The sequence below is a fragment of the Nesoenas mayeri genome, assembly GCF_963082525.1.
Source record: "Nesoenas mayeri genome assembly, chromosome: 8".
NCBI classification, from domain to species: Eukaryota; Metazoa; Chordata; class Aves; order Columbiformes; family Columbidae; genus Nesoenas; species Nesoenas mayeri.
Window position 1 is genome coordinate 33,139,383 of NC_137554.1, and position 72,089 is coordinate 33,211,471.

At 45.4% G+C, this 72,089-nt stretch overlaps 1 protein-coding gene across 1 annotated transcript; it reads right to left on the reverse strand.

The window, feature by feature from the left end:
- Positions 1-20,009: 20,009 nt before the first annotated feature.
- On the reverse strand, positions 20,010-40,505 carry DMBX1 (diencephalon/mesencephalon homeobox 1; the record flags this gene model as incomplete). The annotated part of the gene is given in 6 exon segments (XM_080348728.1): positions 20,010-20,410; positions 20,883-21,237; positions 22,425-22,603; positions 26,494-26,659; positions 40,327-40,383; positions 40,386-40,505. Coding segments are annotated over 6 exon segments (1,278 nt in total).
- Positions 40,506-72,089: the final 31,584 nt, after the last annotated feature.

A 72,089-nucleotide genomic window follows, 5' to 3' on the forward strand; every position in this document is an offset into this window, starting at 1 on the left:
ATCTTTACTCTTTTCCATGTGGTGGAAGTTTTAGTGCTGGGCTTGTTCATCCTGACATCAAGCCAGGCATGGAGGTGCTTCTAGGACATATAGAACAGTCGCTGGTGAATGCAGTTGCCATTAGATAAACAACACATAGAGCGGATGGTTGAGGTGGCTGAATACCCACCTCTCTGGATAGGATGTGCTCCCCTCGGATATTTTCTCTGCCTAGTAACACCATCTAGGTGAGTGCCCCATCTCCCAAATCTTCAACAAACTAGTCCTCAAATCCAAATAAACACTTTCAGAAAAGTCCCCAGGAAAGGAGCCTTGGACGCTGAAAACCGCTCAACATTTTGGTTGTTCCATTGTCCAGACATGTCAGACACAAACTGCTCCCAAACCCATTCTGCTGATTTAAAATAAATCCTAAGAAAAACATCCCTAAGTAAACCAATGTGTGGAGGCTGATGGAGCGCTTCGCACCTGAATGATAAATCCCCATTCTCCAAGAGAGTGACAATTTTTTTCAGCGTGCTTGGCTTTTGTCTCCTATGAAATTAGAATTCTCCTGCTGAGGGTTGGGTTTCATGTCTGGGTCACAGTTTCTGCAGAAAGGAATTTTCATTATGGTCTTGGAAACACTTAAGCCTCCCTGTGCAACTGATCTAGCTGAGCTTTTCATAACCAGCAGGACTATGGATGCCATCAGCAATCAGGGGTGAAATCTCAAGCAACCTGAGAAGGAGGTAGGAGCCTTAGGATCTCATAGCGAGATTAACATGGACTGTGAGGGTAATTAACCACAGTAACTGCTTGCTGAAGGTGAGCTGGGGGGTACCTCCTTGTTGGCAGACTTTGCACCAGCAGACGGTTTCCTGGTTTCAAGGGGGAGTTAATTCACCAAAATCCTTTGGTTTGTGTTGTGCAGGGTGACAAACTAGGTTATGAAGCTGGAATGGAGATTTGGGGACCAGTCCAGCAATCACTGAGTCCCCAGGCCACACAGAGTGTGAGAAGTAGATAACTGTTCCCAACATATCAAATGACGTGGGAGAGAGCATGTATCCCAAAGAGACGCGAGACCGAGGAACTTCTCATAGGATATAAAACCTCAGATATACTCTGATCAGCAAAATTCAAAAATTATGTATTTTGAAGCCTGGGGCTTGCCCTGTTTTCTGACAACACAGTGAAGGGACTTGTTCCTGCTCTATAACAGCCCTTTCTGTAGTTAAAGCAGGTATATATCTGAAGCTCCCTTTGCTTTTCTCTCTCCAGGTTACACAACATCAATCGTCTTAATTTTTCTTTATGGATGCTGTATTCCAGTTTTTCTCATTGTTTTTCTCTGGATTCTCTCCAGCTAATACACATATTTCTTGAAGTGGTGCTCAAAACCAGACACAATTTTCCATCTCAGGTCTAACCAGAGATGAGCAGAGAGAAGGTGCATCCCCATGTCCTATGGGCTCTATCAGAGTTTTCCATGGTTGTAGAAGTACCTCATGAGTATCATATGGCTTAAATCAAGCAGCTACACTGAAAATCTGTGACAGCAGTTGTGTAGGCAGAAAATGGCACACTCTTTGGTGATTTTTGCCTGTTGTTGAGTGTTATGAAAATGTGGAATGTCTCCTCCCTCCATGCAGCTTTCTCTGCAGTGGTGAGATGCTAAAACCACAAAATGAGTTAAAAGAAAGCAAAATAACCAATATAACATGGCCGTCTCCATCAGTGTCCTATATCCGAAGGTTTTTCTGCATTGACTAAAACATTTTTTGACATGTAAGTGCAAGAGGAGAGAACTGTAAAGACTCTACTATAGCTCATGCTCTCATGATCCATTGCAATCCATCTGGGTTCTTGAGGTTTGGCTTCAATCTGAAGAGCTGTGAATCTAGAGCATCAATGAACGTACAATCATGTGCAGCCTCCTTTGACAAACCAAGAATGCGAAGCCTTTTCTCCAAACCACACATAATAGGGCAGTGGAGACAGGCATCTTTGACTTGCTCAAGGTCAAGTCTGCTCTGTTTCTTAAATGAAATTAATCCTTTGGTGTGGGTGGTGGGAGCTCTATTTTTAGGTCTCTCTATTCTTGTATAGATGATCAGATTTTTAATCGCAGTAGTGCTTTTGCAACAACTTCTTTTTTTTTTTTTTTCAGAATAAAATTGCTTTTTAAACATTTGGCCCACAGGCAGCTTGCTTGGATGGCGCTGCAGCATCTCTGGGCTCTTCAGACCAACTTCCTACCCAGAGCAAGGCCGTCGCCAACACTAGATCAGGTTGACCACGGCTGTGTCTAGCCAAGTTTTGAAGTCATCCAAGCACGGAGATCCCCCACCTCTGGTGTCCTGTCTCAGGGCTGTACAACTGTCACAGCCAGGAATTCCTAATGTTCACTCCTAACCTCCCAAGCTGCATCTGGTGGCTTTTGTCCTTGTCATACCATCGTCTTATACAAGAAAGGTTTGACTCCATCCCCTTTGTGCACTTCTTGGAGCAGCTGTCAACTGCAGGTGCTAGCAAAGGCTAGGAAGAAGGTGTTGATGGAGCTAGGGTGAACATAACTGGGAACCAGAGCCAGCGTGGAAGATGGTGATCCTGGAAGAGTTAGTTAAGGGATGCTTCTGCAGTACTGGGGATAACTTAGTTCTCACAATTATATGAAGTCTCTTTAATGATCCAAATTTTCTGAGTCTTCTTGTCCTCTTGAATCATAATATGTAGAGCAATAATTTGGATTGGGAGGGGTCTTTGGAGCACATCTGGTCCATACCTCACCTTGGTCATGCTAGACAGCACCTGAAGTTGGGGCTGGTAGGAACTCATCCTTCTTCATTAACTGTACAGTAAGCGGAAAGCCAGTCCCTGGTTTCTAGAGGACGGAAGTGAGACAGAATGGAGACACCAACATTGTCCTCAGAATCCTACCTTTTCCTTATCCCTGGAGATGCAGTACATGGCGCTGTTTTGGGGCAGGCCATAGGACTTACATGTCTCTGAGTTCTGAAAGCTTCTGCTTCTGATGGGAATTACTGGGAGCTCCCAGATCATGTTCACTCATTTAATTTCTACAGCAGACTCCTTGTGTGCTGCTGGGAAAGAGAGAGCAGTGTAGGGGAAATGGACCTGGGGGTCCTGGGGACAGCAGGGTGACCATGAGCCAGCACTGGGCCCTTGTGGCCAGGAAGCCAATGGTACCTGGGGTGGATTAGAAGGGGGTGGTCAGTAGGTCAGAGAGGTTCTCCTGCCCCTCTGCTCTGCCCTGGGGAGACCACACCTGGAATATTGTGTCCAGTTGTGGCCCCTCAGTTCCAACAGGACAGGGAACTGCTGCAGAGAGTCCAGCGCGGCCACCAAGATGCTGAAGGGAGTGGAGCATCTCCCGTGTGAGGAAAGGCTGAGGGAGCTGGGGCTCTGGAGCTGGACAAGAGGACACTGAGGGGTGACCTCATTAATACTTACAGATATCTAAAGGGTGAGTGTCAGGAGGATGGAGCCAGGCTCTTTTCAGTGACAACCAATGATAGGACAAGGGGCAATGGGTTCAAACTGGAACACAAAAGGTTCTACTTAAATTTGAGAAGAAACTTCTTCAGGCTGAGGGTGGCAGAGCCTGGCCCAGACTGCCCAGGGGGTTGTGGAGTCTCCTTCTCTGCAGACATTCCAACCTGCCTGGACACCTTCCTGTGTAACCTCATCTGGGTGTTCCTGCTCCATGGGGGGATTGCACTGGATGAGCTTTCCAGGTCCCTTCCAATCCCGAACATTCTGTGATTCTGTGAAAGTCCCTCGGTGTCTCCCTGTTTCTGCTTCCTACCGGGAAAATGTCCTCTCCTTCTCCTACCTCCATTTTCTCCAGTTAGGTGATGCACGTCTCTGAGGAAAGGCTTATTTTCACACACAAGAGCTACATACAGCACTTTGCACCACCAGGCTCTCATCCTCCCAAGAAAAGAAAAGCCTCAAGCAGGATAAAAACTAAATACTAAAAAACCCCAGGCTGCTGAGCAGGTTTGTGGGGCCGCTCTGCAGAGAGCCAGCCCTTAGGAATGCCACCAGAAAAGGACACAGGGCAAGGGGAGAGCCAGCCCTTGTCACCGGCCCCCACCTGCCCCTCTTTCCCCTCCTGTGTGAACCTACTGTAGATGTCTTGAATTTCCCTTTGATGTTCATCTCCCCCATAGTAATTCTATTTGGGGGATTTACTAAAGCGACTGGTAGAAGAATACAGCCTGGAATAGGGCGGCCGAAGGGCGAAAGAATGTTAGAAACAGGATTAAGATCATATTCTACAAGCGGTTGTCAACCGCTGAATAGGGCTAAAGTTTCTTATCGGGCCGGGGTGCCAGAATGCCTTTGGATTCTTCTCTCCTCCTTCCCTCCCCTCCGCACGGGCCTTTCAGCCGGGCAGGGAGAGGACAATCGTGGCCCTAAATGGGGAGGTGGGTCCTCGCAAGCCCCATTGCTTGGGAAAAATAATAATAATAATAAAAAAGGCGCTGGTAGTTAATGCTGAAGTGTCTGGAGGATTTTAAGGTGCAAACCTCTTCGTTAGGGGGAGATGATTCTCTTTTGAAAGTCCCAAGCTCATTTTCTTGATTTGTTTTGTTTTGTTTGGTTTTTTTTTTTCATGGGATTTCATGGCTTTCACTGGACATTCTTGTTGTTGTTATTGTTTTTAATTTTTCTCCCTTTTTTTAAATGGGATTTGCATTCTGGTGGGAATTTAATTGGAAATATTTGGGGTTTGCTTCTGAATGTTCCAGATGATAGGAAACAGAAGTTCGAGAAAAGCAGAAGAATTTGGAAATAAGGAGGTGGTGGGGAAAAGGGTGTATTTTGAAAACCAAGAGAGGCAAAAGTGCTTCTGAAAGAGAAGAAATTTTGGAAACTTTTGAAGCTACTTTTGTATAAACAGAACCACAAACACACTGAGCTTGCCTGGGCAATGTAATCAAATAGTATTAAATTCCCCTGGGAAAGAGTTTTGTGCTCATTTCAGAAAGCTAAGGGTATATAGGCTTTTGGTGTTTCCACCTGTAAGATGCTTGTGTCTTGTTTTTTTACAGTTTAGGACCTTATAATAGTGAAGATCTTGAAGGGGCCAGTGTCCTCACCTTTCCCAACATGGGAAGCACCAGATGCACCCATGTATCTATTTCATCAGAAAGAATTGTTTCTAGTGAGATACTCAGATTCATTAAAGGAAATGTGGGTTTCCTTTGACTAATGCATTTAGACTATGTGGGCATGGAATGTTTTTCACACAAAGTAAACCTTGCCATCATTTCTGTTTAGTGTTGGAAAAGGAAGCCTTGCAGGTAATATAGTTTCTGGGCTAATCAAAATAGCTGGGAAAAGGAACAAATCAGCTTTCTGGATCATGACTACATGCAGGTATTCTATAATGACGGTTTGCATTTTTCCATAGCCGTTCACTGTTTTAAAGTATGAGGAATAAATTGTCAGGAGACCTGTTGACTAACAAGTGCTCAGCAGAAGCAACAGCAATTCAGCAAGACAAACTGTTTCCCCAGAGTTTGCAATATTTGGAGAGTGAGGGGCATGAAACCAAAGGGGTTAAACCCCAGATCCTGATACCGTGTGAATACGAAAGCATCTCAGCTTTTAGATACATTTCTCCCTTGTGGTTTACAGAAATTTGACAGCCAAATGCTGCGGTCAAGGAGTCCTCTATCCACATGACAAAATCTCATTAATTATTTTAGGGACCCATGAGTAACTTTCTTGATGCTTGTGATTTGCAATACTGTGGAACTTGTGTGAAACAGGGAGTGAACGACATTGCCATGTCCAAAAGCAATAAGGTTCAGGAAAGTTAAATAGCCCACAAAAAAAGGATGTAAAATAGATTAGATTTTTTAAATCGCTCTGTTTTTCACAGTCCTTACAAATAATGTTTTCAAGTCAAACTACGAGGCTACATCTCGTAGTTCTTATTGATTTCAATTGGAACTTTGCCTAAATAAAATGTGTCCTTTTTTTGGCTCTTTGAATCCATCATTCCTGCCATTACTCCTGGACTTGGTCATGTCGCTCCCCACTACCATCAGCCCTTGTTGTGTGAGGACCATCCACTTGCACCCCACAAGAGCTCCTGTCTCAAGGAGCTGACAAACTGCTGTATTTTTGCAATTAAAACTCACGTTTCCAATAAACCTCGATCAGTTAAAGTACCGGGATATGAACAGTTGCTCCTCATTCAAGGTGAGCACAAAGAGACAGAGTTAAGAGAACAGAATGGAGGATCGTGAGGGCTTGTTTAGGCAAAAGATGCTTGGTGGTCAATGCCCAGCTGTATCACTCATATATTCCTCCTCCCATTCTGATCTTGGGTCAGTGTTTTTTACATAACTCAAGGGTTTTTACAAGTAGAAACAGGATGAGTAGATGATGCTGGTTAAAAGCAGTATCATCAGCTTCCTTTCACAGCTGAGGAACTTAGAGCGCCTTCAAAGCCATGTCAAAGCAATGCCAAGTGTTTATTCTAGAACACTTAATAATCTATATAATCTGTTTAGCCTTTTTAATCACTTTTTTTAACCAAGGTTAAAGCATCACACAATGATGGATGGTACCTTTGAAAGGGGAGAATCCTTTTCAAGAATTTATGAGAGATGGGCTGTTATGCCAGACTCATAAAAGAAAAGATTAGTGAGAAATTTTCTTCTACCTCGTAAATTTACGATGCAACCATCTGCCATTGGCTCCTGGTTGCTTTGGCACTGCCACTATGGTGCAAAGTGCTCTTCGTTGTGTCACTCCAAGTCACCGCTAGACTCATCCAAATAAAACCCAAATACTGAATTCCTTTGCCCATGATGCTGGCCTGTCCTGTGGTCATCTAGGCTAAGGCAGGTGAGCTTAGCAGTGTCTAGTGGTGGCCGCAAACAGCTTGGTGGCACTGAGTGACAGTCAGGGTGACAGCTGGGAACGCACGATGGGGACAGGCGACTCTAAACACATGCTTAAACATGGTGCTCTTTGCCCAATAATCAGTAACAGAGAGAGGGTGACATTAAACAAAATAATAAATTTTGCGCTGGGCTTTAAATTAGGTCCCTTTTTTTATTTGATTTTGGTAGGATTTATTCCATTTGACAAACCGTGCTGTTTAGAATACAATAGCAGCATAATCACAGCCCGGGGCCCTCATTCTTCAAGATAATGGGATACTTATTCATCTAAGGCAGGTACAAGTCTGTCCTTGGCTTTCATTTTACAAGATTACTTGTATTTCTGTCTTGTTTGCAATAGGTGATATCTGTCAGAAAGCAATTTTCACCCAATTTGGAGTTCTTAATATTTTGTCTTTAAACTCCTTTGGTGTTGATTTTTCCTTCCCACCACCACTTGACAAGCATTTGGCAAGCAACCCGCAGACAAGCCGCTTTCTCCCCGCGCCCCCCCCTTTTAAACAAATAAATAAATAGCATCTCTGGCCCTGTTTACATAGCTGGACGATTTATTAGTTAAGCGTGACAGCACAGGAATTTTTCAATGTACAAGACGTCCTGGCTGGTGTGTGTTCTACTTCATCCTCAAGAAAAAGAGCCGTGCTCTCTTTTGTTCAGCCTGACAGCCTGAAAGTTCAGCAGATCGGAGCCCCTCGTTCCCCCTGAGATGTGCCAAAGAGTGGGGTTTTAAAGGCCAACCAGAGGGGCTGCACTGAAGTCCCAATTCAGGCTTTGAGGGCTTAACTTCAACATTTTTTTCAAGCAAAGGGGAATGAAAATAAGGATTTTTTTTTTGTTGTTTTTGTTTTTTTGGGGTTATTTTTTTTGGTTTTTGGCTGGACTGCAGTGATTTTTTCAGGTATTGTTGGGAAAACAAATAAGAAATGGTCCTCTAGCAAGATTTTCTTAGTGATAAAAGAAACTTTGTATTTTCTTTTTTTTTCAGTTAAAAATTTAGTGAAATGAGGAAAAATATGTGATAATCTGTTTGGACCTAACAAGCATTTAGATAAAATTCTGGTTACTTGGGATTTCAGCCCTTCCAGATTCACTGTGAAAGTTCTTCTCCTTTCCCTGCTTTCCCATTTCCCCTTGCTTACCCATCCATCTGCCACATTTGGGTACCCTAGATTAATTTGTCCTTAAATTTCCAGTTCTGAAAATGCGAGAGCTCCATCTTGGTTGACGATCTTATTTCCTTTCCCCTCTCATTCTCGCTAAAAGCTGCAGGAACATGGGCAGATGTGGACACCCCCTCAGCCCTGACTCTTGTGCTGAGACCTGATGGAGATGTGACACATTCCTGCAGGTAACAGAGCCCTGAAAACATCCTGGGAGGTGGAGGGACTTGAAAACGCAGGTGGAAGCAAAGCAAACAAACAAAATTGGGGAAACGGAGCTGAAATCAAAAGCACATCTCTCATCTCTCTTTGTTTAAGCTGGTTAGAGGAGCTCCATGCAAAGAGGAATTACTCTGAGACAGCTAAGACACCTTTCTTTTCTCTGTGGGTGTCTCCAAAGGCAAAACTAATTCACTTCTTCTGCTCCATCAGGTCTCCCCTCCATTGTTCCCCACTAATGTAATATTTTTTGTCTTAATTCAGAAACATTCCTGCCTGAGTAATTGTCTCCAGCACAGAGAGCACAAGAGGAAATTAAGACGTTATTGAGGGTTTGCGAGATATCTCATGTTTCAGAGTGGATCTCTGGGTTTTTTTGGGGCCTGTAAGGTACCTGTTCTGGGGAGGTGAAGCAAATACATTGTGGGGAGAGGGCTGGTCTTCAGGAAGCTGTGAGGCTTCTCCTCTTGATACAGCAATAAATACGTCCTTAATTCCACATGTGGGTCTGTCTAGGGCTGATAATCTCTCAGGGGAAGAGTTTCATCTTTGGAGGTCTCCACAGGGCAACCACAAGGAGCTTTTACTTCATGGTTCCCAGTTTTGCTTGGGGAAGGGAGGAGGCTGGACTACAGGAGGTGTCAGAAGAGAATTTTTAGTTAACATGAAGCAAAACTAAAGCTGATGCATAATTTTAGAGTAGTTGGGTTTGGCTGTTGGGTTTGGTGTGGTGGGGTTCTTTTGGTTTTGTTTGTTTGTTTGTTTTCCCTTCAACAACCACAAGCTGAAGGGAGCTGAGCTGCTTCTACCAGGCAACTGGTTTATCTTGTTATAGGAAAGTTCATTTTTAAACTAAAAAACGAGACCGTACACATGAAAATCCATCGGCAAAAGTTTTTCCAGGGTAGCTGTGGAAACCTGCATGGAGATTTTAAGCCAGCTTCAGAACCGCTTTGTTTATCTCTGCTCCTTTTCATGGCATCCTTGGAGAGATGTTCTCCTGTCCACGACAGCCACCCTGGCCATGGCCACCAAACCACTGAGATGGACCAGTTGGTTTAACTCATATAGCCTTTGTGGTACTCATGACCTATTAATTGATGCCATAAGAAAGAAATAGTGGGGAAATTAGCATAAATATTATACTTGGGATTAAACTGTGCGTCAGCTGCCTTTGTAGTAAGTGGTGATGTCAAGTTTAACTGTGAAAAATGAGAGCTCCACAGTCAATCTGGGAATAGCAGGGACCTCACCTGAGCTTCCTGATGTTGGTGTGAATCCCATGGGCCACCCCATAGGCATTTTTCCATATGGAAGAGCTCCAGTCAGATCCAATCCCCATGTCCAATACCATGTAACCTTTAGCTCCAAGTGTCCTGTGGAAAGGAGTCCCTCAGTTAATGATGCACTCTGTAAATGGGACCTCCTCAGTTCGCCCTGCAGGTGATGCAGTGACCTCGCTTTGTTCATTTGGTGTCCTGGTTCTCCCCTGTGCAAGAACAACCCCATAGTCTAGGGGGTTTTTCAGACTGTACTGGGAGCTCAACAGTGGTAGAATGGAAACCAGTGCTGTCCAGATAGTGTCACCAACACGGAGCACCTTATGTCTGTTTAAATCAGTTTATGCTGGCTGTTAGGAACCTATGCAGATTTCTCAGTTATGTCCCAGAGCGGACCGCTCATTGTGTGATGTATTTTTCTACTACAATACCTACGAAAAACAGGAGGAGGAAGTTTGATCTCCAAGGAGATGAAAAATGCTACCAACATAATCCTTTATTGGACTTTTTGTTATGTTTATTGAAATAACCTCACACTCTTTATCAGTTTGCCCATGTGTTTTCTTGTGGTTATGGTGCGGTCCAGCACTCTGATATTTTGCTTTACTAATGCAAAGAGAACGTGTTTGGGAAAGCAAGCCAAGCTGATGGAAATCTGTACCTTGCTGATTTACTGGATGTGCTTTTTTGGCTCTGTGTGTGAGTGAATTAACTTTGCTTTAGGTCTCTGCACTCCCTGCTCAGCACTTGTCAGGAGGGTGATTTGCAGAACCCTGCAGAGTGGATGCTGCTTAAAGCTCAAAGGTCTGGGAACACCGTCTCAGGTCAGGTGGCTTCCAGAAGAAGCACAGTTGAGGAACACACTTGGCTTGTCCCAGCACTGCCCTGCGTTTGCCAGGAAAGCAACTCGGGGTGCAGGCTTGTGAAAAAGAAGCAGTATTAGCGCTGCAAGGGTGCAATACAGACACCCTGCAGCAAGGAGCTGAGACTGCGACTAATCACAGGTATTGGCTGAACTGCCCAGATGGGTGAATCGGAGCTTGGAGAAAACTGTTTTGCTGACATCTGTTGACTTCTCTCAGTTCCAGCAGGACAGGCAACTGCTGGAGAGAGTCCAGCACAGGGCAATGAAGATGCTGAAAGGAGTGGAGCATCTCCCGTGTGAGGAAAGGCTGAGGGAGCTGGGGCCCTGGAGCTGGAGAAGAGGACACTGAGGGGGGACTCATTCATGGGAATCAATATGGAAAGGGTGAGTGTCAGGAGGATGGAGCCAGGCTCTTCTCGGTGACAACCAATGGTAGAACAAAGGGTAATGGGTTCAAACTGGAACACAAAAGGTTCCACTTAAATTTGAGAAGAAACTTGTTCCCAGTGAGGGTGGCAAAGCCTGGCCCAGGCTGCCCAGGGGGTTGTGGAGTCTCCTTCTCTGCAGACATTCCAACCCGCCTGGACACCTTCCTGTGTAACCTCATCTGGGTGTTCCTGCTCCATGGGGGGATTGCACTGGATGAGCTTTCCAGGTCCCTTCCCATCCCTGACATTCTGGGATTCTGTGGAAGTCAGACAGCTAAACACCTGCCAGGCTCTGGGTCTGACCTGAGAAACCTCATGTAGGTGAGATGCAGCCCTACCCCTTCTGCACTTGGACACTACCCTGCCACTACAGGAACGAAAATATTTTCCTCATCAGCTGCAAAAGGCAAAGGATGGGCTGCAGTCTGATGGCAGAAAGGCTGAGCTTCATCCCACTGGGGAGTCACTCTTGCCTGGGGATGCTGAGCTGACCATACCTGGCAGTGGGGGAGACCAGAGGGATGGAGCTGAAAAATTTCCCAGGGCTGAGCAAAAAGCCAGAGTTCGTCAAAAAAATGGGCTACAAATCCCGAAGACACCAAGTGAAGTGTATGCAAGTGATGCACGCACAAAAGTTGCAGGTATTTAAGTCACTTAGACATTATTAATGTTTGCTTTGTCAAAGGCGAGATGGGGTTCTCTGACATGTGCCTTGCAGCAGGTTAAAAATAAAAGACCAGAGTGGTCCCTTCTGGACTTGCAGCTCCTGAAAACTGCGCCAGCCCCAGTGTGTAATAGGATCTTCACCACTATTCCGGGACTTGAATAACATTATGGTGACTTTGCATAGATTTTTGCCCTTAATGCAAATAAGGAAATGATTTTCTAATCAGGTAAGATAAGGCTGAAATGTGATAGAGTTGGGCTTGCTAATGAAATACAAAGAGGTAGCCTGTAGTTCCACAAACTATTCTTAAAATAATTCAACATTTAAAAAAATGAGTTTCTTTGGCTAACAGTGGTGTGAGAGAGCCTTGATGCAAATCTTTGTAATGAGTGCATTTCGATGAGCATTTGAAAAATATATATGTATTTATTTGCATTGATGTGTTTATATGGCTTTACATATCAACTTAGTCAGGAAAAATTGAATAAAATGTCTCAGGTCTGGGAAATGAGAAGAGATTATGAAAAGCAGATTTAATATAGCACCATTTTTTGATGTTTGTGGCACATTTCATCATATTGCCAGAGACACCCAATTACACAGCTTGCAGAGTAATCAGCAAATGGGGGATCCGCAGGAGAATATTAACTGTGGTCTTTTTTTTCCCCCTTCCTCCTCCTCCTTCTTTAGCAAATATTATGTTATGCTTTATGGAAATGGATCAAAATGCCACATGTGCAGTTAATACTGAGCTTTGGAGCTCTTTCAAATCTTATTTTTCCCCTCACATTGTATTTTTCTGGAACAAACCTCCCCATAACTTTAGGACATGGTCTTTAAGGCCAAAACACCACCTTAAACTTCCTGCAAGTTTGGGTTTCCAGCTTTAGCAGGTTGTTGACTTCACATCATCGACCTTGTGTGGGGGGAAAAATCAGGTCTTATTATAAATTGCAGACAACCACGTGCAAGAATGTGATCATGGCTCATCAATTCATTTCCCTCTTGGTTGAGGCAAGAATTTACTAGAACTACTTGGTGGCCTTGAAGGTCACAGGTTCTCCTCAGCCACAGGGTTTGTCATATTCAAAGCAAACCTGTAACTGCAGTGAAAAAGGAGGTCTAGTGATTAATATTTCCCTTATTGTGGAAGGAAACAGCAAGGTTTGCAGACTAGGACAATTATGGCTGGCTGACATTTTGGGTGCATGTGATCAAATGGTCCTCAAAGGCACTAATGGAACTGGGTCCAAAAAATTAGAACTAAAAGTATTTCAGGCAGGGATCTTTCTGCCCACATTCCCACTGTTCCTGGTCCTCTGCCTGGTTTAAGACAAAGTCACTTTTCTTGAGAATGTCAGAGAAGTTATTAATCATTCTTACAAATGCACTTGCTTTTCCTTCCTGATGACTTTTTCCCTACTGTGGTTATTTCGTCTACAATAATTCTACAGTTGGAAAAAAGAAACTAAGAAATCATATTGGTCAAGTTTGGTGAGGGAGAATCTTCGGAAATGGAATAATCTGATTCAAGAGTTTCATTGTCAGTTGACTTTTCCATCAGCTTCATCACACATCAAATGAGGTCTGTAGCCAAGGTGGAAAGCCCTTGACACCACTAGCAACTTCTTGCCCAAACAGAAGTTTCTTCATCTAGGCAATGTTCAAACTAACCCTGAAAGAGCCACATGGTAGGGAAACAAGCATTGTAGAAGCTTCTCTGACCTCTTCTTGAGCATGGTCCCACCACGGCTAGGCCTGGAAAAGGTGACAGGTCTTCCATTAAAAGAACAGAAACATCCCCAAAGTTGCAGGAAAGCCCCAATCATTTGAAAATGGTCAAATTTATCCTGCACTGCTGTCCTTAAAGACAAGCTCTCTGATCGATTCTTTCCCATCACCACCTCATCAGGCAAGAATTTGTCTCCTGGCTTCTGCTGGAAGATGCACAAGGTGCTGGAGCAATTGCTTCAGTGTCTTACAGCCAAAGGGGCTTTTCACCTGCCACTCCAGCTGGAGACAATGACCCCAACAGCAAGAGGTTGATTGTTTTGTCACCATGGGCTGGGACGTCGTGGTGCTGTGAGGCCAGGCAGGGGAGCACAATGTGGGCACCGTGACCTGACCCACACCTATGTCCAGGTTTTCTGCACTAGAAGACACCTCATAGCCCACCAGTGACACAACTCGGGTACAAAACAGGTCAGCCTGATTGCATTGACACCTCTGACATCATCAGCTTGAGAAGTTGTTAATGAAGGATTCGTAAAATAAATTTTCCTTGATTTTTTTTTCTTTTTTATTAGTGGAGTATGAAAACAGGCAATAATTTTACAGAAAGCAGGACCGGCACAATTGGTACATAGCATCATGCTGCAGCTTTTTGGAAATGAATATAAACTCTTTTTTTTTTGTCTTCTTCTTTTACCTACCAGAATAAATAAATATGATACACATTTGAGTTCCTCAATAGTGAATTCTAAAGCACAAGTTCTTACACTACAGCTCAGTTTTACAGCGATCTGTACAGTATATTACTCTGATTTCCTTTTCGTTCTCCTTTGCAAGATAGGACACACAAACACAGTTACACTTTGGAGCGGACTGGATGCCTTGGGTCTGAAGCTGGGAAAAAATACAGTGATTGGCTCCTGGCACAGGAAAATAAACCAAAAAGTTATTTTCTATTGCACAGACACATCTAAACTTGTCTGGCATGAGCTCGGTTGCTAGAGCAATTAGAAAAGGCTTTGGCCATTTTCAGGGCATCAGATACACAATTTAGCTTGCTATGGGTTTAATCTGTGTCTTTCTTGGACAGCTTTTGCAGAGGGCTTTTAGCTTGGAGCCCAGATTGTTAAACCAATAATTATATGTCTTTGCTAGTATATGACAAATCTTATATTCATAACAAATTAATTTTGGGGCTGGATTTTGTGCTTTAGCTGTGGCATTGCTCCACTGGAATCAATGCAATTATTCCACTGTGGCATCACAGCAGTGATGAGGGTGTTACCTTAAGTCGTGTCTGCATCTTACAAGTCCCAGCAGGTTCCTCTGAAACCAGTAAGATTGCATGACCTGGGACGTATCCTGAGCTTTGTACGGGGTCATGAGGACACACTTAGTGACATTAATGAGAGTCTTCATTAATGAGAGGTGCCTGTATACAGAAGAGGTGACATGACCATCTTGGCTTTTGCATCTCTTCCCCAGGCAGCTGTTAATCATTACTGGGCTGTTTGGTAACGTGGTGGGAAACTCATACACACACACGTCAGAGCAGGGGATTTTGGTTGGTTGGTCTTGCTTTGCTGGACATTCGTTTGTTTGCTTTTTTACTTGTTTATTTATTGCACCAACCTTTTCTTATCACTCCGCTATGGATTTGGATTGAGGGCAGACCTACACAGAGAAATAGCTTGTTTGCACTTGATTGGAAACACAGGAGATGAATTGTGTTGCTCTGGAACAGATCATAAAAAATCAGCAAGGGGCACATGGAGGGATAAGGGGGGAGGAAAAAAAATCAACACAGCTTGTAAAAACCAGCAGGAAAGTTCTGTAATTGACTTTTTTCAAGCTTAATTGAGTTATGTTTCATAGCTACTGTAATTAAACTAATAGAATACATTGGATTTGAATTTGCATTTCCTTTCTGCAGAGGTTTATTCAATCCTTTATGTTTGAGCTCTTCGGAAGTGTCTTGAAGTTGCTCAAAATCGTTGTGTCAATGGAAGTGCCACACATGGCATATGGGGACAGAAATAGTTCCAGTTCTCCCCTCTGTGTCCACTCACTTTGGTGTTTCTTCAGTAAAGAAGAGTATCTCTGGCTGGCTGCAATGGCAACAGAAGCCCAGAGCTGGTTACAATTACTCACATGGCAATGAGAAATGAGATGTGGGGGGATCTGCTTATTGATGGTTATTTTTGTGTTTGGGAGTGGTTCTGTGCTTCCTACACAGCAAATTATGATTTTTGGTGGAGGAACTACAGGCGAAACTTCTCTCTCTTTTTACTCTCCTATTCACCATCAAGAAAATTTCCACTAGTTTGCCAAAAAATAAAAAAGAATAAAAGAGAAAAAAAGAGGTTCTCTTTCTGCCTCCCAGCATCATTACTGGATCTTTTCTCACCGGTAGTATTTAGCATTTCTTCTGCACTGTTTAAATACTTCCTTTATTTTATGAGTAGCTATCAGGCTTCTCTTGCAGAGTAGAAGAAATTTAACTGCAAACTCTTACCATGAATATTGTGACCTGTTTTCTCCTGGGCCCTGATCCTGCAAGAAGTGTAACTAAAGCCTTTAAAAACTCAGTAAGTAGGGTTTGGAGCTGTAGCTGCTTCACCAAGGAGAGGCAACATAAGCAAAGCCATAGGAAGGGGGAAAGACCAGCAGAGAAAATCTCCCTATACATAACCTGATTCAAAATAGGAATTAGGGAGAATTTTTTTGTCCCCAGTCTCTTCATCGTTGTTTTTAAGAGACTGGGCATATCCTTTTCCCAGCCTCTGTGTCATGCTGTGCATTATTTGCCATCCATTTAGTGTATTAAATAATCAGCTTGATCATTATAAAACACAAACTGCTGCTTCTCTTTTTACATTTACCTCCCTGCAGCTGAAACTGCACCAGGGATGCCTTGCCCTGCAGCACCCCAAGAACATAGACAGGTTTCTTTTCCTCATAATAGTTTGTCTGCCTGATGAAGTGGGATCTCTGGGTTACACTCCAGGTATTTGATGCCCATGATGGAAGAAACTGTGTTATATCCAGCTGCAATGTTTATTAAAACCCATCAAACCTCTGCCTGGACAGTGAGGGGAGAGGAACCTCATTCCATTTTGTTTCTGAGACTCCGTCAACAACCTCATTTTCCTAAAGAGCTGGGGTGGATAGAAGGAAAGGGAACAAAGCATCATGAATCAGGGGAGATTTGCAGGAGTTCTTTCTACCTGATAAAAATCTTCACATTGTTCAAATAGGAATGATGCACTATTGCTCCCTTCAGCCTTCCCACTACATACACAGGCTTGAATTGGATGGGGAGTATCTCCCTGTATTTTGTTGGGTCTTTTTTTGTCAGCAAAACCACCAAAAGCCCAGAGGTGTTAAGACAACATGCAGGAGAGAGTCAGTTTTGACAGATAATTTGTTATTAAACTTTTGCAAGCCAGGGGCCTAAATTCTTGGTTTTTTACATTCCCAAATCAATTTTGTCTTTACATATCACCCTACCCATATCGTAGATGTTTGATTTTGACTGTAAGATAATAAAATTCAAACTTGGGATCAAATACTTCAGGAATTCATACATATTTCAGGCAATGTATTATTTTCATTTGTTGCTTTTTAAATTTTAGATATTTTCATCCTGATTCAGAAAGGAAGAAATAACTTCTACATGAGAAATATTCATATGCCCTGGTGCAGGAGCAGCTGCACCTCGGTCGGCTGCTGCGCCATGTGGAGGTACATGAGGGTGACATTGAGCAGATATCCCTAGGGACTGATGGAGATCCAGATGTCTTCTCAGTTCACTTTCAGAGCTGTGCTGGTCTCATCCTGATGTCCATGGTTTTAATGATGTGCCAGGTGCTCTGGGTGGGAAGTTCCCAGTAGCTGCTCCAAGCCTGCTGTGAGGATGCCAGTGATACCACGGGGGATGAAAGGAGACGGACACCAAGGCTGGTCAAGATGTGTGAAGGCAGGGAGGAGTTTCCCTCTGTGGCTCCATGAGGAGGATTTCATCGTGGCAAACCTAGCGCTGGATCAAGAGAGCTTATCTCCTGCACTCCCTTGTCCCCACAGAATCACAGAATCGACTGGGTTGGAAAAGACCTCAGAGATCATCAAGTCCAACCACCCTGTAGCAGCAGAGCATAAATCCATGTGTTTTGATCTTCCTGTGGTGGATGCTGTGGCACCTACGGGAAGGCTGTATCTGCCCTGATCCAAGCTGGTGTTGCCCTTTCCAGCCCCATGGTACCCAAGCAGAGAAGAGATGCCCTCCTCACCTGGGATGCTACAAGAGTGACTACGACCCTGTTCTCTGCCTGAACACCCACTGACACAAGATGAAGATTCGTGGGCATCTTTTATCAATTAAAAAAGAGCTGAAGTCCAGATCTGGTCTCACTGCCAATTACCACCCTGATTTGCTTCATCAGCTCAGTCTAGACTGAGGGCATTAATTAAATTTGCAGTTACTCTGCTCTGGCAAAACAACTCCGTGGCCTACAAATGTGCTGAGGTTAGCAGAAGGCAGAAAAAGAATAAAGGTGAATATAACTTTGCAAGGAAGCGGGAGGAGAAAAATTAAAGCTTTGTTTTCACGTCCTTGGTCTGGGTGACAAGCTACAAAAAAATGAAAGCTGTGACTTTCAAAGGGTCTTTTTGGCGACAGTAAATGCACTGTCGTGGTTTTAATTTAATCAGACTCCTTTGAAAGCTGCGGCCAAAAATCTACTTCCTATGAATACATTTGGTTTTGAAAAAGTGGAGAACTCTGCCAGTCACAAGGGCTGATTTGACGAAGTCAGGAAAACTAAAGCAGAAGATAAAACCCCCGGACTGAAGTGTTTGGCAGAATGGGAATATTTGAGGAAGATGCTCCATTTTCCTTGGAAGCTGGTGCAGTTGATGAACTCACTCTCTTCAGAGCTCTGCTCTTTATAAAACTTTATGAGGGATAAAACATCATTTCCCACCAAAATTGGCTATTCTTAAGTCTCTATTTGCAGGCGTTAGATGGCTTTTCAAGAGGCATTAGTGGAGTTGAAAACACTTTCACACCTATTTTAAGAGGGAATTTGACCCCTGGCTTCTGCCCTGTTGTGAAGCAAGGTAGGAGCCAGAAGGGCCATGGGCTGCGGATCTGGTCAAATACGGACCAGCTGATCTTCAGCAAATCCACACAGCTCTTCCCAGTGTGTTATAGCAAACCTGGTTGACACACTTGGGATTCAAACCTAGCACCTGCCAGAGTCAGTCGGGACTAGTTTTGGTCCTAAGTAATATTAGAGCCTAGATCTAGATATTATCCCTCCTTAATTCTCAGGATGGCAGCAGCGGGTTCAAAGGATTTATTTGGCTTGGCAAAAGAAAACGTCATTTGAGTCGGCAGAAACGTTGCTTCTCAACAAGGAAAACCACTTCAGGTTGAACGATGGGTTTGTCGTTCCAATGAAACGAGGCTGAAAATGTTCATTGAAATTATTTTGAAGCTGGTGAATTTTGGTTACTTGCAAAACCTGTATTTTTGGCAAGTTTATCTACTCCCTCTCAGCTCCAGAGACTATGGAGAGAATATAAAGCCCCTGCTTATCACCTGCTTTGTCCCCAGTATTGCAGCATTTTTCACTTGTTACATTTTCACTTGCTAACCAGTTTCTGAAGCTGCAGAGCTTGAGAGTAGAATTTGGTGATCAGAGTGTTTTTCTAAACACAGCTTGCATTAATCAAGTTTTTGTTAAAGAACCATGTAATTCATGGTGTATGAACACACCAGGAATTCATATGAAGTTTTTATTATTCTCTATAGTCAAAGCTGAACCAAAATGTTCTCCAAAAAGAAAACCCTGTCATTTGTAAACAGAGGAAGATCAAAGAGGAAACAATTTAGATCAAAATAATCCTATGAATTTGGCTTTCCTTTTTCTCCCCAGACAGCAGCATTTGGCCATTGTTTTGTCCTCTCTCTTTGTACAAGTGCTATTAAAAAATAAACAAAAAATGCTTGCCTTATCTGAAGTGCTTAAACAGGAAATTCACCTTCACATCATTTCCCAGCTATTATAAAATTGGCTTTAGCAGAGGAGGGAGAAGTGGAGCGGTGAAGTTCACAATCGTTTCTGTTGATCGTAAACACCTTTAGGACACTGACCCAAGAAGAGCCACTAGCTACGAGCTGAGGTTGGGAGGATGGCTGATTTGTATCTTTGATACTAGCTACTAAAACTGAGAAGGAAGGGGAAATAAAAGCAAAAAGAGGTCACAGTTCAGTAACACTGACAGTAACACACAGGTGATGGCTGCTGTCAACATTGTAAACTATATACAAGACAAAGCAGGACTCTTTCTTTTCCCAAAGAACGTAACTACAACAACAAGAAAGGTGTATATAACACAGCTGGCACATTGTTGTGGGGAGGAGGAAACGGGGGTTTCTCCTGAATGTTACAGGCTTAACTCACAGCAGTCCAGAGGTCAGTTCATCTGTCTAAACATCCATCCTCTCCCCCTTCCTCCTTAAATAGTTAACGAAGACCAGTCCAGTAACAGTGTCTGATGCAACCGTGGTGCTAAGAAGACATTAATAAATGCAAAGTTTTCCCTGAAAGGGAGCACCTTACTCCAGGAAGAGATGAGACGGTGGTTGCAGGTTCAAGGAGTGACATGGCTAGTGCCAACCTCTGGTGCATCTTCTGGTGGGCAATGGTAGCTCATCGGGCAGTCAGTTGGGTAGGGTGTCAAGCCCAAGGGACGCCGCATGCTGCTTTGCCCGGAGCCTTAGGTTCTCAATACTTGTCGTTTTACTGTTCAGGCTTGGAAGGGAGCTGGAGGCCTGCAGGATGGGTGAGGACCAGACCTGCTGAGCATGGGAGAGTGACTGGTAGTAGGACTGACAGTGCAGGGAGCTCAGTGGTGCCATGTTGACATTCATGCCCAAGTAGGGCATGGCGGACGGTGTCCCCATTTCAAAGGAAGAGTAATGGACCAAGTTGTTGGTGGCTGCCATGTGCTGGCGGAATTGCTCCTGCAGGCGGAAGAGGCTCAGAGGGGAGGAGGAGTAGGAGTGAGTCTGAGCCAGGCCACTGCTGGATGAAGGTGTCACCGTCGCGCTGATTGGGGACTCTGTAGCAGGAGACAGAGGGGATGTGGATTATTTCTACAGACTGGAGGCAGGTGCTGATCTGCACCACAGTAGGGTTCAACCTGCAGCATTGACTTCTATTTTGCATCAGGAGAGGAAATGAGAGGGCCTATGTTAGCCCAGGAGAGCTAAATGTGTCTGTCCCGTACTTACACATCTTACAGCATAGAAATGGGGCTGACCTCTTTGCTAGGGCTTTCCTGCTGCTGCTGCGCACTGATGAGCCCAAACTCTAATCTGAGCAGAAGGTCTTTTCTCTTTCTCTGCTCTTGCTACAACAGACATCATGCCCTCTGAGGGTCCTGTTTAATGCTGGGGACAAGATGACAAGTCTGGGCAGCCTACCTACAAGCACCCACACCATAGGGAATACATTACTATAGCCAACCACCACCAACACCCTTGGAAACTCCAGGTCCTGACACAAACCCCCATCAAGATGCTGCTCCTCACCTGCTTTTGGGCTTGCCCTCTTGCAGTTCAAAGCCTTGCTGTCCACACCAGGGCTCTTGTCCACTTTAGGTTCATCCAAGGTGCTTTTAAACTCCTCCTCTCTGTCAGTCTGGTCCTCAGGGGCTGACTCGCTGGCTGACTGCTCCGACAGGGTTAGGTTGAGGTCCGTGCCTACCTCGCTTGGGAGGCTCTGGACCTTCTCGGTGTCTGGGGTGGTGACCTGGGTCTCCAGCATGGGTGGCTCCGTCTTTCCCTCACTGTGGCTCCCTTCACAGTCCTTCTGCTTCTGCAGCTGCTCCTTCTGCAGGCTACGCTGCTTCTTCCGGAATTTGGCTCTCCGGTTCTTGAACCAAACCTGCAATGCCACAAACAGCAAGGGGGAAAAGTGGTGAGAATCCTGCTTAGTGCCAAACTCAGCATCATTCATCCAGGGAACTCCAGGGGAATCTGAAGTAATGAGGTACTGCAAGCCCACTGTGACCAAACGTCATTCCACTTTAGTGGATCTTAGAGCTCGACCTGTTTCCAATGCTTCTACAAACAGTACAACAAATATATTGTTAAAAGTGTTCAGCCTTTGTGTTGATTCTTCAAGCCACTGCACTGGTGGTGTGGGTTTGTTCGCTTGTTTGTTTTCTTTTATTTGTTTTCTTTTTTTTCTAAATTGGTTGAGCAGTTGCTCCCAACCAGAATGTTTTATGGCTGAGTCTGATGACATTACATTGGCCTACAGGACAATGCTCTGTTAGTTTCTAAACTAAAAACTTATGTCGGCAACACTCAAAACAAGTCATTACAGGCATTAGCTGTTATCTTAGAGTCAAATTCAAGGAAGGAGGAGAGAATCCATATTTTTTAACCTAGATCAGTTGACATGGCTTGGAAGGAATATATTTGCAAATCTTGTTAGTGTTTTTCGGTTAGTTAGATAACGAAACAAAAATTTTGAAAATCAAAATGTCTTTACATTTATATAAAAGAGCTATTTTTTTTGACTACTTATCCACTTCACACTAAAGAACTTCATATTTAGTCTTTTATAGCTCAGTAATGCAAGAATTTCCCCACCAGCAGGTTATGAAGCATGTTGTGCTAGTTGAAACAAAAACAAAAACAAAAACAAAAACCAACCTTGGCGTGAGATGTTACAAATATTGACACTGGTGGAAAAGAGCAGCTGGGATTACTTGGGTTTCTGCTCTTCTGAGAAAGCCAGAAAAGCCTCACAAATAAATAAATAATGGACTTCTGTTGATGTTTCTAAAATTTCCCCCAAAGAAACGTGAAGGAACAAATGAAAAACAGAGTGCACTTCAGTCAGTCCTAAATTTAAAAAATGTGTATGTGGATTAAAAGTTTCTTTAGCAGATGTGTGACTTTCAGAGGATGTTATTCCCCTTCACCCCTGCCTTTGACAACTTACTGCCCCCAAATCTCTGATTATACAGGAAGACTGTGAAAGGTCAAGGGAACTCTCAGCTCTCTGGGAATGCCATTCTATTCTAAACATCCTCACTCACAAACCCACAAAAATCTCAGTACCTGGACTCTGGCTTCAGGTAGGTTTGTGCACATAGCCAGCCGCTCCCGCATCACCACATCTGGGTAGTGAGTCTTCTGGAAGGTCTTCTCCAGTGCTTCCAGCTGTTGGGCGGTGAAGGCTGTGCGACTTCGCCTTTGTTTGCGGTGCTGGGATCCATAACGTGCCTCCAAAATGATGTCTTGAAATGTACAGCCGTTGGAAGACAAGAAAAGTGGCCAATTTAATTATTGGAATTTGTATGCTGACAGTCGAATGGAGCACTCTCTAACACCAGATAAACCTACAAAACTCTTTTTCTTTTTTCATTATTCTAGATCTAATAAAACACAAACACATATTTTGGTGATTCACTGAGGTGCTTGAGGAGATAAAATCTCTGATTAGAAATCCTGTTCTGGAGCTGGAGCCTCTTTCTATGATAGCAGTGGAAACTATTGAGACTCCAATGCTAAATTTGTTTGAAATAAGCCAATCTGCTGCAACATCAGTAGGAGAGGACATGCAGGTGCCCAGACCCCACTGTGACAATAAACCTCTTTCATTAAGAAACACAATTAAAAACAATGTGGGCAGATTAAGCATTGTAATCAAGAGAAGGGTTCGACACTGTGTGTCATATTCTCCTTGAAGAGAGCTTTGGTTGGCTTCAATGCTGCCATGATGCACTGATTGGTGGGAAGTGTCCATGCAGCTCAAATGCAGTAGCCTTTAGCTTGTTTTGTTGGCTGCCACTACATTAGAAGACATCTAATCAGATGCATCTTCCCAGAAACCAGGCTGAGCTGGTGAGACCACACCTGGAATCTTGTGTCCAGTTGTGGCCCCTCAGTTCCAGCAGGACAGGGAACTGCTGGAGAGAGTCCAGCGCAGCCACCAAGATGCTGCAGGGAGTGGAGCATCTCCCGTGTGAGGAAAGGCTGAGGGAGCTGGGGCTCTGGAGCTGGACAAGAGGACACTGAGGGCTGACCTCATTCATGGTTACAGATACATAAAGGGTGAGTGTCAGGAGGATGGATCCAGGCTCTTCTTGGTGACAACCGATGATAGAACAAGGGGTAATAGGTTCAAACTGGAACACAAAAGGTTCCACTTAAATTTGAGAAGAAACTTCTTCATGGTGAGGGTGGCAGAGCCTGGAACAGGCTGCCCAGGGGGTTGTGGAGTCTCCTTCTGTGCAGACATTCCAACCCGCCTGGACACCTTCCTGTGTAACCTCATCTGGGTGTTCCTGCTCCATGGGGGGATTGCACTGGATGAGCTTTCCAGGTCCCTTCCAACCCCTGACATGCTGTGATTCTGTGGTTCTTTTTTAGTGTCTTGCATGTAGCTCACTGTAGTCTTCAAAACATGGAGAGCTGTTCTGGGCTGCAGTTCAGGAAAGCACTTAAGCTCATGTGCTGATGTGTGTGTAGCTTGAAAGCACATGCTTTACTGAGCGTGGGCACTCTCCAGCATCTGGGGTGGAAACACAGGAACTAAGCCCAGACCTACTGACTGCAAGCCCAGAGCTCATGTGCTGAGCTCTTTTCAGTAGAGGAGCTACTCGGAAGGTCTGACTTCGCAAGCTGTGCTTGCAGAATTGAGGGCAGAGAAGAAATTCAGACTGGGGAAAATCTGAAGCCAACAGTAAAAGGCTTATTTTTTTACCAGAGGCACTATTATTGCACAATGGCTATTGAGGAAAGAAAAACTTAAATCAATGCAAATAAGTTACTCTCAAATGAAAACAACAGCAACAATAACAGAACAACAACAAACCAAACCCACAACAACAAACCTTTATTATGGAAGTTGGGCCATGCTGTGCTGCAGCATTGGAATGAAACAGTCTGGTGAGAGGTTTGCTCTCAAAGAGTAAATGCAGAAAGAGCCATGTCTGGTAACATTTTAAATTCAGTTAAGAATGTGATTTCCAGTAGAAGGAAGGAAAGAACACACTAGAAAACCACCTAACAGGGAGAAAAGTCAGCACCAGCAGCACACGGAAACAGATGAAGGCTTTTGCTGTTGTGTATTTGTGCTTTTTTCACAAGCATCGTGGCATGAATGTAAACTATAAACCCAAACCTGCTGTCAGGCCAGCCCCAGAACCACACAGTCAGGTTCTGAGTACGCTGGCTAATGAGCAGAGCAAATCAGCTTTGCACTGCTCGAGTGTTCCTCTTCCAAACATCCAGCTGTTTCGTTCTATGTCGGCATCTGCAGAGCCGTTCTGGGCGATTGCCAAAGCCACATGGTTTTCACAACTGGGAAAAGAAGTGATCAGGCTAAAGGTCTTGGGCCAAATACAATGTATAGTATTGGTTGCATACAAGAGGCTCTTGTGTTCGAGATATCGGGTCCTCAGGGGTTTAAAACTCTGGTAACAGCTGCCACTTTGGGGGCAAAGAGTCCTTGATGCATTCAGACACAGCTCACAATGTGGCCAGGTGAGGAGAAGGGATCTTCCAGGACAAGAAATTGAAGATACCCCGAAATGTTTTACAAAGCTAAATTTGTGGTTCAAATACAAGAAATCAGAAGAAAGGACACTGGTTAAACACCCTACCTGCAGGCTGGAATATTCCCCAATTTCTAGAGGTCAGACCTACCAGCTCCCCAGAGGTGACAGCTCATGCATTAAGTTGGGCCACTCCAATGAAAGCCAACCAGCAATTATTTTAATGTCTTAACTATGTTTTCAGGCTTTGTGCAAGAAGGAGAATATAAATTGCAGTTAAGGTATTGCAGTTACAATCAGAAACCTCTGTTTTCTGACTTAAGGTCATTTGCTTTTGTGCTGCTTTATTCTGACTGTCCCTGGAAGGCAAATGAGATCTATAACCTGCACCAAAAGATATTCAGAAGTAACAGAATGTGAAGCAACTGCAAAGGAACCAGCTCGTAGGTATATAATGACTACTCTGCCAACGATAAGCAGACAAGGGGACCGTGGAATTTAATTTGAAAAGTCTTCCAGGTGAGTTATTAATTTTAAAGATAAGAGGTCAGAAATCCAATTGAATCTCCCAGTCAAGAATATAAGAATAACTTTATTATTTTTTTAAAAATCTCTCTCTGTTTTTACCTTAGTTAGGGTCAAAGACACTAAGTCCTCCAAGCTCTACTCTAAAAGATACAGGAGATTACAAAAATCTTTCAAGAGGTCCTTGCATCTCAGAAAACAGCACCTTGAGACCCAAGGTCTGCAAGGCACCTTGCAAAGTTCAGGACTGTCTGCTCCCCTATGACCATCTACATGGTGAAGGGCAGAGGGGATGGATGACCAGGACAAGGAAAGTGCCCACCTGTCATCACTCTGCAGCCAAGCAATAGAGCCAGGATTGGAGTCCAGGCCTCCTTGATCCCACATTCCCTGGGTAAAGGCACTTGTGACTTTCTTTGAACCTAAAAAGGCTCTTTTATGGAAGGTAAAAGCAACAGAGAGGGAGCCAGCAAGACCTGCAAGAAATCATCATCCATACCGAGGTCAAGGATTCCCAGGAAGAAATAGGTCAAGGTGAGGTCAAAAGAAGATCCAAATGAAGATCATTTTCCAGAGAGGCAAAGTGTTTGGTAGGACATAAAATGGAAAATAGTTGCAAGAACAGGCAACATGGAAGAACTAGCTATGGCCTGGGATCACAGGAGCTGGCAGGATACAAGCCATGGGCTCCTTGATGGGGCAATACAACTCACTGTGTAGTTATATTAATTGTACTGTTGTATATTAACAAGAAAGTAAAAATTTCTGCCTTTCTTTTTCTTTCACTTGTTAAAACATATTTCGGTGTCTTTTTAATTCTCTGTTTTCAACCCCATATAGTCCCTTGATGGCTCCCCAGTCTGCAGCAAGACGCAGCGATGCACTGGCAGCAAACACTGGAGGGCACGTGTCAGGGCTTGGCCACATGGCCAGTGTAGGGGACTACACCATTCCAGTTGGTTACATCACGCTCCAGCTCCCGAGTAAAAAGCAACAAAGGTTGGGGTTTTTTTGTTTGGTTTTGTTGGGTTTTGGGTTTAGTTTTTTGTTTGGTTGTTTGCTTTCTTTCCCAGGAAGTGGCAAAAGCCATGAGTTGTTCTTACCAGCCAGTCTCTCTGCCAGGGTGAGGGCATGCACCGATGGCCTGTAGTCGGGGACATGTTGGGCTTGCTGGGCTGCCTGCTGGTGGAGGTTGTACATGGCGCTGAGGGAATTCATGGCATGGAGAGAGTAGCCGTTCACTCCATAGTGCTGCATGGCGACATAAACCTGAAAAGGCAGTGGGCAGAGGAGAGGGGTGCTTAACAATGTCTAATATCTCATCTAGACCTAAAGCACCAGTGACACCAGTCTGGCTTCCAAGCTTAGAAGTGAGCACCCCACTATAAGGCATTCATGATATGATGAGCAAAAGTCAGGAAAGGATTGTATTTTACATACCATAATAAAATATATATCACATTATTGCTACTTCTAATGAACCAACCTAGCTCTATCCCAGGACTAGCTGGGATTTTGTCCTTGTCATTGCCTACAGTGGGCTGTTCCGTAATCTCCTTAATATAATATCAAATAATCTTTATTATCTGAACTCACTCAGGCATAATTTATTTCCATTCATTTTTCTTAAGCTTCTTCTTAAAAAACCCACAAATGATACCGAAAATAAACAAACAAAACACCAAAAGCAAACAAACATGTGGTGTTAAAGAAAATACATTTGTAATGTAATAGGACCAAAAATGTTACGGCTAAAGAGGCAATTAAGGTTTGCAATAAATACTGACATTTCATAGCTCAATAGCAAGGAAATTATTTCAAAAAACTAATGGCTTTTTTTCTACTGTGGGCTCTGCATGGAACTTCAAGCTGGTTTTCCTTACAAGACCATCTGTAAAGCTGAGCTAATATTGATCTCAAAAGCTGAGCAATGCTTCATTCATCCCTGTTATAAATGACTGAGGGCCTCCAGGATGCTGTTTCTGTAGTTTGTTAGATATCGAATAGGAACTTGTGAAATGTTTGCCACAAAAGAATAATTTCAAGACACAATTTACATAAGCACATCATTATCTGGAAAGTCAGAGATGTCACACCACTTGGAGAAAGAGGTCTCGCCGGACTAACTTAAGGAAAGCAGACAGGAATCTCTTAGGAAACAGTTTTGATCACTGGAGGGAGGTGGTTCAACTTGCACAATTTTAGGAGAAACCAGATGCATTGAACAGCAAAAATTTGGATGAAAAATCATCTGTTGTTTTTTTCTGTGCTGAGGAAAGACCTTCATTTTGGCGTGTAAAGGATCTATACCATGGAGTCCCTTCTGGTCTGCCAACACACCATTTCAGTGCCAAGAGCACAGGTGGAGGGCGACATCCAGGTGTGGTTACACCACAAATATCTGATACACAGCCTGATGACACCTTCACCTGCTTTATGTCTCCCTGTCAGCGCACTCCGGATTCACTCCCCTATTCTTTAGTTTTAGACCCCCCCAAAAGAAGCTCGGTGGCTATCCAGCAACTCCATAGAATTGTAGAATATCTCAAGTTGGAAGGAACATGCATCCCACCTCACTTTACACAATACCAGCCACATCCTTATGGCCCACAGAGAATGTTACTCATCATGTCCTTTCCTACCACATCTCATATAAGAAAAAAAAAAACACCCTCCCTCCTACTTCAAAGTACAGGCATACAATTTTTATTTAATAGCCGATTGATCAAAGAATGCACTTCAGGGTGCCTAAGACATATTTTGTGGCTGGTTGTGGAAAGCAAGGAAAAATCAGATCTGCTTTGTTTTATGGTATCCAGGCAGTTAATTTTGAATTCATTTTCAAAATGTTTCATTAAAAAATTTACCCTAGTTTTTAGAAAAGCAAAGACACCCTCAAAACAGAGTTCTAACCTTCCTCTACGCTCTATCAAGGTTTTATTTACTCTAACAGGAAAGCCAACGCTGTTCAAGGCTGAACCAGTGTGACAATGGATATTTTTGGTTCAGATGCTGCCCTAAACACAAGAATGCCGTAGCTCTGCTCTAATCTAGCTTAGGGAACCTAAGCAATGCCAAAATTTAATGGTTGGACTCGATGATCTTGTGGATCTCTTCCAAGTAAAATGGTTCTATGATTTTACGAATATTGTTTGTTCATTGTCTGATCAAGATGAGGGACTTCACGTGCCAACGGATTTTCGGCATTTCTATTTTCACCACGACGGGTACACAGCAAAATTACCAGGGTGTTGCTTTGCTGGACTGCACAGCTTTCCTGCTGGTAGCACATACTTAGGGACAAGACTGTGTCCCAATGACATGTGCCATCAACTTGAACACAGGGGACACCTCCCATCACCTGGTGAAGACCTACAGGTTCCACCAGCTTTGGTCAGCGAGGTGGATGTCTCAAAGCTTATCAAGTTCTTGCATGTTTCATGCAAACCATCTGAAGACATAGAAGTTATTAACTGCCCCAGGCTGCTCTGTCCTTAATAGACACTGAATAATCAACGCTGGGGCCCAGCCTTGCCAGGAGATATGTGGGAGGCCAAGTGTCTTTGACCCCCAACTCACAGAAATACCTGCTTCTTCTCTAATCCCCCTTGCATGTTGTGTACTAAGCTGGCACGTTAAGGGAAAAATGAAGAGGCAAAGGAGGGCAATTTTCCCATGCTCTACAGTCTTCCAAGGACACTGCCAATAGTGTTGTGTATGGGGCACAGTGTTTCCACTGAAACACTTGCTCCAGGAAGATTACAGTTTAGTTGATTGTTACAAGATGCCTTTTTGCATACGTGTGTATCTGAATAAACTCTTCTGGGCGACATAGAAAAAACTGCATCAATTAAAAACTAAAAAAAATTAAAAGCAGGGAACTTAATAATAATGGACTCATGATAGGAGTCGATATCCATCCCAGCTTCAGTGATTGCTTCATGACGTGCCGTGGTGCAGACAGGCAGAACTTCCCACCCGCTTGTGCAGCAAATATATCATTCCAGATTCAGTATAAAAAAATGGGGAAAAAGGAGATATCTTGCATTTACTGAGCGAGACTGTTCAACCTAATAAACAAAGTTAACTGAGACTGCAAACAGCTCCTATTTAACTGTCAGCTCCAAGCATACTCCAACCCCAATAAATTAAATATTTAAAAGACATCATGCAGCACTTTTTTTTTTTTAATGGAGAAAGTCATTCATCAAGCCACCACTGTGTTTCACAAGCTGTCGAATAGTGCTTACACTGGTTAAAATAATCTTTATATTTCATTAAGCAACCAAATAAGCTGATCCCTCCCCACCGGCTGTATAGATGGTTTTAATTTTCAAAATCTGCAAATGCATCTTTTATGTGTCTGGGTGGCTGGAGGGCCTCAGGAATAGCTGCAACCGGGAGGAGGATGAGAGCGAAGTTTGAGCTCCTGCTTTTTGGAAAGGTACAGGTTTGAGTGGTTATTGATAGAGCTGGGAGAATAACATGGGATCCATTCTGAAAGAAAGGGGATGCTTCACCCTGATTTTGTACATCAGAGATTGTTGAAGAGTTGGGAGTGGTGGAAAAACGAGATGGAACCTGAGAAAAGGTGCAGGAGAAAAATAGGTGAGAGGAAAATCTGTCTATAGGGTGAGGCCAGCCTGGGTTTCACCCAGGGCAACAAAGATGATTAAGGGAGTGGAGCATCTCCCATGTGAGGAAAGGCTGAGGGTGCTGGGGCTCTTTAGTTTGGAGGAGACTGAGGGGTGACCTCATTAATGTTTACAGATATATAAAGAGTGAGTGTCAGGAGGATGGAGCCAGGCTCTTCTTGGTGACAACCAATGGCAGGACAAGGGGTAATGGGTTCAAACTGGAACACAGGCGGTTCCACTTAAATTTGAGAAGAAACTTGTTCATGGTGAGGGTGGCAGAGCCTGGCCCAGGCTGCCCAGGGGGTTGTGGAGTCTCCTTCTGTGCAGACATTCCAACCCGCCTGGACACCTTCCTGTGTAACCTCATCTGGGTGTTCCTGCTCCATGGGGGGATTGCACTGGAGGAGCTTTCCAGGTCCCTTCCAACCCCTGACATTCTGGGATTCTGGGATTCTGTGGTTCCTTCACCCCCCCAATTAAAACATCATCACTCTGTACCTGGCTTCACACACCAGCTGTACACAGGGCATTCCACAAAAATACAGAACTGACAAAACTCATCAAGAGACGAAGATATTGATCCCCGCAGCCTGCAAACTCAAGTGTAACTTGTGCTGGCCACAGAGCTCGTGTCAGTGCTGGAGAGCTTGTTCCTGTGCTGAGCTGTCCTGAATGAAGACATCCAGCAGCCCCCTGTGCCATGCTGCTCTGGAGGAGAGGAATTTTAAACCAAGGCAGTGTTATTGCTCAAGTGCATTATTCTGGAGTAAATACCCTCCCCTCCATCCCAGCCCAAATGTAAACTGCGTCAGGATGGAGGAATTTTCTTTAATGGTGTATTCTGGCCAGTTTAGCCAGGTAGAAGTGAAAACACAGCACAAGACACTTGTCCTTCTCAGGCAAACACTGTTGGGTGAGATGAGTTTGAGGCTGGATGTAGGACTCGAAGCTTTGCAGGGGCTTTGGATCATGTTTTGTTTTCTCTTCAGTTGGTCCTTCCCAATACTGAGTCACCCCAAATTCCAAAAAGTACCAAGACTTAATTCACTGATGTACAGAAGATGCTCAAGCGCCATCATGAAGAACAGGGCAATAAAACCTATGAGGTCAGAGTTTAAAAGACTACATTTTTCATAGAGGAGTCAAGAAGAGGATACCAGAGCCTGCTTTTGACTGGTGGGCACTGTGGGGTGCTACATTACCATTTCATTAAATCTTTCCAGAAATTAGGGAGGGTTGGTGATCGTAGGGTTGTGTATAAGGCAATATGTATATTCTAGAGCTGTACTTTAAAGTTACACCTAGATTTTGACAAGTCATTGGTAGAAGTTAATTTCAATACCATAGTTAATTTCTGATGAAAAGAGATTCACCAAGGATGCATTCGAAGTTTGGAAGAGCTCGGCACCGCCTTGGGTCTCCATCCTGATCTGCATCCTGATGCAAGACACAGCTTAAGCATGGGAAAAGCATCAGTTAAAAAAATCACAAGAGGAAAGTCTGGTGCTCTTTTCTGGTGTTTGAGGTCCTGCAGGTAACAGGAAACAAACAGGAGCACGCCTGTCAGGTCAAAAGAAAAGCTGTGGTCCTCTAGCCCAAGTGCCTGCTTGGGTGTTATGAATCGGTTGTTGTGTTTATGCAAAGCACAGGAACCTGTTGTTCCTTCCTAATGGGGAATAACAGCAAATAGTTTGTGCTAACAACATCCCCCTTCTTACTGTTGGTAATAAATATCATCAAAAATAAAATCACAACAAAATATCCCCCCGCCCCCAACTCCTGAAGCTGTTCTGCTTTATGGTTATATGCTTTGAGTCCTTATTCAGAACCACTTTAAATCGGCAAGGTAAATAATGAATCTCTGTCTTTACTTATCTGACAGTCTAGGAAAACAGGCTCACTCTATACATAGACATCAGGTTTGTATGTATTTGGTACTAAATGAATTACATACCTGGGGGGTTCTGAATAAATGATCCTTGCAAGAGGTTTTCTTCAACCTTATTTTTTTTTACATCCCTAAATCTTATAAAGACATATAAAGGTCCAAAATCACAGAAGATAATAACCAGCATGTCATAAATCAGTTTTGTTCCTCACATGAGATTGCTGAATGTCTAAGGAAACAATCTCCCCTTTGTAGTGGATGAAGTATAAATAATTTGAAATACTGCAACATATCATATTTTCTCATTCAAATGTCAAAGTCTGAGAGCAACATGCACCATAAAAACAGGCTTCCGAAGGGCTTTTCTTATAACTGAAGTAAAGGAATTGGGAACAGCTCTCCAAAAAAATGAGATTCCCAATTTCTAATCTTCCTGCAATTTGTTTACACCTGTATAAATGCATGGATTCAAATGCAGTTAATTTCTTAGGACAGGGTGAGATCTCAGTTACACCTGATCTAGTTGAACAAATCGCAACCCACCGAAAGCAAAACCTGACTGATTACACCAATTTTCACCGATCACTTTTAGCTACTGCTACTGACATTAGTATAAATGAAAAAGATATTTTTCTTAAAACCAGGAGGTTTGCTAGCAGCTGAAATCTGGAAATACTTTCAGTTAGTGACAAGGTGGTATTTTTTGGGTAGACCTTGTCAAATACTTGCCTCCATCGGGGCCGTGTTGCTGAAGAGCGCAGCACCTTGTATTTGTGATGCTCACCTCTCCATAGCACAAGCGTAATAGGATGTGAGAGGGTGTATGTGTTTTATAAAACAAACCTCAGAGCATTCTACCGAGACCAGGAGGGTTTTTTGTTGGGTTCTACAAACTCAGACACCAGGTTGCGAGTGGCTGAAATAACGTGCCCTGGCTGACAGAGGTAACTCGCATCAGTTGCTGTGATTTTTATGTAAAGCTTTTGTGAAATCATCATTTCCCCCCACCCAAGCCCCAGATAAAAGAACCAAGTGACTGATTAGACAGTTCCAAGCAAAAGACTTTCCAGCGCCTCTGTTTGTAGAGACGTGCTTCAAACAGCAGGCTTACGAGCTCCAAAATACAATAAAATATAATAAAGACGACCTCAAAGTCTCTGGTTTTGAGCCAGGTATAAGCTTGAAGGCTTGGAGCCCAGCAATTTGCAGTGTAGAGCCAGGTTTGGGATCGCTAAACATCACTGTGGTGCTAAATCTCTTGCTTGCCATAATTTACACAGGATGATCGGTGCTTACAGATTGAATCAGTATAAACACACCTCCCCGCTCCCCTTCGAAGTGGTGCTCAACCCTCGGTAAAAGCCCTTGTCATTGATATTGAAGCAGAAACATTTTCCTGGGTAAATAAGAAAAGCTCTAAATAGGAATGTCACTTTGGCTCTAGCTTCAGGATCTCATTCCGCTTTCAGTTCCATCAACAGCAAAAAAAAACCAATCCAAACAACCAACCCACAAACAAACCCATGCATTTCAGATTTCTTATGATTAATAGTGCAATAGAAACTGAACCCTGCAGCCCAGACCGACTCCGAGGACTTTGGCTGCTGGACAGCCCGGCTCTGCGTGGGTGTGAGATGCCGCAGCACCCACTGCAACCGGGCTCCCACCTACTCGCGCTTCTCACATCCTGAGACCCGACAGCATCTCTGACTTCAGCACTCGGAGTCACCTAAAAGCGGGTGTGCAAACTCCTGGATTCACAGGCAGCTTAAAGTGTTTAACTTGGGTGTTTATACGAAGAAAAAAGAAGTACATTTTCTCCCTCATCCTTTCCAAAACAAGCATGTTTCTGGCTTGGTTGTTTTTGCTCTTGGTTTGTCTGGCTCAGCTCTTCATCTCTGTGAAAATGGCTTTGGTTGAGAAGCATAATTTTGTTTGGTTTTATGCCAGCAAATGGAATATTCCAAACTGGACGATGGGAGAGGTCCAGTCTTCCCAAACTCGGCCCTTCGGGGCAGTTGGCAGCATGAAGAGGCGCTCACTGCTTGCTCACTGCCCCCAACACAGTTTCACCTGCTTGCATGAGCAAACTGATGGGCCTGAAAACAGGTCCTTAGGGCTGCTTGTGGCAGTTCAGGAACTTCCACTGTCCCTGGAAGATGGAGCAATATCCTGTAGGATTTTACCCGTGACACAGTCTCATTAACAAAACAAGGTTCTATGTCAAACTGTGTTTTTAAGCCTGTGACATTAGTCATCAGAACCTCTGTCTGTCCTGAGCATCACAACCAGGACACTGATCTTACAGTCTAGCCCTGAGCCCTGGGAATTGAGATCTGTCGCTGCAAGAAGCACTGACTGATAAGCTTTGTAAAGATTTGCTGAGGCAGCTGAAGACATTCCCAGTTCCTCTCCTGCTGGTCCCAAGTGCTGCCAGCCTGGGAGCGGGGCTGCCAGCAGGGAACCTGCACTTGCTTCAGGTGCTTCTAGTGTGATGCTTCAGTCGAGATGGGCTCCAAGGGCAGTGACTGGGATGAGGCACAGAGGGCAACCTCTCCACCTCCCACCACCGTTCATTAAGTAACAATTAAGATGGAACCATAAGGTCTGGCTGTTAAGCTGAGAGCATCTAGATACACACACAAGGAGGAGAGGGCAACACATCTGTGTGAAATGCAGTGGTTTGTGCCGCATCATTGGAGTTTGACCCATTTGGCACAAAATGACTTTCCTAGGTGCTCTTTCGGCTGGTTAGCTGAAAAGCTGCAAGGCTGCAATGCCAAGTGCAATTCTTCTTGAAGATGATTTTGGAGAGATCTAAAGAACAAGCAAATTTTAAAGGAGACAGAAGCTGAGAGCCTGAACCAAGGACATTTCTGCAGGTGCAGCTGGACCCTGTGTCTGCCTCTGCAGATGTTGCTCATAGCATTCAAAACTACGGTCACAAAACACACGGTGGCAATTGCTTCTGCTCAGACTAAGACCAGCGATAAGGCAAAATGACAGACAAGTCCTGCCTTAAGCAAACAAAAAAAAAAAGTCCTGAAAGGCAGCTCCAGCAAGCCATGCAATTGTGAGGTACTTTTAATACCTTAAAAGAATAAGAACCTTAAAAGGATTTTGAGTTTTCCTTCTTTACAAGTGATAACACTAATTTTATTTGTACCATTAAAAAAGCTGTTGGAGGTCAATGGCTTTTACAAGGGAGAGGATAAGACTTGTACCACCTTAAAACAGGCCACGAACTGGAGTTTGCAGCAGAGGCACCGAACACTGGGGCATACAGCGGGTGCACGTAATGCTTCCTTTCCCGTAAGCGTTTGGATCCATACACCAAATGAAGTGCAGTTGCCAAGGTAAGCAATATATTTTTGCCACCAGCAGGTGACCTGAGCTTTAAAGAGCTGTGTGCTGTAAAACAAGCAGAGCAGCTAAATGTCTGCTGGGTTTTGCGGGCAGATGCACGGTCCTTCAGCAGAAGCACCTTTACCCAGCTTGGGCTGACACACACCAAGAGCTGCTGCCCTGCCTGCTCCCCCCATTGCTCCAAATGGTTGGTGTCAAACGGCTGAAGACATCACAATTCTGCAACTTCCTTTTCAGGAGCACTTTCTACACGCTGAGACCCACCAACTCCCCTTCCCCAGCCCAACTCTTTCTCTTTTTTTGGAGGATCCTAGTGGAGTTCCTAAGCATCACCCTTCCCCAAACCTATGCCTTAAGTTTTAGCATCTGGACAGCTTTAGAGCAGCATTTCTTGAGTCAACATTTACTCTGGCTGCACAGAGGCCAGAAAAGTCCTGAATGAGTTATGCTAGCAGCTACCAGGAAGAAATCACATTTGTATTGTGACCCACCCATGACTTGTGACTATAAACACGCTTTTCCCATTGTTTGGAGACCTTCTGGTCCCTCCTGGTCCCAGCCCTACTCCCAGTCCTCCCTCAGAGCCTCCCTCCTTCCCAGGAGCTATATCTGCACCAGACATTCCTTAGAAATTATAAAGGGTCTGATCCAAAACCTGGGCAAAAAAAGAATCATTTTCAGTAGGTTTTGGAGTGGAACAAACTGGCAGAAAGAGACAGGGTTTGGCTAACCCCAGCGCACCATTAATTAATTCCTGGATATTTAGCTGCATTTCAGAATTCTCCACCCTCTTTGCAACAACCATATTTTGATGGACCTTGCCCCAAAGTAGGTAGTTTATGAGCAGATTCATAGGATTGGAAAATTTGCACGTTATTGAAATAATTTTCTTCAGCGTTTTCCCTACTTCAGTGGTTTTGCCAAATGAAATTGGGGCAGCTATAGACATTTCTGTTCAGACATGAGGAGTGGAAATCAGCACTGAACCTTTTGAAAGGGTTCAGACCTGACTGACATCCATTAATACCTGAGCAGAAGCATTTCCAACTTGACGAGCTGAACTTTGGGATGCCCCTGAAAAATCACTGAAAGAATAACCGGTGTCTTAGAAAACATGGGCTGCTTCTAGCTGTAGGGTTTACCTTTAGTTTGACCAGCAAAACCAGCAGGTAGCCACATCAGAAGAGCCTGGTCCTGGATCTACTCTGTAGCACCTTTGTTTTGACGGGGATGGTTGTGATAATGACAGAGGACAGAAACTGTTCACTCCGGCTTCTTTTCATCCAATTCCCCTCTTTCTCAGCAGAAAGTTCTTTTAAAGGATAAATACAATGGGAACAAAACCCACCGCGATCACTCCCTCTATGACTATATTGTGCAAAAGTTGCCTGGCCAGCCAGCCCTTCTCTCTGACCTGCGGGAAGCTCCTCTGGCTCCATTTCTTTGACGCAGATAGCGACCCTCGCACTAACGTAAAGCAACATCTGCACCAGCTGCATAAAACTGAGCTCCGTCTTCTGAGACAGCAATAAGATCACTGCAGGAGCTGCTGATATGTGTTAGCACGAGGAGAATATCTCATTTAGACATCAAGGTCTCTTTAAATTAGCAGGGAAAGCTGGAAAGCAAATCTAAACCGGCTTTCCGTGTACTGACTACGATTTTGGATGTATTTTTGCATTGAGTACATTGGTGTAATTCAATACAACCTCTCATCAGTCATGGGGTGATTCAGAGTTGAAGTCACCCTTACCCTTTGAGGAATTTTCTGCCCTTGTGTTTCTTAGTTAGAACAGAAAAACCGAACTTAGAAATACGATCTGAAAGCCAAAGAGCGGTAGGTCCAAGTCTCTCTGGTTGGGTCGAATGAGAAACTGGGATTTACTTGTACCGATTTACTCGTTGGTGAAAAGCGAACATGGAAGGGAAAAGCTAAACAAAGTGTCACTTCTGAGCCGCCTTTAAGAGAAATACGGAGCAGGGAGAAAACTGCACATTCACTTCTTGCTTCCTCCTGCACGGGAGCACGGACCAGGGAATGTATAGAACCTTTGCTCCTCGGGGTGAGCCCCATCCTGCTCTCCCTAGGACAGGCAGGGCAGGGGGACAGCCTCGTCTACACTGGGGCACCCCTTAGGGCTCAGCCTGTGCCCCGCATCGAGGACACGACTGTAGGGGAGTGAGGAACACAGCACCCACCGGGGTTATGGGACAGCCCGGCTGCTTCGGGTCAGCTGTCCGCGGCTTAGACACTCGGCGAGGGAAAAAACAGCAGGGATTGCTTGAAAATGTTGGGAATGGAGGTGCTGGAGGTTTACCCCGCAGCCCACCTCGCTGAATCCCAGCCCGGGTGGGAAGCACCCGGCGGCCGCATCCATTCCCGGGACCTGCTGGCCCGATGGGAGGACGGTCCCCAGCGAGCCAGCCGAGAAGTTTCTCTCCTCATTTGCTTCGTGTTCCGTCCCGAAGTAAGAGGAGAGGGAGAGAGAAAAAAGAACTCTCCAACCCTGCCTTTGGGGAAGCGAGAGGCTACTTCAGACAAAACTGTTATCCATTAACATCCAATTATCACTTGGTCCAAGCCATTAATTATAAATCAGCCTCCTAATTGGGATAATTAGCTCTCTGCTACTTAATGTAGTATGACTGATGCGTTTGGAAAGAAGGTAATCACTCCATTTGTTTAGCGTCAGGCGAACAAATCCAACTCTCATGGTTTAATTTCAGCCTTAGCTTCCCCCCTGCCGACCCCCCATCACCATTAAAAGCTCTTTGCAGCCCCATTAATTGGGAATCACGGCGGGGATGGGCACACGCAGCTCCGCGGGGCTTTCGGGCGGGCAGCCCCCGGGCCGGGGATGCGACTGGGCCCGCCGGTTCTCCAATAGTGGATTGCTATGATTTTTGGGGAGGGGGTTAATTAGAGGGGATGGGTTTTGAACCCGAGCTCGACCCACAGGTGCGATCGCTCCGGATGAAGTGAGGGGCTCCGCGCCACTCCCGAATCCCCAGCATCCCCCTGCTATCGGGCCTCGCTTTAGACATCGCTTTGAGAAGAGCGCAAAATACTTTCTTTCTTCCTTTTAATTCTTTTTCTTCTCTCCTTTCCCCCACTTCCCCTGGATGTCTCATTAATGCCGGCTGCTCGGCGAACCGCCGATAGCTGCGGGACATGATTAGATATTTATTACTGTCATTTACATGGAAAACTTGAGCTAACCAAGTGGAACTGGAGGGGGCCGCCGGAGGGGACGAGATGGGGCAGAGGGGAAAGTTGGTTTTCTTTTTCATCCCGACGCTGGCAGCGGAGCCAGAAGGCGGGCACAGCCAGAGCCCGCCCGGCTGGAGCGGTGGATACAGGGGGGATTCCCGCCGAGGTTCCCCCCTCCCTGAGACGGAGGTTTTGGGTCGAGCCCTCTCAAGGTCCCAGACTTCGGCGTCGCTTCGCTCTGCCCGCGTTTCGTTTCGAAAGGGATCGGGCAGCGCTAGGTGCGCGCATCCCGCCGGGAAACGGGGAATGTTGCCCCCTCCCTCCTTCCTGCTGCCGCCTCGCCGAGGTGACGCTCGGGGACACCAAGGACTCGGCCCAAGATGCACTGAGCCCTGCCCACCCCCCCAGCCTCCTGGAAATGAAAGAAAATAACCGCCGGCAGCGCGGACCCACAGGGCTCCGGGCGGGGGGTTTCTTGCTCCTTCTTCACCCGAAAAAAGGGACAACCACGGTGAGTCTCGCAGTCAAACCGCATCTCGTTAGGAGGAGAAACTTCCTCGAGGGCCCTGCTTTAGGCTAGAGGAGCCTCTGTCCGCCACCCCTCCACCAAGGTGGGACCCCTTGCCGGGGAGGTTACCCCCACCCTCACCTTGTCCTCCGCAAGGAGAACCCCACCTTGTCCTCCGCAAGGAGAACGGCTCTCTGGTGACCCGGGCAGCCCAACACCAAGTGGGGACACAGACTTCTTTCCGCTCAAGTGCTGGCTGCGGCGAAGCCTCCCTCGCCTTCCCTATCTGTTATCCCATGGCCCGAGGGACGACTCTGGCGGAGATGTATGAGATCTCTCGCGGTAAAAATATGCATGCTGATCCCCCTTTGGTTAGCCCTATAATGGAGGTGTAACTAGGTTTCGACTGCGAAGCTCTTAATTTATCAAGTGAGCCTGACAGCGCAGGTCCGGGATTTATATACCTCTTAAACCGCGAGAGTGCGGGAAGCGGCACAGAGCGGCCCCCCAGTTCTTTAAAGACAGATTCCTGTCCGTTTTGCTGTCTAACGTTGCAAAGGGGTGGTGTAGGGGGTGATTTTCCCTAGAAAGGGTTCCTAGCGCTGCTGGAGTCTTGCCCTCCCTTGCCGTCCCTTCCACACTCAACTTCCAGTGGTATTAGGAAAGAAAAAACAGAAACAAAAAAAAAAAAAACCCACAAACCCCAAACCAACCAAACAATCCAACCCCAGACCCCCCCACACGCACACAGGCGGAGCCGTCTGCCCACCTCCCCCGCCTCTCCGGGTCCTGTTCGGGGTGGTTTCTGCCCTCGGCGAGCTCTCACCGGGCTGCGCGGCTTATTAAAACATCGTTATGTAAATGGAGGGGAAAGTTGTGCTTTCCCCCTCGGGGCCCGGCAGACGGAGGGATGCGCGTCCCTCACCCCCCCCTCAGCCGGGTTGCACCCCGTTCTTCCCCGCCAGCCGCCTAAACGCGCACCGGAGCGGGCCCACAGCGCCAGTCCACGCCGCGTTTCGTGTGAGCGGGGCCCCAGGGTGGTGCTTGGGTTTTTGCCTTCTTTTTTTGCTGAGAAAGCGTACTATACTCCAAAGAAATAATAATAATTTTAAAAGGACAGTAAAGGACTTGCGCTGGAGCCCGGGCTGGGCTTCCTCTCCTTCGCGGTGCGCGCATCGTTGCCATCAGCTCCTCCGCCGGGCTTGGACTCCCCCACGGAGAGATTCCTCCCCCTCGCAAACAAACCCCAAACTCGTCCTATTTCCCCCCGCACTCCCAACCCACGCGGAGCGGCACTTGCCCAGGGGGTGTGGGGGGGCTTCTTACCTGGCGCAACGGCGGCGCAGCCTCTCCGCCCGCCGTGGGAGCGGTGACACGAGTGGGAGCGCGACCCGCGCGGGGAGCGGGCGCGGCACTGCGCCCCGGCCCGCCCTACTCCATCCGCCCGCGCTGCCTGCGCGCTGCCTCCGCGCCCAGCGGAGCTGCCATCTACCGGGAGGCTGCATTGAAGAAGGATTTTTAAAAGGAGCTTCATAGCGACCCGGGAGCTACCCAGCAAGATTTTCAATGGTCCTCCACCCTGTCAATCAAAACGAGGCTGCTGATACATTTCCCCCCCACCGCCCCCCCGCCCCGTTCTTACCAGTCATTTACTCCAAGCCGAGGTGTAAACGCCTAATTAAATCCTTGGGAGCGGGTGGGATGCCGGTGGAAGGAGGAGGGCTAGACCCAGGGCCGGGGGCGTGATGGGGTCCGTAAGGCACGGGGGAGGGAGGCCTCCCCCCGCCCCCTGCTTAGCACCGCGCTGGAGCAGACCCTCGAGTGTCCCTCTCTGCCGATGGCCCCTGTGTGGAGGTGCTGGTGGGGGATCATCTCCCAGAGTTAATTACAGAGCTGCCGCGGCCCCCCACCCTCCTCCTGCCCCCTCGCTGTGCTAGCTTAGCCCGCTGCACACCTCGGATACTCTTTACAACGGGGGGAGTGGGAGACGGACACGACACGGAGACATAAAATTAACAGTAATGGAAGGAGCCCAGAGGAGCTGAGGGCGGCGGGTCCGCAGCCCGCCCCGTCGGGAAAGCCCCGCTCCGGCAGCCGGGAGCACACGGGCGGCTCCGCCGGTGCGGTGGGGGGACAGGGAAGGAGCGGGAGGGAAAGTGGGCAAGGAGAGGAGGCCATGGGGCTTCGGCGCAGAGGGAACTACCATCCAACGCATCCCCCCGCTTTTCATTTTTTTTCTAATACCGTCCCATGAAATACTTTTATTTATTTATTTTTTTCGGGATGTAAAAAGGGGAAAACCATCTTTTCCTTTCCTTTTCTTTCTTTTTCTCTGCGGCATTTTCGCAGGTACCTTCCCGGCCAGCGGCCGGGCTGGTTATCTGGCAGAGCTCACTAACTGGAGCGCTGGTTGTGTTTGCTTTTCAGCTTTGCCATGCCTTCGCAGCAGAAAGAGCAGTTTAAAGCCTTTAGAGAGATTGCTAATAGATGCCAGCTCCTTGCCTTTAGATTCTCTCCCAGCCCAGGAGGATTTAGGATGGGATTGGGAGACGAGACGCCATTTCAGGCTCCAAAACACCCTGTTTTAAAATGACTGCGGGTAAGAGGATTAAAACAATAATACCCTTCTCTTCTTGAAGGTTTTTTTTTCCTCCTCTCTCCCTCCTATAGAAAAGATTTCTTCTCCCAGAGCAAAACCGTTTAGACAGGAATTAAGGGAACAAGAAATAATAAGATGGGGGGGGAGAGGACCTTTTAATTTGAGCTTGATATTTTGTACAAATTCTGACCAAAATAAAAGAGGCTCAGTCTGGCTGAGGACACCAGAAGTCTCCAAGTTCCACTTTCTTGTATTTATTTTTGTTGTACATATATATATATATCACATTCATTTATTTTTTCCCCAGAGGTTATGGGGTATCAAGTGATTGTCCCGGGAAAGAGAGGGGAGGGAGAGTCTATTTAAATCTATTCTGATCTATTCCAGCCCTCGCTCCTCCAAAGTCCCTCTTGCTCCCCGAGAAGGAGGGGAACCCCTCGCACTGCCTTTCCCCGCACCCTCTAATTAATAACCACCCACTTTTGGCCGGGAAACCGATTGGGAAAAACTCGACGCTTTGATTGCCGTTATCGCTTTTCGGAGACGTTTTTCGGGGTGCAGTGTCCAGGTTGTCCTGGGCACCAGTCCGCAAAGCCCATGGGCAATCACCCTCCTTGCTATTTTAGGGGACTTCTCAAAGGAACCCCCTCTCCGCGGAGTTTGCAACCGGCACCTTCCCTACTCCGCTAATCACAACGAGTTGAAACGGGGGGAGGCGGGAAGCAGGTAGACGATGCTTCCCAAAATTCCGCGAGCCTCCTGGAAGCCCCCCCTTGGCACTCAAAGCCTGTTTGGGAGCAGCCCCGCAGACCTGTAGCTCTCAGGAGCTGCGGCACAAACCGCGATCCTGGGATGCAAAAATCTGCTCAAGTTAACCGGCAAACTGCGAAGCGCTCCTTCGTTTAATATGAGGAAGGGTCTCCCCGTGTGTCAGGGAGGGGGGGGCACTGTGTCTATCGGGGTGGGGGCAGCGCGTCTCCTCGGTTGTTTCTGAATTGTCGCTTGCAGCCCCGGCACAAAATCCCAACCCCTCCGACCGCAATTTCACCATTGTCTCGCCTTTCTGCTCGCTGAGCTATTAAGCACAGGAGATTTTGTGATTGCTTCTATGAAAAATCCTTAGTTTTAATTCCCTCCCCCCCCCCGAAGAATTAATAAGAATTTCCCTCTTTCTTCAGAAAATCTTTCCGAGCTCTCCATTGACGGGATTTCTGCTGTTTAACCAGCCTCAATAAATAAAGAACGGCGCTTAATTCAGCGCGTCTTTGCAGAAACGAGTAAATAGTGCATTTAGCGCAACTCGGACAAGTAACCCCACTCTGTCTACAGGACCGATTTATCACATTTATTCCCCCCTCAACTTCCCCCCAAGGTATCGATGTGGGCAAAGCATCAGGAAATCGGTACGAGTTGTGTCGAGACAACAGGGGTTTCTTCTCCAAAACGCGGGGAGCTGAGGGAGGGAGATGCGCTGAGCAGGAGGGAACGCAGCCCCGGCAAGGGGCGGTTTAGTAAAGCAGGGGGGGTCTTTCTCACGACCCCTCATCCCCGCCAGGCTCCCTCCAGAGCCGCCCCGTCCTCCCCGGGGCTCCGCAAACTTGCGGCCGGCACTGGATCCGACCCCAAATCTCGTCTCAGATGGGAGAGAAATGGCTATTTGCACCCCTACCAACAAAATAATAATAACAAGAATAATATAAAATAAATAAATACATAAATAAATAAAAAGACGGCAGACGAGGCGGCAGAAATCGGGCAATTTTTATTTCTTTTAATTATTTTTTCCTCCTGTGTATGGATGTAAGTTTTACATCGCAGAACAAAATCAAATATGAAAGTACATAAATCTGCCACCCTGACTTGATGCTGCACTACAAGACGGGGTGGGGGGAATTTGTTAGTTCACCAAGCAGAAAGGACATTTTAAGTTTCCATAACATTACCGATAATATTTTGGTTATCCAACTGGCTTTATACATGTACCAAAAAATTCACTTCAAAGATCATTTGTTGTGTCTTTCCTACGTGAAGCGGGAATTTCATATTTGTGTGCACTCTCACCTGCATGACGGGAAGAACAGCTGCTACTTTTAATTTGAAAACTGCTTTTGGAGAGAGAGAAAAAACTCAATGGGACGATCAGGGCATAATGTCGGAAGAAAATTGTGCTTTCCTCGTTTTATTTAGAAACATCTGTAATTTCCCTATTCTGGGTATTTTATGTTCTCCCCGCCACCCCCCACGTATAGACAGAATTGTGTGTTTGCATTTGCACACAAATCGTGGCTGTTGCCTTTAGAACGACTAAAATCCAAGCCAAGCTGGTTATGTTTTAAACAGCTAATGCATTAACTCCCGCCTTCTGTCCTTTGTTTTGTGTGAATTTTATCACACCTCTTGCCAGGACAGTAAACTGCGCTAGAGACGTGGACATTCGATTTTAGGTTGAATAAAGAGAAATAAAGCTCAATTCTTTGAAGAAGGACAAGGAAGAAAACTGCAAACACTGACAAACCCCCCTATCCCCGGATATACGGCAGATACAGTGCAAGACGCTTTCTAGTCGCCTCAAATTATAATGGCTATAAGGTCTTGAAATATCTGCTTAACCAAATCAAGGCTACTTTGCTTGGTTTTGTTTTGTGTGTGTGGTTTATGTATTTTTTATTATTATTATTTTTTTCTTTTTTGTTCTTTTTGCTATGGGGCATCTTTTGGGGGTTTGAAATGTTCCAGACATTGTCCAGTACTTTGTCCCCGACGCCAACCGCATTCGTGTGAGACCGAAAGGGGATTAACTTGTGAACTTTTAAAAATCAGAACTTAAATGAGAGGCAAATCTAGGCCACAGCTCATTGTGGGAACCGTTTCTTAAGCAATTAAAGCGAGAAGAAATTCCTCGCAGCCTTTTTCCTTAAAGCAGCTTTCTGAAGGATTTAAGGAGGACTAGTGTCCGGTCCATCAAGAAAGATTTAAACTGCACAGTGATATAGAAAATCTCCACTTGCTCTTATTTAAAGGGGCACTATCACCATTTCCATAAGACCCTTGACATTGTTTCTTTAATCTTGTTTATAAACTTAAACAGATTTAAAAAGTTTTTTTTCTCCCCCCTGCCTCCTTTTTATTTTTTTTCCCATGAATTCATTGAAAATACATTTGATGCAGTATTTGAAAAGAGACCCAAACAGGCTCACTTTTAAGGATTTGCTGTTACTAAAAAGTCTCAAGCCACAGCTTGCTACATTTCTCCTTTTGCTCTTGGAGGTTTGGAGGAAAGAGAGATTAGTGGGAAGAGGAATTTATATGTGTATATATATATATATATATATATATATATTCCCCCCCCAGGATCAACTATGCAATAAAAGTTCCTTTCTCCCCAAATTAGGAGGACATAAGGCACTTGTCCCGCCTTTCCCCGCCCCCCCCAAACGTTTATCCAACATTTGCGGTTTAGCCCATTTTCCCTTGGCTGCGAACAGAATTATATCCTAAGCAGCCTCCTGCAATGTCAGGTTTCTTCCCTTTATTCCCTCCATTATCTTTCTTTGCCCCACTCTACTTGTCCTTATGTCTTGGCTGTTGTGGTCGGTTCCTACCCAAATTTAGAGGTCAGCGAGTATTTCTTACAGTTTTTCCTATTTGGTAAGGTTTTCTGCACAGCATTAAAAGAAATCCCTGCTAACCTTATTCCAGCAAAACCAGTTGTTCTCCCTTAAGTCTTAAAAAGAAGGGGGAAAAAAAAGTGAGCACCTTGGAGTCACCAAAGCTTTTGGTGCTTAAGCTAATTAATAGCCCTAATGATATTTTTCCAAGTCCATGAATACATTATGTTTGCAATCCAAAAAGGCGTTAGCCCCATTCAAGGGTACTTCAACATCTGCTCATTTAAGGGCAATTAATCATTTTGATATATGGTTTAAAATTGACTGCTTCCAAGGGACTTTTTTTTTTGACAAGAATAACAAAGCAATTTGCCAGGAGCCATCTTCTGGACATGTTATTAGCGGAGCCTTCATCTTAAGGAGGGTTTAAAAAAAATCCTCAGATTTAGGTACCTGCTTTAAAGGGAACCCAACACCTCCTCTCTCCCTTTTGCTTTCTTCCACCTCCTCCAATTCTTCACCCAGACTTTCATTCCTCTGACAAGAGTCAGAGATTTCTTCCATCTTAGACCTAAAGTTTATACCGTGAATGCAGAGACATGTGGGTTTATAATTTTGCCTCTTGAGGAGAAGGTGAGCTGAATATCACAAAACACAGAGAAAGCTCAGTTCCTTCTCCCTTTTTTTTTTCCTTCTCTTCTCTTCTCTTCTCTTCTCTTCTCTTCTCTTCTCTTCTCTTCTCTTCTCTTCTCTTCTCTTCTCTTCTCTTCTCTTCTCTTCTCTTCTCTTCTCTTCTCTTCTCTTCTCTTCTCTTCTCTTCTCTTCCCTTCTCTTCCCTTCTCTTCCCATCTCTTCCCTTCTCTTCCCTTCTCTTCCCTTCTCTTCCCTTCCCTTCCCTTCCCTTCTCTTCTCTTCTCTTCTCTTCTCTTCTCTTCTCTTCTCTTCTCTTCTCTTCTCTTCTCTTCTCTTCTCTTCTCTTCTCTTCTCTTCTCTTCTCTTCTCTTCTCTTCTCCTCTCCTCTCCTCTCCTCTCCTCTCCTCTCCTCTCCTCTCCTCTCCTCTCCTCTCCTCTCCTCTCCTTTCCTCTCCTCTCCTCTCCTCTCCTCTCCTCTCCTCTCCTCTCCTCTCCTCTCCTCTCCTCTCCTCTCTCCTCTCCTCTCCTCTCCTCTCCTCTCCTCTCCTCTCCCTTAATTGTGATAATAACTAGTTTCATGTGTTTGAGCAAAAATGATTCGTATTCTCTCGTATTCGTATTCCTGTAAGGAATCAAATCTACCAAGAGTATTAGGTGAAAACAACCAAAGAGATCAATTTTTTCAGCCTCTGGTTCCTGGTAAAAGTGTTAGCTGAGAGAATGTAAAGGGAAAGTCTCTCTCGTGCAGGGAATTTAAAATATAGTTATGACGGGCAGATCTACTTATTTATTTATTCAGTGAATCCCAGCTGTGTTCAGAGACTCCTGCCGAACGGGGGCCTTTTCTAGCCCAGGAGCTGCAGATGAAGTGAGAAACAGGAGGGCATCCAGGGCAAAAAGAGATAAGCAGGAAAGGTGATGAGAAAAGGCAAATAAAGGGAAGAATGATGTGCCCAGCGCTGCCTCCAGCACCAGGGGCAGAACAGGGACAGAGGCCTCGCTTGGCCGTGCCCCTGCCCCCTGGGAGCAATGGCCTTCATGGTCTGGCTTCCCATGGGGACATCCCACTCCTGGACCGCTCTGTTGCAAAGGCACAGGTGGTTTTTGTCCTTTCTTTTCACAGGCTGCATAGAAAGAATCAGCAAAACCAGAAATTTTGCAATAATAGATCAGAAATGTTCCTTTAATTTTATTTTTTCTTTTCAATTTGATGCACCAAAAATTCCCTGCGTGTTAACACCTAGGTTGCATTCAGAGACCTTTGTCTGTGGTTTCCTCTGGTCTGGGACCATCCAGCGGCTTGTCCTCATTCAGCTTTCATCCATCCATCTAAAGCCAAGAGAAACGTTGTTTTTTGCTTAAAAAAATATTTATCAAAGTGAGTGGAGTAGGTTTAAAACATGTCCCCCTCACAGAACATTTGGATTTTGATGAGGAGTTTGGAGCCACCCACAAAATAACTAAATAGCCTAGGGAAAAATAAAAGCGCCAACCAGTGAGGAAATGTGGGTGGTTCTGATTTGAGTCTGTGGCCACAGTTGTAGTTTGGGTACAAGATATCTCCTTTCTCCTCTGAGGATGGAGCACCGGGGGCAGACAACACCTCCCAGGTTGTGTGGAGGTGACAGCATGAGCGGGAGGTTGGACCATCAACCACCACATGGCCAAAAAGACCTCTGGTAGTTCCTTGGTTTTGAAACCTTCCAAGTAAAATGTTCTTCCTCACCCAGGAAGACTGAGTAATGACAGTAATATCATCCCAGAGCCTTCACCTTCCCATGTATTCATTTAGTGGGAAACAATCTTATGGGACTTTACAACAGCCAGACCGAAACCTGAAGTGAACAAATTCACCCACCCATCTTCACCGACATCCTTTATGGCCCAAGTCTGCCTGCAATTTTAATATTCTCCACACTTGTTGGATGCACTTTGGGATGCTGTTCTCCTCTGGCAGGCATTTCCTCACCAGAAAATGCCTTTCCTTGCTTCTTTGGGAAGCTGGGAGATCTCCATGTGGCTGCTGCGCTTGGGTTTGTTATTTACACCCTGATGGGACTCATGGAAAGAAATGTGGGTGTGGAGGGAGGCAGTGATAGGGATGTTACAGCTTCTGGAGCCTATTCCCCAGCTCCTGGGGTGCTGGAAATGTCATCTAAGCAGAACAAAAACTCCAGAAAGTTGCTCAAATTCAGGTCCTGCCTATGGGCTTGGCATGGAGACAGTCTGCTTTTCTAGCTAGAGCCCCATCCCACATGAATAGCAGAGGAAACTCAGTCTCTGCTTTGCTCACCTTTGCAGTGCCCCATGTTCTGGCAGCTGCCTTTACCTTTGGGGACTTTTGGTTTGATTTTCAGAGCACAAGGTAGATCCATAAGAGGACTTACTTCCTCTGGGAATGACACAATGAACCTACTTGTGTGGCTACAGGTAATGTAAGGAGTTTGAAACAATGAAGGAGTTTCTGACCCTGATTTTCCTCAACCCTTAAGCTGCTGTCATAGCCCCCTGTTTCCTTAGCAAGGTCTAAAGCTGCACTATGGATGCTCTGAAGCCAACATCATTGTCTGCTGTGGTTTATCCTTCAGAGCACTGATTATTCTTATCCCTGCAAGAGAAATTGGTCTTGCAGCTTGGTTGTATCAAAGTGTGGACCAAGACCCAGCGTATATTGAGAGGCGGCTTGTCCCAGCATCACATCACTGAGGAGCTTTGCCACTGGGGCTAATGGTTTGGACCTTACCTAACACATCAGACCCAGAACTGGATCTCCCCAACCATCTTCTCAGGAAGAAGTCCAAATATTGGTCTCTTGGACACCAGTGCAAGCTCTGCCTGTCCTGACAGCAAGGCTAGATGCAGTTCAGCTCTCTTTCGCTGGTGCAAATCCTAAGTAATTTATTCAAAAGCGATGATATTTATCTAGATTTACATCATTTAGCAGTAAGTTCGGTCCTGCGGTAACGGATGCTCAGATGCATGACTGCATTTATTTTGTACCAACCTCTGAGCAAAATGATAGATATGTTTCCTGGGGGATAAAATCCATCTCCCAGGCACGAAGCTGGGCTAGCTGTGTTTTCCGCAGGAGAAACTTCAAGGACATGAGAGGACTGGGGGAAACCAACTCTCCCTCTGAGATCAGGAGCATGGCGCAGTGGTCACCTCCACCAGTGCTTGGTCAATAGTGGTTCCAGTTCTTGTGTTGGATTTTGAGCATCCTGAAGAAGTGTTTCAACACCATTTCCCTGCATCGGTCCCCGTGGTGGGTATACATCGGCTGCAGGCACCAGCCAAGCTGACCCACCACCATGCCACCTCCTGTGCCAACCTACCACTGTGGTGGGTTCTCCAAGGTGGGACAAAAGAGGAGAAAGGAAAATGAGCCCCGCTTAGTTTTAGGTTAACACATGACATGAAATATGTTAGGTAAATACCTTATAAGAAATGATTTGTCATCCCTTTGCCTCTCTCAGCTGCATGTAACTCTATCTCCAGACTATTATAGTATCAAATATATTTTACAAGAGTTTTACCTACAGGTGACTTGCTCTTTATTACTGGATGTAGGCAAAATCAATACTTCAGTAACTAGAAGATCATTTGTTTTGCTTTTTGAAACATTTTTCAACAGTGGGAGAGCAACTAAACCCCGCGAAGCTATGATTAAGAACCACAAACTCTACCTTCCTTTCCTTCTTTCCCCCAACCCATTTATTGACTTAAATAGGTAATTTCCAAACCCAGAACATCATCCTGACCACCAACAGCTGGTGCATGGTTTCCTTTCCTTTTTTCCCTTGCAGACAGATAATTCTTTAAACTTGGATAATTTCAAGGGGGAATCAACTTAGTATAAATGTACCTGTCACTGGTTGAAATAGAAGCAGATTCTGGCCTTTCAATAAGGCCACTTCTACAGTCCCACACTGGGGAAAAATCAAAAATTGCTCGGAACTGATAATGCATTCCTCCAGCTCCGCAGCCCTGATGGAGTTCAGTAAGGCCAAATAGCCTGGCTGCTTTTATATGTTTATTTTACCTTCTGATTTGTTTTGAAGGTCATATGATGCAAAGATGTTGGAGAGAATATTCTTGTTGTTTAGGGAGGTTTGTCCCTCTGTCACAGTGCTCTGCTGCCAGCAAATGCCCCACAAGGGAAAGAAAACTCAGCCTTCAGATGCACAAGTGGGCAGAAACGGACGACATCTGCATCCCTGGGGTTCTGTCCGCCCTCCTGTGAGCTGAGGGGAAGGGCATCCCCCCTTGGATGGGGCATCCCCCCATGGATGGGGCATTCCCCCCATGTATGGAGCATTCCCCCTATGGATGGGGCATTCCTCCCATGGATGGGGCATTCCCCTCATGTATGGAGCATTCCCCCCATGGATGGGGCATTCCTCCCATGGATGGGGCATTCCCCCCATGGATGGAGCATTCCCCCCATGGATGGGCATTTCCCCCATGGATGGGGCATTCCCCCCCATGGATGGGGCATTCCTCCATGGATGGGGCATTCCCCCCATGTATGGAGCATTCCCCCCATGGATGGGCATTTCCCCCATGGATGGGGCATTCCCCCCCATGGATGGGGCATTCCTCCATGGATGGGGCATTCCCCCATGGATGGGCATTCCCCCCATGGATGGTGGAGAGGAGCATGAGGGAAAAACTTTCCACCAGAAGATCAGCTCTTCAAGCATCTTTTACCCACCCTGGGATGCACATCCCACCCATCCCACCACCGCTAAACTCTGTAAACTGCTGGTCCAGCAACACACCATAACATGATGATTTTGGGGTCAGCTAGCCCACCCAGGTTCCTGTTCCCATCTCATGCTCTTTTCCAGCAGCAGGAGCGGGCCAACAGCTTCAAGGAGCTTTCAAGTCCATGGGGTATTATCTGCTCCTCCCAGTTTGTGAGCTGCTGGGACTTGGTACTTGGTTTCACCCTAAAACAAGGAAGGAAAAGCCTTGGGCATCTTGCCCACTTGCACATCTGAAGGACACAAGAGAAAGCAAGTGGGCTTGCTATAGGTTTCACCCTAAAACAAGGAAGGAAAAGCCTTGGGCATCTTGCCCACTTGCACATCTGAAGGACACAAGAGAAAGCAAGTGGGCTTGCTATAAGAACTGACGGTTGATTTTTGTGTCTGTGCCCCTCCAATATATCAACCACTGAAAAAAAATGGAAGGAGAGGTGGGTCCAGTTTTTGGGTTGATCCACTCAGAATTTGAATATTTGGGATTTTTTTAAACAGTTGCAAAACACGTATTTATAAGTCAAGAAAAGTCAAATTACATTGTGTTACTCGACAGAGTGTTGTTAGAGAACTGTATTTCTGCCTTGTGGGCCCACGACAGTTTGGTATTTCTGGATGACTACACCTCCCAGAAGGTGCTGTGCTTAAGTCTAGTTGGCTTCTCTGGTACCTCAGGGGAACCTGCCTGACCCATGGTCCAGCACTGGAAATGCAGCCTGGATGGAAAGCAGGAGCTACGGGAGAAGAGGTAAAATAGGCTGTAAAGCCCTAGATGCACCAGACATACATGGAACTTCATGTTTAATTTTCTTATGATGAAGCAAAAGAAAGCCAAAGCAGAGAGATTTTCAGAGCACTGAAATGTTATTCTTTTCCTCTAAAAAATTAAGTGCATTGACTTTTCCAAGTGCATTTCTTCCGCCTTTCACAATTACTGTTCTGCAGGAAACATGAATTCTCCTGTTTCTTTATCCTGTTTCGGACTGAAAAATGTTGAAACCCTTGGATGGTGTTCTGAATCTCACTTGGCTCAAACTGCTGTTATTATTTCCAATGTCAAGCTTGAGAGACGAAATGGTGAGGGGGTATCCGGGGAGTTAGGAAGACAAAACCATGGCTGTGTAAGGGGACAGGCTTACGACAGGGCTGAGCGGTGCTGGATGAGACCTTGGCTCAGCATCGGCGTCTGGTTGGATGGAGCCTGGGTAGTGAGAGCCCATGGTGCCTCTCCCCTGGTTTGGGCAAATCTTGCTTTATTCACATAATACCACTCTCCCCCCGCCATATGTTGCTTGTATTCATTAGTCGTAATGGTTTCAACAAAGATAATTTAGCTAATGTGCTATCACGGGTACTTTTCCTGCTCGGATTCAGCAACGGGTTGGTTTCAACTTCTCAATCAGCCACTGGGTATCAAATCAAACAAGCCAAGGTGTTTGCTTAAAGACAGACATATGCACACATATATACTCACGTTCAAATACATACACAAGTGCATGTGTATAACCTATACTCTCCAGATTATATTATTTATCATCTGGAATGTGTTTTGATAGAATCACAGACCTTCAGAATCACTTGATTTTTCAGAAAAATCTGATATAATACTCTGCTAGTGTTAATGGGGAATTTTAGGGTCTCTTTTTGAAGAGTATTACATTTTTTAATGAAATCTAATTTCCTGTTTTGAGGAAAAGAGCCTGATTTCCTCACTCCGTAGGAGCAAGGATGATGCTTCTTTCTCTCTGTCGAAGCTACGCAGGGTTGCATGGAGCAGAGTTTGCAGGGTGAGAAGCCCCCAGACCCCACAGCCCAAAGTGGTGCTGCACGTGTACTCACGGCTTTACTACAAGGGCTGTGGGTATTGAGACATGACCCTGTATCCCCCCAAATAAATAAAAAACAGGGGCAAGTCCATAAATTGCTGCAGGACGGAAATAAGTTCCCTGTCAGGAGTTTTGCTGGATTTGAATTGAGATTTGTGGTTTTTCCTGCCAGTCTTACCTGCTTTTGAAATGATCTTGTCATGCAGGAGGGGTTACAAAGTGCGAAGCCCCTTTTTGTTTTGATTTGGTAGGGGTAAATTTCTTATATGTATGAAACCTTAGGTTTCTGGAGGTTCTTTGCCTCCTGCCAAATGAACCAAGCTGTCTCCCAATGCTTGGAAGGTCTGCAGGCAGGGGAAATGATGTGTCATCAACACCCGGTGCATGGTCTTGATATCTTTTGAAGCTATTTAAAGCTATTTTGCAAGGTTATAACTACATGGAACTTTTCAGCTTTTTCTGTTTCCTTTCGAAGTCATGAAAGAGCTGGCCCAGGACCTGGCTCTGGCTGGTGGGGACATCTCATCAACACATGCCAAGATGTAAGCATCTTCCAAAAGTGGGAAGGCCATGGACCACCAGTCCCTTACACGTCTGGCTGGTGTTTAAATAAATTACATGTCCTCACCTCCCAATGCTGGATGCCAACATGTCTGGAGTGGTATTGTGGCTTCTTTTCATCAGGGTTTGCTGATGATGGTCCAGCTTTCACCCAGGAGACATGCTGCCCGAGCTCCGCCAAGGTCTTTTCTTCCCCTTTCCTTTCTCTTGCCAACCCCAGCCAAATTTCCCTCATTCTAGAGCAAAGTCAGCGGCGGGAGGCTGGGAGATGGCGGTTCAGTCGGTCCCACCCCCTCCGCTCCACCATCCACTGTTCCCACTAGAGGTCTGGCCATCTCGCATTCACAACGTGTCCGGCAAAGTTTGTGTCAGGGGGTTTAAACTTTAGATTTGTGTGACCAAGGAATTCCCATTTCTGTTGCATGTGTTCCCCTGGCTCTCCCTCTCCCCCCAGTCTTTCTCTTGGCTGTGAAACAGCACAAGGAGACTCTTTGTATGCTCCTAATCCTGAAGCAACACAGCTTTAGCAACATCCAGGGATAAAAGCACCATCAAACCACAACTTTATGGGGGCAAATCTCCTCTAATCCCTCGCTTTAGCTAAACAAAGCTTCTTGCCCTAATCCGCTATCGCTTCAAAAAAAAAACCCTCAGATTTTGTTTTTAGTAAGAAGATGATCCAAAGGACTAATTTTAAGAGAGACTAACCAACTCTGACAGCTTTTAAAATAGGCGACAAGAAAATAGATGCAAACTTCCCTCTCAATTCAAGGGTTTTCAGGCTATGCAATAAGAAAAATATCCAGGGTTTAACTGCTTTCCTTTAAGCTCACTCTTATTGTATTAAATGCTCTGACCAACTCAGATTCAAATCACCAGGCCTAAATGCCATTTGATCTTTAAAAAGAGAGTTAAAAAGTGTGCATATTATTCCCAGGAAGGCAGTCCAAGGAAAATCAATTATCATAAACAAGGATTATATTACACACACAGTCAATATGGAAAACAAACACGATGCTGATAATGGGTTGTTAAAGTGTCTCACATATGAAGCCACTTTGACTGCGTTAAAGGTAGTTCTTTATTAATTTAAGGATCAATGTGTGTAAGTATGGTAGTAAGGAGTAATCAAGCTCTTAAACAGTCAGGCCAAACTTCCACTCCAAACCTGAACAAAAACTTGACATTTTCTTTCTTTCTAATTGTTTTTTCTTCTTTCTTGTGGGGGGTAAGAGAAGTGTTACAGTTTGGCTTGGGGGCTTCAGTGTGTGTGTGTGAGGTGTAGCGCTGCTTGGCTTCAGATGTGGGAAGATGTTGGGCTCAGGGGAGGGGAGACCTGGGGAAGTGCTGTGGTCCCCTGGGGACTCCGCTGGTTTGGTTCTCAGCAGTGAGCAGGTACCCATCTAATTCCCATCTCATTCCCTGGGCGTTGCAGGAAACCAGTTAAACCCATTGGTGTCTTCCTCTGATTTATATCTCTGCACTTGGCAGGGTGGGGATTTTGGGGCTTGCGTCAGTATCCAGTCTAGCATCCAGCAATCTGCCTGGAGGATGAGGAGGATGAAGAGTGGTGTTGTTACAGCATCGCGGTTTCATCCTTACTCATGCTTTACTCTGGAGGAGCTGGATCTGCACCCACATTTTCCATCACATCTGATACAGCCTGAACACCTTGCTGATGTGAGGAGGGGAACATTGCCATGGCTTTGCCCTCTTGGTGCACCTGGATGATGGTCACCCATCCACTCCCATGCTCCGACCCTGCCCCAAAGCAGGGATGGGACCTTTTCTCATCACAGGTTCTTCCTACAAGATGGTTGGGGAGCAGCAAAAAAAACCCCAAAAATCAAAAACCACACAAAAAAAATTATTTCTATCCTCAGAGAAATTCCAGCACTTTGAAATGTGGTTTGGTGCAAATCTCACCAAGAAGTCAAAATTATCTGCGAATGATTTGGGTGTCATGACGTCAAAGGATGTGAGTAAATACCAAATACGTCACAAACATGGTATTAAATAAAACTCGATATAACATAAAAGTAGAAGTTGAGTGAAGTGAGGACACTCCCCCTCCACGTGGAAACTTGCTGAAATGAAGCAGTTTTGATGCTCAGCATGCTGAGAGAGCCTGGACGGATTCTTTGGATGCTTTCCCATTATGAAAGGTTGTTAAGCATGACATGTTTTTGCCACGTGTTGGCTGATTGCAGACATATGGGGAGCAGTTCTTCCTGAGGCATCCTCTATGGACCCAGCTCATGAGGGATGCCCCAAACCCCACCTTGATGCCACAGCCTTGGACCCTGTTTCACCTCTGAGGAAACCCAGTGATGAACTCCAAGATGCTCTGCCTGGTGGCCTGGTACCCTGTCCCGGTGTTTCACCCCACCGAGCACGTCTGACCCACTGTGCATCGGTGAGAAGGAGCGTGTTTCCCTGCAGCCCCCTTTGTCCTCGATCAGAGGGATGTGTATAATCTTCGGCTAAGCTTCCTCAAGACCCCCAGCTTCCCTCTGCTCAGCCACACTGAAAGGGCCCTTTTGAAGTTTGCCTGGCGTTGTGGGATGTGTTTGTCCATGCAACCAGTAAATATAATTTCTGGATTAAAATCTCCAAAGTCCATATCCTTCCAGCCTGAAAGTTTCCCATTTTCATTGACCTGTACCCAGAAGTGACTCCTGATTTGAATAGCAAATAGTAGTTGTCTTTCCATGGACAGCTAAGCTGTTTTCTTTTCTTCCTCCTAAAGTGAGGTGGGGTCTTTTCATGGTGCTCTTCAGAGTGGCTGTGCCACTGCGAAGGGGAAGGGAGACAGTAGAGACGGCAGGTGCTGAGTAGAGCCAAGGGCTCATGCAAGGAGCCTTTGGGAGCCTTTGGTGGCCTTGTTTTTCCCCCACAGACCCAAGTAGCAGTGGTTTTCCACCCATTAGTGATAGCCCTGCAGAGGTGTCATGACACAGGGCTGGGATCTTTCAGAAGCAGCCTTTGGTTTGGCATCGAACCGCTCAGCAACAGGTTGATTGTACAGCATCTCCTGTCACCTGCTGATTTTGTTTCGTATTCAGCACCAGACATGGCATAGCGAGGAGGAGGATGATTGATAGGAAGCTTCATATTTTGAACCTGAGGAGGGTTTTGATTGCAGGGTGACAATAAAACCCTGGCAGATGTATTGTTAACCTCCTCTCCCCCCAACTTTCCCCTATTGCCCCTCCCTCTCCCCACTTCCCACTCAGGACAGGCGATTGGGAGGGAAAGAAGGACAGAGAGAAGAGAGCTGGAAAAATTAAAGATGTTTTACTAATGCTACTAATAAGAATAGAGAAAATAATACAAAATATACAAAACCAATCTTGAAAGTCTCAGCAACTGCAGAGCCAGCACCCAAAGTCCTGGACTGGACTCTGCAGCCACCCGGAGCTGGATTCAGTCTCTCACTAGGCCTCAGTTCACAGGGACGACTAGCAAGGTCCTCTCCTAATGCTGGCCATGAGCAGAAGGGAGAGGGCAAAAAGGGAAAGGGCTGAGATCCTCGTGATCTCCCACTTTTATATGAAGTATTCACGTGAATGGGATGTTATACACAGTTGATCAGTTTCTTGGTCACTTGTTTCTCGTTGCCCCTCTGGCGAGATGTCCATCCATGCTTATCAATAACTTCACATTCCATTGCTATGTTTACCAAAACATGTATCTCGTTCTCCAGGAAAATGCAGCTGATATGAAGCTTTAGCTGACAGGCAAATTCACTAAAAGAGAAACTTGTTTTTTAACAAAACCAGTACAGAACCTCAGAGCATCCCCAGAGCAGACATCCATACCCCCTGTTCCCAGCCCCACACTGCGGGATGGGGATGAACCAGTGGGTCGGGGTCCAGCAGCCCACGATCAGGTCCAGGAGATCAGGTTTCAGGTGGGACGAAGCTTTTGAAAGGCAATAACCGGATTTTTTCCCTTTGGGAAAGCTGTGATTGTGATGCCCTGAGGCTGTGGGCTCTGCCTTTCCCCAAACAGCAGGTAAAAGGGGCTCTAGAGCTCGGCTGAGAGCTGTGGAGGTAATGGGATGTTTTCTGTCCCTCTGACAGAGCAGCCTGGGAGAGTTTCCATAGGTCACTGGTACTTTGCCTTTTCAGAGCTCTTCCACTGGAGCAGGACAATGGGGAAAGTGCCTTCATTTGCTTTTGTGCTAATGAAGTCAAACAAGCATCGGGGAATTTGCACTTGGGCTCTGTCTTAGGGGTTAATCTGTGTTTAAAAAAAAAGATGTTTCTTTGGGTAAATCTTATCTGAAAAACCATCTGGTGTACTGACGGCATTTCCTTTGTTTTCAGAAGTTGTGTAGTGACTGGGAGTGGGGGGATTTTTGTCCCTAGATTTAGATTTGAATCTATATTTTTTCCCCTTTCAGGGAGAAATGGTGGCGAGTGGGAATACCCGGATTGAGCTCATTGCTGGTAATCAATCTGTTAATTGGAAAATAAATTGTAAAAGCCTACAGCCTGGCCAGCAACCCAATTTGTCCTCCACCCTTAAATCTCCAGGTTCAGGAGTCATGTCATGGTGCTGGAGTCTCCACTTTGACTTTCAAGCAAGCTACACAAAGGGACTTATGTATGATTCTAAAAGCCTGAAAACCAGAAAGCAAATGTGTGACATTTTGTTTTATATTTCTTCATTATCTCTTGACTTTAAAGTCCGAGCTATGGACAGAGGCGCCGAACAACCTGGTGGGAATATTTTGAGGCTTAGCATGATTATTATTCAGCATGCTGAGTTATTTTGTGAGATTGTAAAAGCCACCTCTTCATTTCTGTATGAACCTGGCTGAAATCTGTGGCATGCACTGGATCACTACTACTGTGATATCACTTCTTTTCTTGTTTTTTTACCTTAACGAAGTGAATGGGAGCAGAGTTTTGGCCCCAGGTTTTGAGGCTGGAGCCCAGAGGATCCATCTCCCTTCTTCAGCTTTTCCTACTCTCCATTGCTTTTCTTAACACTTGATGCGAATAGCTCATAAAAAACCCCTGCAAACAGCAAGCAAGCAGCAAACCCAAACATGTCCCCATTACAGTAAATGCTGGGAGAAATAAATTTAGCTGAAAAATCCCTGTCTTGGTTTTTTGTTATATTTCTTTCTCTTGGATAAGGCAGAAGAAGAGGGGAAAAAATTAAAATCCCTTGGTTGCAAAAATGCCTTCAGTCAAGTTCTCTCTCTTACTGACAGCTCAGTTCCAGCTACAGGAGTCTTAATGATATTTTGGCCATAATGCCAAGAGAAGCAAGAAAGCCCCTTCAGACACCGGGAGCTTTCACCCGACTGGAGCGGTAAGTAGACAGCTGAAATGTATACTTTGAACTCAGGCAGGGAAAAACAGTTTGTTGTGGTGTCCCTCCTCCTCCTCCCCACATCCATCTCACCGCACTGGCACAGCGGGTGCTTGTGGCACGTGTGCCCGGTGGCTCGGGGATGTCCCCCACGAGGTGAGGACAGGATGACGCAGGCTTGGTGTGATCTGGTGCTCTTCTTGCCAGGCTATCTCCTTCATCTGGCCTGGAGGTGTGTGTGGGGGATGCCTTTGGCTTTTTTAATTGTATGGGTTGTGCAGGTGTCTCATGGCTGCAAATCTCATGCTGGGCACCAGCAACATGTATTTCTGAAGGCTCCCATGGAAGGGAAGTGGCTGGAGTTCCCCTGGTGCCTGTCCCAGCAGGTTGTGACACCTTACGCAGAGTTGTCAAACTCATTTTCACCGGGGGCCACATCAGCCTCGCAACTGCCTTCAAAGGGATGAATGTGATATTAGGACTGTATACAGGGCTGACGTGGCCTCCAGTGAAAATGAGTTTGACACCCCTGCCTTACAGGCTTAAATGTTGGAGGTTTGTATTAAATTGAGGTTGAGCTAGGGAAGAGGGATCTGCTTTCCTCTTAAGTGTGGGTCTTCCAGGGCCTCCAGCTCCTCAGTGGTCCAGGTGGACTTTTCTCCTGCCCTGGACTTTGAATCAACCACACTGAGCCCTCGGTGGTTGTGTCTGGCAAATGTGACTGCTCTCATACCCCTGATTTTGTAGTTAAGGGACTTCTATTCCTTTTTCCTCCTGTTAATGCCAAGCCTGCAGGCTGTTTCTGGTGCTGACCCTGGCCTTGGAGCAACCCTAGGACAATACAGGATTGTCCTCATGGATATGCAGCATTGTGGGGACAAAGGCAAAGGGACATTGCTGTGGAGACTGTGATCCTCCCTGCACTTCTGCCCTAAGAGGATCTCAGAGACTTCCCCTACTCTGCCCATGTCTCCCTTGTGTCCTCCTCAGGGTTGAAAGCAACCCCGAACAGTCTGGGAAAGATGCTTAGAAATGACACTCTGGTGCTTCCTGATGCCAGCTCTGTGGCTGCTGGGGACCTTCTCACCGGTGCTGGGTTTGTCAGCCAACAGAGATGCTCAGTTAATAGCCTATCTGTAGAGGTGGAGCACCAGTCAGAAGAGGAACATGTTGTACTCCCAAAGCTTTGGGTACTCAGTGAAAGTAGTTTTCAAAAATTATCTTAATCAAAGTCTTTTTCCATATGTTTTAGTTGCCTTTTAAACCCCAGCTGGAAGCATTTGCAGATCTCTCTCAGCTATTGGCTGATCCTAAGTAATAAGCACTAATGTTTGAGCTTCAAAATCACTTGCGAAGTTACAGTCTGGTAAAGCCATCTGGTTGAAATCTGTCAGTATTTATTATCCACTGGAAGTTTCTCTCTGGACAGCTCTGATGCTGTCTTTTGTTATCATGGAGAGCTGATCATATGAAACTAATTACAGGGAATAGCTGATGACAAGTTCCTCTTTAATCTGCGATTCTCCAAAGCCTTGATTTTGGAAACTCTGGCAGCAGTTGTTAGGTAGGTTAAAATATTTACAAATCTATGTATCTTCTGTTGCTCCTATTGGGAATGAACAAGCAGTGATTTGTTAGTTGGGCTCCAATTCACCATTGTTTTAGAGGTACTAAGTATTATTTCCATGTACCGCTGACACCACACGGGGTGGGTAAGAGGGGCTTTCGCACTTTCAAACTTACCAAGTCAGTCTTTCTTAGTCAATATTATGTTGCTTTTAAATTGACATAATTTGTTTCCCATCCCTAGGCTTGGGCATGCCAGGAGAGTGCCAGTCTGGTCTGTAGAAGCAATGAAACAAAACTTTGCAGGCTACTAATGCTTCCTCAGTGCCAGGTTGTGAACTGAAAACAACCTCTATGCAGACTGGTGTCCCTGTCCTTAAAGGCACCTGCAGGAGGATGGAGCAGCTGGTGGGGATAAGGTTGGGCAGCTATGAGGAACCTCCTGGTCAGGAGGTTTGTGTCCCTGTGGTAAATGGCAAATGGACTGGAAGGAGTCACTGATACCTGGGGATGGCTGTTTTCAGCTCTGCTTTCCTGGTTTGCTTCTTTAAGTTTCCTTGGACCTAAACACAATCCCTTATGGGGAGGTAGGAGAAAAATCTTTTCCTTCCAGAGTCGGAATCCATTTACTTTGGATAACACTTTCTTTTTTTATTGTTACCTGGCTACATCCAAAGTTTAGAAGACACAGCCCCATCTTTTTCCATTGCCTTCAACAGTCTAACGTTACGTCTTCTGTTCACATTCTGCTGTGAGACCGGGATAGCAGCTTCTCTGCCACGACAGGTTAACTTCTCGTCTGCATTTTGCCTCCCACATGGGTTCACAGGAGATGAAGGGTTTGCCTCTTAATATTTATACAGTCTGGTGAGGACACTGCTTTCCAATTACCTCCACAATTTAAGAACTATTTTCCTGTAATATGATGTAATTTATAGCTTGAGCTTGCTGCCAGGCCCCTAAGATGTAACTTGGTATGACTGCTTCCATCCATGCAAACAGGAGCAACTGGAGTCCTTCCCTTAGGGCTTACTCAAATACACTATATTTAATAAGAGTTAATCCCTTTAACACAGTTGCTGGCCTTGCCTTTTAAAATTGGATTAAGACTGATGCACTATAGAGAGTTTTTAATGCCAATAAACTCAACCTGTTCTAGAAAATGGAAGTTGTAAACATGGTACGGATGCTAAGATCAGCCTAACCCTAGGAATTGGCCTTGGGCAGAGCTGCACAATGGCCTTTGTCACACCTTTAACTCAGCAGGACCCCAAGGCAAATCTGCAGACAGATGAGCGAGGCTATGACGAGTTCCGCTGATTCTCTGCCACTCTCTCAGAGGCATCGTTAAATGGCAGCAAGGCAGAGAAAACACTTCTAGTGCAAGTGTCCTGAAGAGGAAAAGCACCAGCACTAAGACACTGGAGAAGTAAAGCCCTAGAAGCAATCTTAAGACTGAGTAAAACTGTTGCAGATCTGAATTATTACCGGAAAGGAAAAGTGAAGCAAATGCAGTGTGTGTGTCTGTGGTGATGGACAAAAGGCTGTGAGATCTGTGGGTTAAAAAGGGCTGCAGAAGGAATAGTTCTCATGTTCCTAGAAATGGCTTTGAGAAAAAATCTTAAGCTACATCCTTTTGGGTTAATTTTCTGAAAAGTTTAGATATGCTTTTATTCCATATTTGGGGATAAAGTGTTTTAACTACAAAGTATTTATTTGAATTTGAGCTTGAGGGCATAAATGAAGGTTTAACCCTTATTTTTCACTCAAGCTGTTTTCCTGAACACTAATTTGCTATTCCCCCCCCACTCCCCAAGCACTGAAGTTTTCCATCTGGTCTCTTTTTCAGAGCATGAAGAAAAAGAAAATGAACTAAATGATTGCATGAGGATGTCGAATGACCTATGTGCAAATGCAGACGTGGCGGGATGGAGGATGCCCCATGAACAACACCCAGACTCCACGACACAGTCAGGACTTATACGTGGGGCTGGATCAATGTGCAGCTGGGACTTGGCTTGATTTATTTCCTCCATACCTTTAATTCTATTTCTAATGCCTTTTACTTTCCAAAGCAGTAAGGAGAGAGAGGTGTTTGCTTAACCTCCTCTGTTTGCCTCATTGTTTGTAATGCAAAGCCATACAATTAAACCCAGGGTATCTCTAGCCTATTGATAGGCATTGGCAATCTCAGATCCCTTCCCCGAAATGGAAGGGGCAGTTTACTGACACAAGCAATTGCCAGACTGCAGTGCCATTTGGATGGAGAAGGGGAAAAAAGGAGTAAACAGACCTGGGGAACTTCAGCTTGACATGAAAAACAATGTGATGGATAGTCCACAGTGACCATTGGCTCCAGTGGCTGGAGGATAAGAAAAAAACAGGCATGCAAGAAAATAAAAACCACGAGGACAAGCAATCTGCAACCAGCCTAGGAAGATTACTGCCATAAAAGCAATGCTGGAAGGGGCTAGTTATCAAGTGGAAAACAAGAAAGTACAACTAGCTCCCCAGTCACCAGATTTAGGGGACTCTGGTTGGAAGGTTCATACTCTGGTGGGCCGTTAGAGCAGAAACAGAAATGGATGCAGTAATCCAGAACATATTGAGTCTCTAGGTTATCATGAAATATAATGCAGGGAGAAATGAATTATTTTCCAAGGGAAGCTGTAGAAAGCACATATATAGACTTTTTTTTTTATTGGAACTGTGTTATCAACAGTCTCTCTTAATAGTCGAAAACAGCTTCTTATGTTTTTTATAGAGTTTTAAAGATCCCCCTGGACGCGTCTGGAGGGGCCTGACAGGCAGATGAGGGAGAGGGGGGAGAGGATGAGGGAGGTAAATGCTGGTAGAGCGAGCACGGTGCTGATTTCCCTGGGCTGCCTCAGCATTGGGGTATTGTGCTGCATTATGTTAACTGTGCCTCATTCCTTGCACAGAAATAATGATATACATCATCTCCATTACATATGCAGACTAGCTGGCCTGGGTGCTTCCCCTTGCAAGAGGATGAATGAGCATGACTCCAAAAAATAGATGGACATCAAAATATCTGCCTTAACGCTGTTTCTACCTGCTCTATGGTACCCACAGATGATGGTAGAAAATCAGCTGGAGGAGCCCATGGAGAGCTAAGCTCCTCCTGATTTTGGAGGTTCAGGATCATCTCCTCACTCTCCTAAGCTCACATTTAAAGAATGAAAAAATCTCATGAAATCACTCTCATGACACTGATGGGACTTTAAGTGTTTGGGAGTGAAAATATTAAGGCAGATTCAGGAGGTTTTGATGGGTTTTTCCATGCAGAAATAGCAGTTTTATACTTTAACATCTGTATCCACTTCTAATACTAACATCTCATGAAAGAGCTGCTGCTGATGACATGAAGTCATCATAAAATGAACCTTGAGATTATAATATGTATTATTATAACATACATATAATAACATACATATTATTATAACATACATTATAACATACATAACATATATAATAACAATACGTAGTAAGGCCTCTTTTGCCTTGTCATCTGACTTCTGAGGCTCTGTGCTCTGTGTGTGTCCTTTTTGCAAGGTAAAACAAAGAGGAAAGGGAAGGGGAAGGAGAAGGGACAGGGAAGGGGCAGACCCCAAGCAAGTTGAATTGATTGTCTCGCAGGAGCTGAGGTTTGAAAAGACTGGAGCCAGGGATTCCAATCACGACAGTTCACAGCAGTGATTTTTAGTCACAGCAGAGTCCTTCTAAGAAAAAGAAAATGCTGAGTTCCCCTGATGGAGAGAACACACAAAAAGCATGAAAATCACTTTGCTTTGCAACAGCCTGCCCGTGGCTGGAATTGGGCAGCTGTCTCCAGAAGCAGCCTCTGAGATGTGAAGACGGCTGCATGCAGGAACAAATCCACTGGCCAACAGGGCAGGGACATTGTCTTCAAACCACAAAGTTGGGCTACTCGGAATAAGAGAAAAACAATTTAAAAAGGAAAAATCAGTCTACTACTCAGAAATTTCTTGAAAAAAATGAATTATTTTGGTCAGAAAATGTGCTCGATATTCTGTCTGCCCACCTAACAACACTGTGTTGTCTTCTCCCTGTTACTCCAGAAAATTATTCATCAGGAGAGCTCATAGCTGTAGTTTTTACTCTACTTCAATATTAAAAAAAGCACCTATCTTAGTGGATTTCTTAAAGTCCAGTTGATGGTACACCAAATATTTGGAGTAGAGTACACTAGGACTATAAACAGAGTCTCACTTTAGCCCTAGAGGGAGAGATGCTCATGGAAAGATGGACTAATATATACTAAGTGAATATTACACTAAATGCAGAACAGAATAATTTCAGAGGCCCAGGCAGTGATCTGGCATAGCATGCAGTCTAAATTGCTGGTGTTTTTAAGAGCCAAAGAGAGGTGCTTATTTCAGCTTAGCATTCACCTCCTCGATCATCCCCCTGCTGTCTTGTGGTCCTCTACACCGTCTCCTGCCTGGAGAACCAGCCCCAGCACTATGGATGTATGGGGACCATGGCAAAAGCCCACAAGGAAGCTGTAGGATGTGAATGTCACAGCATGGTGGCCTGAATGGGTGGGCAAGGCTGCTGTGCCATCTTTCTTGAGGGAAGGGGGATTCTCCAACCGCTGGATATCCCGAGGAGCAGAGATTCTGGCATGGCACGTGCTGGAATTTCTTTCTTGCCATGCCAGCTTCCAGGTCTTGTGGGAGCATTTGTGGTGGCAGTGGGGACAGATTGGCACAGATTTACATGCCAGGCTTGTCTCTAGCTCTGACTGCTGTTCCGCCTGGGCTTCCTTCATTTAGAGTCCTTTGTTACAAAATGTAATGGATATCGCCCTAGGAGCCGTTTTCAATTGCTCGTGACGACGTAAGAAACAATTAGGCAAAGCATATTTTTGTTTATATCCTCACTGCCTCCTTTCCTCGGAGAGATTTAGAGATCCCTGGCTGGTTGGGTTATTAAAACGTTGCTCTTGGAGGCAGGATCTGAATGAATCTCAGAGGGTGGATTGGAGTCATGGTTCCCCCTGGGCTGGGTACAGCTTGGAGGAAGAAGGTATGGGGAGAAACCAGAATTGAAAATAACAGAAGAAATGGAAATCCAAATACTTTAATTTTGTATTTGCTTCAAAAAAGTTTCCAAAGCCACCCTAAAGGCAGTTTGTAGACTGGTATTGTTCTACTGACAAAACCTCCTGTGCGCACTTCAAAATGTGTCAGGGACTGAAGTGCAGATAGTGCTTGCGGCTGGTCAGTCAGAGAATCCAGGCAAGGGTGGAAAAAGTGATGGAGGGGGTGGGAAGAAGAGGAGACAATGCTGGTCCCTGAGCTGCAGGCTGGTGATGCTCAGGAAAGGTCATGGCTTGACCTGTCCCTTCAAAGCTGGGCTGAAGTCTGAACGCAGTGGGATGTGCTTGGGCACGGGTGCCCAAGCAAGTCCTGTGTGTTTTGGAGATGCAGAAAGTGATTGAGAAAGAGGAGGCGTCCTTCTGCTTCTCTCACTCCTTTGAGGGATGATTATGGGAGGTGCTGGCTGCCCTGGGTGCTCTGTCACTTGGTCTGGGATGGAAAAGGTGCTCTCAGCTTAGGTACCTGCCAGGGAAGGTTGTCAGCCAGGTCCTGAACCCAGTGGGAGCAAAGCCAAGGGAGAGCCCAAAAGCAAGAGGAAAAAGAGGAGAAAGCCCCACCAGCTACTTATGGAGATAGGTGACAGAAGGTGATAAACACTTGGGACAGCATTGAGAACAGCCAGATGCAAGTCTGTGTTCAAGTGCAAGAATGGGCTTGATGCTGGGGCTCTGAGCGTGTCATCTCTCTGTGCTCCAAGCTTGAATTGACCAGGCTGATCACTCCATCCTTTTCTTGACATGAGACTGATCTCCACTGGATGTTACTATATGGCCTGTCTCCTTCAAAATGGCCCAAATAATGGGGTTGCTGCAGTTATCCTTTGGAAATAGGGCTCTCCATCTATTAGACATGTTGCTGTGTTTGCCTGGAAATGGACCTTGGTTAAAAACACAAAACCAGCTGAAAGCAGCCAATTCCAGTGGTGAAATACTCTTGCTATCTGCAGGCAGACACAGTGCAGGCTCCATGTCCCTATTAAGGAGGGCAGGCCCCTTTGTCAGCTTAATGAGCCCAGCGATCTGCATGCAAACAAGGGCAGGTGGGGGGGAAACATTCATCACCGCAGAAAAGGGCTTGGAGATGCTCACAACACATGGCTTGTCCTTGGGAAATTGTAGCCCGAGGATAACATAGTATTCGGACCTTCATCTGGCACAGAGAATAAACTGGAAGCTGCCTTCCTCAGTCATTTCAAATAAATCTCAGTTACTGATACAAAAGGCTCTCAGGGGGTCATTGATAAACCTCAGTGTGAAACCCAAACAGCACAGTTACCTCCTGGTGAGGAAGGAGCAGGTTTAGAATGGGTTAATTAGAAAGATAATGAGCTAACAAGGCTTCATTTCTGTTTAGTGGTTCAATGAGGAATTCATTAGAAAGGCTTAATCTAACTGAACAATCCCAGGGCTTAGAGAGATTGCCCATTGATTGCCAGCCCAAACTGTTTATTTACAGGTTTTTGCTGGCTGAAAGGTCTCATTCCTTTATTTCTAAGGCCATTTGGATGTACCATAAGCAGACGTGTCCCCAGCAAAAAGCAGCAGCAATAAAAATCTGTCATTAAAGCCAGATGGGAAGGAAAATGGGATCGATGTTCCCAGTAACACCAATCATCTAATTTCAGTGTGTTCCCCCAGCTGAGGATGGGGCCAGGGAAGTTTATATGTAGGGTTTGGGTGCTACTGGAGTAAGAGGAGAAAGGAAAGGAGACAAAAAAAATGGAGCACAACTGCCGGGTAAGTGGGGAGAAGGGCTGGATCTGATCCTTCCAGGCTCTTCTCTCTTTCTCATTTCATTGCATAAAATGTGTGTTGTTTTGAAAGTCTTCTCCAGGGGCTCTCGAGCACCCTGGGGAACTTCCCATCTTGAGAGTGTGAGGTGTCTCCACAGGGTCAGGGAGAAACCAGGAATGTGCCACTGGAGGAGATATGGGAATTAAATCTCTGTGGACAAATCCTGTTTCCTCTACCAGCTCCTCTTCCTTCACAAGTGCCGAGGGCAGGAGGTGGGACCTTGTGCTGGAAAGGTGGAGGGGTGGGCAGCTTTTCCATGGAAAGACAGGGTTCTCCAGCAGAGTGAGCACTGGTGAGATTCACTGCAGCCCTTTGTGCTTCCCTGTGGTTGGGTTTTCATGTTTTTACAAACTGAGTAAATGCTGGGCTGGGTTGTGCACAGGGAGGATTCCCTTGTTGAGATTCAGCCTCTGAGAGTATCTCTTTACCAAAATCTGTCAGTTTGGCAAAATTTCAAGTCAAAATCTCTGATAATGCACCCTTTTGATGATCCAGCCTTATTTCAGAGGGTTTTCCTTCACTGTTATGCTGGGTTTGCTGGTTTGGTTTTGTTTTTCATAGTGAAGCAAAGCCGTGTGGTCTGCTCCTGGAGACTAACCCCACGTGCTTTTATGTCCAGGAATCTTGTACTAGAACTTCCACCAAAATGCAATTGTGAGGTCATGAGTTTGCTCACCCACCCATCTAAGGATGCTCTTTAGCAACATGTGACAGGACTATACTTAGTGGGAAAACCACTGTCGTGGACAAGGGGTCAGGATTTCTAAGGAGAGACAACACCTTTGATAAAGGCCACCTGCTACTGTCAGAAAAATGGTGAGGGTGATGAGCACAGACCCTGGCGAGGTTGAGGGCTGAAGGCTTTCAAAGATCCCTTGAACATCTTCTAGTGATGTAAAAGTGAGGAAAACCAGAGTGCCTTTAAATAAATAGGGGACCAGGAGCTGATATTTCTCCAGTCTTTGTAACCCCTCTGTGGTTTGTGAACACGACCCGTCGATCAGAACCATTATGTCTGCACCAGTGAATGAGGCTGGTGGTAATTTCTAGATGGAGTACGTGAGAGTCACATTATATTTGCTGAGCTCTTTGAAATCTTGCTAGATTAATAGCCTTAAAAAAAAAAAATCTATCTTAGTGCCACATTAACCACAGGCCACAGTGTATTAACTGACAAAACCCAAATTGTTCTTTAATATTCCTAAAGCTGGTGTTAAGCACAATAAGAACAATTTTCACTTTCAATAAGAATCTGACCCTGGACTTGCCCTCTGCCCTGACCTGAGTCTTTCTCTACAACCATGAGGGACCATGTGGAGCAGTTCTGTGCTCCCTTGAAATGATGATAATTAAAAAGCATTTGCTTTCAGATTTTTCTTCCATCTGATTATCCCTTCCCCTTTGGTCCCTCTCTCGTCCTGGATGTTCGACTGGACTTAGCATATTTTTTTCTGCATCATCACTGAATTCCTCTGTTCTAGTGAAACTAAGCATGCAGCAGTCCAGCTTTTATTTACTGTTATGTTGGACTTCCTGGGGTTTATTTATGGGAGAGGGAAGCAACACAGCCCACTATTCAGTAAGTTATTCTGTTGATTTTCTTGCTGGCTGTGCAAGTTATTGGCTGTCTTTCGCTTCAGCTTTCCTGTGCTGTAAAGTCATGGATAGCAATCCTTGTTTGTGAAGCATTGGTTGAGGTTTTAACTGGGTAACATTAATTATAATTACAAGTAAGGATATGTCAAAAGTTGGAAACAATGAAGAGTAACTTGAAGTGTTTCCCCCCGCCCATGCAATGTGTTATTAAAAGTTTCACATGTCTGTGGTGTTGATACTTGGACATTTAAGTGGTGAGCTTGAATGTCCACAGTTAGTGCTTTCAAGCGATTTGCCAGGGATATGAAACCTCATGCTCTAGGGTTTAAACTGATCCCCAGGTGTTTGGATATTGCCGTGTAGTCACGGACCATTTGCTTCCATCAGCGCTATTACACCTTCTGCTGAAGTCACCGGTCCTGGTTCCTGTCTGGGGTAAGATATGCAAGTCAGAATATAATAACTCCCGGCTACCTAAAACTGGAATCAAAACAGGAATATTTGAAGGCAATACTCAACCACATATAATGGAGGAGATGTGCAGAAAGCCGAGTATTGTCAGTTATACATTGTTGTTTAATGAAACCTCTTCTCCAGCACAATGTTGGCTTGGGAACTGATCTACCTCCCTGCCTGCACTCCTGCCTCTGCTTGTCCCATTGCATTCTGTACTTCTTCAGACAGCCCAAGGAGTGGCCGGACCTCCCAGATTTAGAGCAACCAAGGAAATCGGGGCATCTTCTTTTGGCGAGAAAATGTTTGTCTCCTCTTTGGAAGCAGAGCAGCTGTTATACATCTCGGGCACCCATCTCTCGGACATGTCAAGCGGGAGAAAAAGGACTTATAGCACCTGATTTGTTTTCCAAAGTGACTGGCAAATTTTCATGCTTCAAAAATAAGTACAGAATGCAGAGATTCGCAAATAGGCCAAAGAAAAAAAAAAAGAGGAAAATAACTTCATTTGCTGATTTATTCAGAGCAGACAAACGGCTCTATTTTGTCAATTTGGAGACCTTCTGTAAGGCAAAGAAAACAGTCAGATTTCAGCATTTTTGTCAGTCTAGTTCTTTAAAATCCTTTAAAATCCTGCACTCGGAGCTCCCCTAAGAACAGGCCTATGTAATTCACTACCTGCAGTGACTGTTGCTGATGTGTGTTTTATGGTTTTGGCTGCAGCAATATAAAATCAGAGCGTGGGTAGATTTTATTTCCCCCGATCAGAGGATGTGGTAACGCTGCACTGGTGCAATACTGCAAAATATTTATTAGCTCAGAGAAGGGTGTAGGAAGAATTGTTGAAAGCAGAATCGATGTTTCTAACTTGCAGTTTTATTTGCTCTCAATTTTAAGTAACTGCTCTTGCAGAGAAATAGTTTGGGAGGGGGGGTGGAAAGAGAAAAGCTTATTGTCTCTGTTTCCCATGCATTGTTCTCTATGAAAGCATCTCCCTGCAACCTTTACCTTCTGTTCAGATGGCCCCAGCCTGCGAAGAGAGAATGGCAGATTTGTGCTTTCTAAGCTCCAGATGGGGCTCCTTTCTTCTTCCTCTGTAAGTTAATGGTGTCTTGCTGAGACCAACTGGGCATGTAAAGATTTGGGCAAAACTCACAGCAGTGGTCTCATAACCTCAAGGCTTCACAGTCTCATCCCAATGTGACGGCCAGTCCCCAGCAGAGCTTGCCTGTGGCTCTGATGTGGTGCCAAAGGAGATGGGGAAGGTTGCGTTGATTACATCTGTTTACCAATGGTTAAATAAATTAAAAGCCCATTGCAGACCACCAGCAGGCCAGGGTCCCACAGCCCCCACTTTCTGCACAAGGTTGTGTTTGCACTTTGGTATCGCCAATATCACCAGGGTGACTCTACTTTGATCAGGATGAATCTTCACAAACAAAAATAGATGAGATACAAGCTTCTTCCTTCCAGCAACACCAACCGTTTCAGCCAGATCTTCTCATCAGACCAGGGTTGCCACAGCAAAGTCAGTGGGCTGTGCTGATTAGCACCATAGGGCAGCTGGATCAGCTCAACTGTTTGCTCACAAAGATGAGAAGAAACATTTGTGGGCTCCCCTTTGAGACCTTGATAAGCCCTGCAAGAGGATGGTTGTAAAGCACTGGAACAGGCTGCCCAGAGAAGTGATGGAGCCACCATCCATGGAGGTGTTTAAAATGCATGTAGATGATGCTCTTAGGGACATGGTTTAGTGCTAGATTTAGGTTATGGTTGGAGTTGATGATCTTAAGGGTGTCTTCCAACCAAAGTGATGCTATGATGTTGTGCTTTGTTGCCACTGTTGTCATGGCATGGGAAATATCTGCCCCAGATCATGGTCCTTGTTTGCTGGGCAGTGTGTAGTCATTGTAAGGGACAGAAGAAAATGTAGTCTTAATAAGTGAGAGGAGAAATGAGGCAGCAAGATAAGTGACCTCAGTAATGGGAGGCTGGGGAAGAGCTGGGAAGAGGATGCAGGTTCCACTCAGGGGTCTGCTCTGACACTGTCACTCCTGACCAGCAGGACCCAGATGGGAGGAGGCCTGGAGGGTAAGGAAGACTCAGTGGCCAGATAGGGCTTCTCTGACTCTAATTACTTTGAATCTCTGAGCTAAGCCAGCAGATCCCTATTTGAGGATTTTTTCATAATTCATTCCTAAGCAGCCAGATTACCAGCCATATGGACAAAGGATATCAGAGGAAGATTATTAAGATTATTAAAACAGATAATTTTTGCTGTTGGAGCAGAAGTTGTGATCAGTGGATAGGGCCTGAGATTTTCCCCACATGCTGAGATGGTTCCCAGTGCTTCTTCATTTCACTTAGGAGAGCTCACAAGGTCTTGTGCCTTACAGTAACTACCCTGGGTGCCCCTAGAGACACTCTTGGCTCTCCTGATGCTTGGGGGTATGCTGGTGTCCCATAAGATCTTGTTGACCAAGGCAGTAGTGTTGTGAAAAATTTATCCCAATTGTATCAAAAAAGAGCTTGCCTGGTATTTCAGGGAAGGAATATATCAATGAAGCAAATGTCCGTTATACATGAATTAAGAACCACACAGTTATCCTGCCAGAACACCTGCGGATCCCCTTTATAAGAAAGTTTTGGTCTAGCTGAACTTGCTGCAGTCACCTTGTAGCCACCAGTGCCTGGGCTTCTTGGTGCTCAAACCTAATACCCACATGACTTGGGAAATGAATGAAACAGCCGATGCTTTCAGGGTAGAGAGCCTCCAGGAAACAAAGACAACAGCTACCATACTCTTACTTGCCCAACCTGATCTCAAAGCCATTGGTGCTTTCTGGAGCCAAGGTGTGTAATCTGCTCTAGACACTGGAAAATCTCAGTGTAACTGATATCAGGTGCTACCTGTTACCAATGATGGTGAAAGGGATGTACCTAACAGTTAAGATTTGTCCATGCATCACTATTTGTATGTGTGGAAATCAAGTGAGTCCCATTTGCTTTGATGAACCCTTGTGTTAGAGGAAACTCTCCTACAACAATTATCCCAAGACCGAATCTCATCTCTGCCTGTTCACTCTTTCAGACACATGGTCTCTCTTCCCTCACATCATCCATCACTATATTTGAGACGCCCATGAGCGTATCCAGTTCTGTAGCAACAGAAAAACAGAGCACAGCACTGAACCAACAGGGGAACTACTGGAGTAG